The following is a 72089-nucleotide window of genomic DNA, read 5'->3' as shown; positions in this document are numbered from 1 at the left end:
CATAGGACAATTTCGCATCATTTTAGGGTAGATCAGAAACCACAATTATCGATCGGCGCCACGAAACGAACCCAACATGTAAATTCTCGTTACCTCTCGCGATCCGGAACCCAAATAAACAAGAAAGCAGGCAAAGGGCGCGGCGCGCCGGTAACAGAATGTTTTGGCGATACAACGCATAAAAAAGTGGGTAGAATATTCAGGGAAAAACCGGTCGGTAAAAAACCCAAAAAAGGATCACCGATCCTCTTTACCACGCACATACATGTAAGCAATCCGACTATTGTACAAGCACAAATACCACGAAGAAATTCTGGTATATAAACAGAAACAATTCCTAGAATAAATCAGTGTTAAGTTGAAACTCAGACGATTCACTTCGTAGGTTATTTTGACCGCTACACTCGCTGGTATTCTGCTACCCAATCCGAAAGATCGAAACGATCAACTCTCCCCATCTGTTGCATAGGCCTCCGTCATAAGCTTGAGGCAACTAGCTTGATGGTAATAGAGAGTCAGAGACTTCGACAATTTTGTCACGGCAGATACCAGTAATCCTTTCCCCTACTTTATTTAAAAAACCGTTACCACGCGGAATAGCAAGCTAGGAGGTCTACCTTCGCGGGGCCTGATTGCTAGAACGCGCCGCAACAATGGATAACACCCCTACAACGCTTCGGAATGCCGCCGAAGAAGCGATTCGGGCCGATTCGGGCCAACTTCCGCCGTAATCGTCAGGTCAGTAGTAGTTGTATTTTTATGTTACACTTTTAGACATTCTAAGTAATGTGGTTGAATCTCTACACTTCCTCAGGTGGGTGCGGCTCCGCCCACAGTTAGTACACCAACCACGGCCCCGGCCGAATGTTTTACGCGTACTTCGGCCTCGGTGACCGGTATTACTCCAATTCATGCCCGAGCCCCGGTTTCAATACCGGTCCAAACCCTAGAACCAACTCTAGCCCCAACCCTGGCTCCTACCGAATCCCAAAATCTGGCTCCGACCTTAACCACAACTTCGGCTCAGGTCCCACTACACCAGCCTATCATGGTGCACTACAATCCGGAGGATTTACGACACCGCCGGGACACGGAAGCTGCGCGCCAGCGACGGCTCATTGCTAGACATGGTACCGACACTCTGCGCATTGGGTTGGGTTACCATGAGGGTTATAACCATCCCGCACTGCATCAGCTGGAAGCCCAACGGAACTGCGCTTTCTGTAGTTCGCCCAAGTGGCCAGGAGAAGCACCTACAGTTTGCTGCAATAGTGGACAAATACAGCTAGCCCCATTTGACCAACCTTCTCCAGAACTACGGCAGTTGTACGATGATACATTATTTATGAAACACATCAGAAAGTACAACAATGCATTTGCATTCATTTCAATGGGTGCATCGGTCAAACTAAACGATCCCGTAAGACGAGACGTGACCGTTGCCGGCGGTGGCGTTTACAATTATCAAATTCAGGGAGCGCTCTGCCACCGTATTGGTTCCCTAACGCATCTACCCAACCATGCGCCAATATTCGCTCAGTTGTATTTTTACGACAGTAGTGACGTCGACCAATAACGCCATACTGGAGGCAAGAATGTCCTTTCGTGAAGGATTGAATCGATCCATTATGTCGACGCTGCAGCGTATGCTTACGGACCACAACACGTTGGCGGCGATGTTTAAGCATGCCTATGAGCGAATGTCGGAAGGTGCTGGCGAGAATATTCGAATCTGCCTGCACTCGCGAATCGCAGGTGTCGACCAACGTCGGTACAATCGACCTACGGTAGCCGAGATTGGAGGGCTTTTTGTTGAGGATCAAACTGCACCAGCTCGAGAGCTGATGGTGCAGTCACGAAGTACCAGATATTTGATCCCAATTTTTGAGCAACACCCCGAAAGAGATGCAATGCAATATCCACTATTGCACCCATACGCTGAAGTGGGTTGGACAATTGGGTTGCTAAAAATGCGTCGAGGCACAACGGTGCGGACAGAACAATGGAACGGTCAGCTGGCAGATCCTGAAGTATCTAGCAGGCAAATCTCCCCACGAGAGCATGCTGCATACCGGATGTGTTGGCGACCGACAGATAATACGCTGTTCCATCGAGCAGGTCGGCTTTTCCAACAGTATTGTGTCAATATGTACTGCAAAGTCGAATCTCAACGACTGATGTACCAGCGTAATAACCAACGACAGCTTCGGGCAGAACTTTATCAGGGTGTCTGGGATATTGTTGCTGGTGACCAACCCCTGCCCAACGTCGACACACAGTGCCGCCAACAACAAAATCCCGAGCAGGCCATCGTTCGGGTTAATCAGAAGTCCAGCATCACTATTGAACCAGCTCCACCACAAGCCGAAAACAGCCGCAATCAACATAGCACGGGACGACGAGTGATTTTGGCGCCATCCTACGTTGACAGCGACCGGTACATGCGGGCACAGTACCAGGATGCAATGGCCATCGTACGTGCCTTTGGTAAACCGGACTTATTTATCACCATCACCTGCAATCCCAAGTGGTCCGAAATAACCCAACTCCTACTATCCGGTCAACACGCGTCCGAACGTCCAGATCTCACAGCCAGAGTTTTTCATGCAAAGAAAAACGCGATACTAGATGATCTAAACAAGGGTGCACTTGGTGTTGAAGTCGCAAAAGTTTACGTCATCAAATTTCAGAAGCGTGGACTACCCCATGCGCAAGTTCGTTTCGGCAGAAATTCCGGATCCAGCGAACGAACAGCTTTACCACACCGTAACGCAATGCATGATGCACGGACCGTGTGGGAGTTTTAATCAGCAGTCTCCGTGTATGAAGGACGGAGTATGCTCGAAACGATACCCGAAATCCTTCAGTGATCTCGCACGCTACCGAGAATGGCTATCCGGGATACCGCCGTCGGGACAACGGACGGACCGTTATTGTGAAAGGGGTTAGGAAGGAAGTCCAATTTATAGGACATACCGTCACAGACAATGGAGTTAAACCCAATAGTGACAAAATAGAAGCAATTAGTTCTTGGCCAGTACCCCGCACCGAAAAAGATATAAAGGGCACGGTAAACGAAGCGTAATCGCTGGTCTCTCGTGTATCGTCGATATTCAGGCCAAGCGTCATCTTTGCTTTGTTTATGTTTTGCGATTTGGTAAAAATGGCAACATTTGTTGAAGCTACTGCTATTATTTTGTTGTTTATTGTAATAAATACAAAAACTACGCTAAATAATCATAGAAATTTGATAACTAATCACGGATGAATGAACTATTGATTCGTTTGTTTACGTTCTGACAAGATTACGCATGCGATTATAGGGTAGACGAGCCAAAATTCTTTTTGACAGATTGACCAGCAGAATACCACGATTACGCTAGCGATTACGCTTCGTTTCCCGTCCCCTTAAGACTATTTTTGGGTATCCTAGGATACTACAGGAGATTTATCAAAGACTTGTTGGAATGTTGAAACCATTGAGCAACCTGCTACGGAAAGATACGGAAACTATAATAACTCCAGAGATAATAACATGCTTTGAAAAATGTAAGAAAATCCTAACGCTAGACCCAATCCTTATTCAACCCGATCGGCAAAGACAGGCCTGTAGCCTACGCCTCAAGAACGCTAAATAAAACAGAAGAAAGATATTCGAAAATAGAGAAAGAATTACTAGCTATAGTGTGGGCACTAAAAGAATTTAGGCACTATCTCTACGGCAGGAAATTCAAATTATACACAGACCACCAACCGCTAACGTGCAGCCTTACTAATGCAAATAATAAAATAATCAGATGGAGATTGAAACTAGAGGAATTTGATTATGAAATTATTTACAAATCGGGCAAACAAAACGTCGTTGCCGACGCCCTCTCAAGAGTAAAACCCGAGGAAATTAATTTCAATGATCAACCTTCAGACGAATCATCAGAATCAGGAGACACAACTGTCCACACCGCTGACACAAGTGACGACTGTTTCATACGATACACAGAAAGACCCATTAACATTTTCAGAAACCAAATAATCTTCAAAATTACAAACATAGAGACAACGGCGTACGAAAAAATATTCCCAACATATCACAGACACACAGTGGTTAAAAGTCGATACAACGAAAACAACATAGTCGAAATTTTCAAACAAAAACTAAATCCAGGAGGGCAAAATTGCATCAAAGTCCCGAGAGAGATCGCCCAACTGGTACAAGAAACATTTAAAAAACATTTTTCATTTAACAAAATCTTCAAAGTTTTCTTTTCAGACACACTCTTAGAAGACATAAGGATGGATAACGAGCAAGACGAAATTGTAAAAGAAACCCACAATTTCGGTCATCGTGGAGTAAAGGAGAATAAAAGCCAAATCCTCAAAAAAATCTTTTTTCCCCAACTAGAGCGAAAAATAAAAATCTTCATCAACTCCTGCAGTATTTGCAAAAAAGCTAAATACAACAGGAGACCCGCAAAATTAATCCGCTCAAGCACTTTTGGCCAAAAACCCTTCGAACGCGTCCACATTGACATCTTCTTTCTGAAAAGCCAGAAATGGCTCACTGTTGTTGACTCGTTTTCCAAATTCGCCAACGCGATCCCTTTGGCAACAAGAACAATTGTTGATATAAAAAACGCAATTTCCGAACACATAAGGCAATATGGAAGACCGACAATAGTATGCGATCAAGAACCGAGCTTTAGATCCATCGATCTTACTGGATTCCTGGACGACCTAGGCATCGAAATGCACTTCGCCAGCAATTCAAACGCAAACGGTATCGTTGAACGTTTCCACTCTACCCTTATCGAAATTTACCGAACAACCAAGTTAAAATTCAATGACCTAACGCTTATTAACCACATTAACATTGCAATCGATATTTACAATAACACAATCCACGATGCAACTAAGGCAAAGCCAAGGGACATGTTCGAGTGTTACTTGTCCGAAATTGGTGGCGGCGGTGCAGATTAGTGGTTTTTCAGCGAAAACCGCATGAAAATCGGTGGTTTCTAGCCGGAATTAGAGATCCGGAAAGTGCGTGCCGTTCCCACGAGGCGTGACGTCACGACCATGGGAAAAAATGGTCGACCAAAAAATTTTCGAATTTCCCTGCAATATGGGTATCGGTGGATGCAGAAAATTATTTGTGGAAGTTTAGTGAAAGAACGGGCGCGATCGGGTGAAAATTGCGGAAACTACACGCGGAAAACTTTTCGTGTGCGGAAAATTGGTTTCCAAAAATTTTCCGATTTTCCGGAAAAAGTGAATGTCAATCGACGCAGAATATTCAGACATAATTTTAGAAAGAAACCGCCATCGATTTGGTGGAAAACTGACGGAGAAAACAGTGAAAATCTTTTTGGCAAGCTGTCAGCCGGGAAATTAGTGGAAAAGTTTTTCACGATTTCCCGGGCAAGTGAGGTGTCGTTCGACGGAGAAAAATTTTTAAAAATTTTAGGCGAAAACCGCGTGAGAATCGGTTAAGTTTTGTGCAAACGGTGAGTGAAACACTTTTTGGCAAAAGTGGTGCCGATTTTCCATGCGGCCCGAAGTGGCAAAAACTCGGCCCTTGAGCAAACGGCGAGTTCGAGCAAATTCGAGTGGAAGTGCTTCCACCCACCCCCTCACCCCTCCACCCCCTGGAGCCTATTTATACTGCTAGAACTGCTCGAAAACGTGATTTTTGCTGCGGTTTCGCGGTTTTCGAGGCGGTTTAGCGGATATTAGGTGGGGGTTAACGGTGTTCTGGGTAGGCAACTCAAGTAGCTGTAGGTGGCAAGGTGTACCCCGGAAGCTGCTTTCGACCCATCGAAGGCCCGATCTTCCCTGTCGAAATCACGGTACTTTGGAGGTAAGTGGTCTTACGCAGAAACTATCTGGGGCCGGTCTTTTTAACACGTTCCGTACCGCGTCACCCAAATATGGGTGACAGCAGTTTTAGTACAAAAAAGTTTTTGACCCATAAATAAATGAAAATGCAACATAAAAATAATTGTAATATTGGCTAAACCTCAAACGGTGGCCCTCGGGCCCCCCTCATACCGCACCCTTAGATTGATTGCGTAGCCGAAATTAACGGCTGGCTCACGCTCATCACTGCGACCACCGTTTGAGGTTTAGCCGTAATATTTTCTATAAATTTTTGGGAAGCTAAGTTTTTGCTTGGCCTTCGAAAATAATCGGTTTAACAAATATTATAAACAAATTGTAATTTGAAAAATTGTACTAAAAATTGTGCTAAAACGCTTGGTACGCAACGTGTTAACTTTGGTACGCAACGTGTTAAGTTTGGGATTCGGTGGTAACTATCACTCTAGCGTAGTTACTTTCACCTTCACTTGTACTTAATTTCACATAGCGCGGTCCCTATTCGGGCGCCAGTTAACGCACTGCTGCTGGTGTTAGAGTTTTAAAAAAACTTAAACTTTATTCCCTACAACATAGTAAGATAGATGTGATGATTATTGTTGAAACTTTTTTAAAACCCGAGCATCGATTCACTATAAATAATTACAACTGCTGCAGATTTGACAGACTGACAAGTACCAAACGAGGGGTTCTAATCATAGTTAAAAATACCATCAAATATAGCTTAATGAGAGCATTCGAACTAGAAACAGTTGAAGCGATAGGAATCCAAATAAGGGCGACAATGGGCTTACTTAGTGTAATAGCAGCCTACCAGCCCAGAGCAAACACATGTGTAACTAAATTCAGAAACGACATAAAAAAATTAACAAACATAAGTGAACATTTCCTAATTTGCGGTGATTTAAATGCCAGGCACACCATGTGGAATTGTGCATCCACGAACTCGTTGGGAAAATGTTTGTCCGAAGAGTTACACAAAGGACTTTTCTCCATACACTACCCTGACACCCCAACCTACTTTCCGGCTGACCCTACCCTTAACCCTTCCACAATAGATATAGTACTAACCAACTTTTCTGAAGTCTCCAGTCTTAAAACATTAACTAAACTTTCATCGGACCACTTTACCAGTGTAGCATACGCTACGAACAACACACAATTCCCACGTATCCTTATCATATCACACACTATATTTCAAATCCACATCTCATCACACTTATCACACTTTGTAACAACACAACACAACACGCTAGAACCACACAACGTTCTTAAACCACACTTTGTAACACAATGTACAAAGGAAAGTTATGACGAAAGCCAGAACCCAGAACCCAAAACACAAACCATGTAACTGTTACAATGTTACAGTCACCAACCACTTGTAACCCATAGAAGGAAGAACCTTGACTTAGGTTACAATGTTGCATAACATGCAACGAAAGTCAATGTCAACCCACTCTTAAAGCTTATCTTTATTTTTATAAGTGTCAGTCTCAAAGTCCCGTGATGAGATGAGGCAATAAACCCTATATTTTTACAATGCACGTGAAGCATGCTTTTACAATTTGACTCTAAAGTGGAAACGGGACTCGAACACGGCTTTACCAAGAGCGAAGCACAAGTTAGAAATAGTGAGGAATTATCGCTACTTGAATGGCAAACGTTGATTTTGAAGAAAAATTTTATTTCGAACTAGAAAAAACTATCCCAACCTGGATTCGAACACCAAACCTCTGAGACAAGATTCGTGCACCACTACCAGTACACCCGTTATGCGAGTCGATTGCAATGGGAAAATACTGGTACAAATGGATATGTTAATGAATTGAACCACCAAGCTTTTAATTTATTGATGGTAATGATAATTTGAAATGTATGCATCAAAAAATGATCGGATTTGAAAAATTACATAGAATATCTAAATCATGAAAAAAAAAATTTACAACCGTCAACAAAAAAAGTTTACCGAGACTAGATTCGAACTTCGATCCTCCGGAATAATACCCATGCACTTTGCCACCTAGACTATTGATGAAAGAAAATTGCCGCGTGATATCACACGTACTAATATGTCTGTAGGCCGTCGGAATATAGCTTAGAAAATCCAAAAAAAAGAACCAAAAATAAAAACTTTAATCGCATTATCCCTCCCCGAGGCTACGCCGGGGCTTCAAGCTAGTGAGTCATAAATTAGAAAGAATACAACGCCGACCTTCGAGGCGCTAACGGAGCATAACCATGTGTCATACGACACCTAGAGAAAGCGTGAGAACCGCGCGTCGAACCGAGCGCATGACGAAGTGACTCAAAGCGGAACCAGGAAAAAGGTCTTTCCCCAGGCCAACCAGGAAAACTCAGGAAAGGATAACATTCTTAGCTAACCACAAAACCAGATTCTTTGATAGATGTGCAACCAGCACCTATCAAATGATAAGGGAACTTCAATCCATAGACCATCATATCTAGATTATTAGTCAGTAAGTGTTAATTTATTATGTAGAAATTATTGAATTATTTAGAATAGATGTTAGCGTAGGTTTAGATTTAATTTAACTATTACTCCACTCGAGGGTTTTTCATTCCATCAATTTCTTTTTCCCTCATACACATCAATCCTCCCATAACAGTTACTTAAATACTACTGTGTCCAAAAAGTAAGGTGACTTTGGTACGCAAACTGTGCGCGTCCAAGGTATTGGCGGATTGTTATTTTTTTACTGTTGCTATATGTGTTTTTGATTTTTACAGCAAATTTCATGTAAAAATATTCATCAGGATAAGAGATATGATTTTTTTTGTGGCCTACTACACGTATGACCCTCGTTTGCCACATTTGGGGAGCAAAGAATTTGCTTCAAATTTTGTATGCGTTACTAATTTTAAGCTGCGGATTCGTTGAAATAGCTTTTGGCGATGCAGTAATGTCGAAAAAAAAATGTTTGCTAGGGGATTAGTGAATTCCAAAATGGCCGCCAGGGCCACAATGGCCAAAAGGGCGTCATGGGACACATTATCCTCAACGATTCCTCATTTGACGAAGCTCACGTTCAAAATATTAGGGAATCAATGTTAAATTATTGTCGATTAATGATAAGAGACTTCACCGATAATATTAAATTATCGAAAGTATCAGTAAATACAATTTTAGAGGTGGTTTTGGGCCTGGAACTCGACTGGTACCAAAATCGTTGAATTTTTTTGAAAAAAGGCGTCGCGTTGAAGTGAGTGAAACAGCGCTATCCGACTAAATTGACAAGACGAAGTGCATTATTACTGTAGACGAGACTTGTAACTATGCTTCAGACTGTAAAACAATCAATCAATCGAATAAATACCGTGCCAGGAATAATCCAGAACTAAAAAACTTGCCAAACGAGGGTCATACGTGTAGTAGCGCACAAAATAAATCGTATCTCCTATCCTGATGAATATTTTTACATGAAATTTGCTGTAAAAATCAAAAACACATATAGCAACAATAAAAAAATAACAATCCACCAATACCATTGACGCACCCAGTTTAAGCACCAAAGTCACCTTACTTTTTGGACACAGTAGTATGATATACAGCAAACAGCTAGTAAACCTCAACCTCAATGCGGAACGAATATTTCGAACCCATTATCTATAAAAAAAAATCGAAAACCCTCAAATGAGGTATGAAATGTAAAGAATGGAAATAAATGTATACTACTACTACTACTACTACTACACTGAGACAGCTTTGCTTCTCAAAATCCTGACCAAATCTAAACCATCCCTCCTTACCAGAAGACATCGTTGTGGTCCTCAAGCAGCAAGTCGATGTGCACTGGAGCTGTCCCGGCTGCACCAAGGCCCTATCCAACCCTAGGGCCAAAGCGTTGAAAGAGGTGGGCTTGCAGGCGGGATTCACTACCGCAATAAGCGCAATTGCTGCGTCGCTTAAGGAGGCTATCATCGAACCACTGGCCGCGGAAGTGCGCGCGTTGATGCCTTCGTCGAGCCTTGGCTGTCCAGCGCAATTCAGGCGAGACTGCGTACAACCTGATCCATCCCATCCTCTGGTCGCTACTCCGCGGGCCCGTAGGACCATCACCGAAGGCGTAAATAATGAAGCCATTGTGACCACCCAGCAGGCCCGGTCCTCGGCCTCATTCGCAGCAATCGTCGGAAGATGCCGTAATATTGATCGCGATATTATTGCAGGATCAAACACTGCTTCCTCGCCGATTCTGATTGCCACCCAGGACAGAAGGCCTTCGCGTTTCTGGCTGCATGTAGTGGGCATTGCACCGATGGTCACACGGCCCAATTAATTGCATCAGTGCAAGGACGGCTCGACACCGATGATGTGTGCGGCAAGGTCGGAGTGGTCCAGGGTGCTGCGCAACATTCAGCTGCGCATCCGGCGGTTACGGAACAGCACAACTAGACGTGCGAACCACGAGCTACTGGAGGGAAGGAACGAGGCGCTACTCCGGGAGCACGAAGCAGTTACGGAGGAGGAGCTTCTCGCTGCCCGGAGAGACCTCACCGCCGCCGATGCAGCGCTGCAGGAGGTAAGACGACTGCAGCGTCGGCGTAGAAGGTGAGGCTTTGTTAATAGATTGTCCACAGAACGTAGTGAGGAAAAAACGCCACATTAGGCAGGAGAGAAACTCCGTTAGTAGGGCCGTGGCCGGCACGATGCTCGCCCCACCAAACTATGCCGCTAAGGAGTGCGTTTGGCGAGGCAATTGGAGCTCCATAGGGATTAGCACCTTTATTGTAATTTTGTGATATTAAAAAACTAGTATTGTAAGGAAATAAATGGTGCGAACCCTACGCAAAAAAAAAAAACACCGATGATGTGATCGCTTTCTCGCTCCTGGGTAAGGGAATTGATCCGGCGTCCCGCCGATCCCTCTCTTTCAAGGTGCGAATCCCCACGTCCTGTCGGGAGAAAGCGTTCTCTCCTGTTGGGTTGCGAGTCAGAGAGTTTGTACAATACGTTCGCCAGGAGAATCGTATAAACCAACCAGCACTACTTGACTCACCACTCTCACTCTCACTCGCATCTCACCATGCAAAACGGTCACTACTACCACACCGCTCCTCACTACACTAACCGGACACTTCTACACTCCGCTACGCACGTCTTCAGCGTCAACGCCAGGAATCACTACGTCTCCCCCCGTACCTGGTCGCAGGCTACACGTGCAACCGTGGCCCCTCCGCGTAAAAGGAGGCGAGGTCCAGCTGGTGGTGAAACTAGCCCAAATCAGCCGAAAGTAGATGATTTCTTTCGTCCAATATCAAACTCAGCGAGCTAATTCACGTTGTGGTCCTTGCGCTGCGCCTAAGTTATCGAAACTATATTTTACATACCAAAACCTTCGGGGCCTTAGAACCAAACTAGTCGATTTTCGTCTCGCACTGTAGGAAGCTGACTTTGATGTGGGAGTCTTCACTGAAACGTGGCTAGATGACAATATCCCTAATAATTTGTTTCTGGATGAAAGCTTCGAATGCTTTCGCTGTGATCGTTCGTTTAACACTAGCATTCACACTCGAGGCGGAGGGTTGATGATTGTCTTCTTCTTCTTCTTCTTCTTCAATGGCCCGCTCGCAGTTGAGCACGTCGTGCTGACATGGCCTGGCCTGGTGATGATTGTATGCTCGTCTAAATATGCGTCAAGTTTAGTCTCTACTAGTGTTACTAGCCTAGAAGCTGTGTGGGTAAGGCTGGCGTTCCCGAACTCTTTTGTGTACATTGGTGCTGTCTACATTCCGCCGGGGTCAAGCTCCGATATGCGAATAATAAACATTTTACGTGACAGTGTGAGCGAAGTATTAAGCAAATTACGCACCAATGATTGTATACTCTTGCTGGGCGATTTTAATCAGCCTTCTATTTCGTGGAATACGCATGGTTCACACGGCCAAATATTTGAACCGCACACAAACTCAGCGGCGGGCTCCTGCTTTGTTGACTGCTTGAACTTTAACAACCTTGTTCAATTATGCGGGGTTTTAAACTGCTCGAACCATGTCCTAGATTTTGTCTTGATGGACGCTGACAATGCACCATTGTGCTCAAAAATTTCTATGTGCGAATCTACTATAACAAGCGCGGACCCTCATCACCCGCCACTTAATTTTAGTTTTCTTGTACCGCAAACTCGTAATTTAGCTAGACAGGGCCCTCCTCCCACCAATTATTGTAACTTTAGTAGGACTGACTATGGCAGATTGTGTGATATGCTCGCTCGGTTGGACTGGACCTTCTTGGCCGATAGTTCCTCAGTTGACCATATCGCTGAGCGTTTTGTCGACCAGATCGTGTCAGCCGTCCATTCCTGTACCCCCACCACCTATTCCCCTCCTCTTAAACCGCTGTGGGCTGATAGAAGACTTAAAGTACTTGAAAGGGATAAGAACCGCTATCTTCGCTCCCTTCGTCGTCGACCATCTGAATATAGCAAACGTTTATACAAATACATGCTGCTTCAGCTTGTCGTATATACAACAGGGCTAGGTATCGGGTCTACAAAGCGAGGCTACAAATCCGCTTCCATGCCAACCCTCACTCCTTTTGGCGCTTCGTTAATTCCCGTAGAAGGTCACATGTTCTGCCGTCTGTTGACTTTGGGTGAGAACTCAGCCTCCACCGCGTATGATAAGGCTTCCCTTTTTGCTGCCCATTTTGCATCCGCCTTTGTTGCGCCTGTTGGCGGTTTTTCGACTGGTCTAGCTCTCACACCTGAGAATGCTATCTCTGTTTCTTGTCCGGTAATCACGGAACACGAAGTCCTGAAATCATTGTCCAAACTGCGCCAATCTTACTCTCCTGGCCCAGACGGCATTCCAGCTGCTGTGTTAATGAAATGCCGCCATATTCTGGCTCCTTTACTTTCCAAAATTTTTACTCTCTCTATTTCACAAGGTAGCTTTCCTGCAATCTGGAAGGTTAGCTGGATTATGCCACGATTTAAAAAAGGGTCGCACACAGTAGTGTCTAATTATAGTCTAAATCCATCACTACTGCATGATTGCAAAGCTTATATTAGCCACGAGCAACATGGTTTCATGCCAGGCCGCTCTACTGTCACGAACCTAATTTGGTTCGTATCAGCTGCATTGGAGAAACTTGATCGTGGTGGTCAAGTGGATGCCATATACACTGACTTTAAGGCTGCGTTTGATCGTGTCTGCCATCCGATCTACTGGCCAAGCTGGCAAAACTGGGATTTACGCCCAGCCTATGCACCTGGTTTACGTCATACTTGTCCCAACGTACTGGTGTTGTCAAGATCGACGATGCTTGTTCAGCAGCTTTTGGATGTCCTTCAGGTGTTCCTCAGGGTAGTGTTCTAAGCCCTCTTATCTTCTCTCTCTTTATTAATGATGTCTGTCAAATTCTTCCCTCTAATGGTCATCTTCTCTTTGCAAATGACTTAAAACTCTTTCTATTATCTCTTTCTCTCGCTCTAAACTACCGCACATGGGACAATACACTCTAAACGGACACGCTATCCAAAAGGTGTCTGAAATTCGGGATCTGGGCGTCATATTGGACTCTAGACTCTTCTTGCATAAACATCACGCGCAGGTGATTAGCTCGGCATTAAGAACATTGGGGTTTGTCCGCCGCCTCGCTCAAGAACTGACGGATCCTCAATGTTTGAAAAAAATGTATTGTGGCCTAGTTCGCCCAATACTAGAGTATGCGAGCGTAGTATGGAGTCCGAAGGAGGTTACCTGGATCGCTAGGATTGAAAGGGTGCAACAACTTTTTACCCGTATTGCAGCTCGCCGCATTATACCGAACCATGACATTCCTCTCCCGCCCTACGAGGTAAGGTGTCAAATTCCGGGCCTTCCTTCGTTGGAGACCAGGCGGGCACATACTCAGGCTTTACTGATTGCTGGCCTTCTATTGGGTACAACTGATGCGCCCTCCTTACTCCAACAAATTCCACTCTATGTCCCTTCCCGATCCTTAAGAACTCGTCCCCCATTGGCTCTTCCCAACCGCCGTACTCGTTATGGTAGTGACGATCCCCTGCTTGAATGTCTGCGACAGTTCAATGCTTGCTCTGACCACTTCGATTTCCAGCACTCCATTTCTGCCTTCCGCTCTTTCCTTGCAGCACATGCACTTCCTTCCTAGAAGTTTTCCTTCCATTTATTTCCTTACCTTATTCACGCTCTGGCTGACGCGAGATATCGAACCAAGTACCATTCTGGCCGTCTTCAATTTGTCTAAGTCAATGTAGTAAAGTATTATTATACCTGTGTTAATCTTAAGCAGTATTTGCATAGCCCTAGAGGCAAGCAATAAGATAAACAAATAAACATAAACATAAACACAAACCAGTTTTCTATAATCCTGACAGGAAGCTAACTTGTTCAACTATCCACATACTCACAACAACATATCCATACCCACTAGCATACAAGGCAGAAGTAGAGAAGCAATTAGAAAAGCTGCTTCACGATGGCATAATAAGACCATCTAGGTTAGCATGGAATTCACCTGTGTGGGTTGTCCCCAAAAAAATGGACTCTTCAGGTGAAAAAAAATTCCGACTAGTAATAGACTACCGTAAGATTAATGAAAAAAAAAAATTTCAGATAAATACCCCATGCCCGAAATAGCTAACACCATAGACCAACTAGGCGGCAATAGTTATTTTGCTACTCTCGATTTCGCGTTAGGATTCCACCAAATCAAAATGAAAGAAGAAGACATCGAGAAGACAGCATTCTCAGTCAATTATGGTAAATATGAATTCGTTCGTATGCCATTTGGGTTGAAAAAACGCGCCCGCAATTTTTCAAAGGTATTGCGAGACCACATCGGTAAACGATGTTTCGTTTGTATCGATGACGTAATAGTCGTAGGTAACACCCCTCGAAGAACACCTGGAAAACTTAGAAATCGTCCTAAAAACCGTTCACCAAGCCAACCTCAAAGTCCAGTTGGACAAAACAGAATTCCTGCATAAATCAGTCGAATTTCTTGGTTACATCATTAGAGACAGAGGCATAAAACCAAACGAGAAAAAAATAGAAGCAATAAAAAAATTCCCTGAACCCAAAAATCTTAAGCAGGTCAGAGGATTCTTAGGAATGATGGGATACTATCGGAGGTTTATAAAGGATTTTTATAAAATAGCCAAACCCTTAACTAAACTCCTAAGGGATGGAGCTGAGCGGCAGCAGAAGCATGTGTCTATAGGGTTTTGTTTTGTATTGTTGCTCCGTTTGCTTGTCGACGTAGATTGGCCGCAGCTTGCCATCGCCCGCGAACGTTTCTTGCACACTTCCAGCGTGTCGCTGAACTGGAACAGAACCAACGGGTCGTCCCAACAGCTGAGCCTATCGGACAGCTCCGTAACGTTGTGTAGTAGTTTTTTCATCTCGAATAGGAGAAACACTGAACACTTTTAATGTTTGAACTTTGAAGCGCGTTCCAGCTTCATCGATTGCTTCATTGCGAATCATTTTATTTATTTATCATTTCACCAACTACCCAACACGGCTCCAGACGCACTGCTTATTCCACCACAGGCTACAGGACGGCTACCCGTCACCGTCGCCATCCTCCACCGGCTAGGCGACACGGCTCCAGACACTCGGGTATTAGAATATCCTGCCTACAAGAATACCTGAGATGCATCCGGCACCCAGGACACATAGCAGTGTAACTGAAGATGAATCCTTCCCTTTCCCTCGTTACTCCGTTCCTGATAGAATGTAACTTATAAATAGGACATAAATTGTAAGCGACATCACTCTCAGTACACCAGTCGAATAATAAACGTCGAAAAGACACAGAACTCTAAGAACCTCGTTGTGATTGATTTCACCCCCGAAATCCAGGAACGTTAACTGGCGCCCGAATAGGTTGGACATTCGGACAGTGAAGTGGCAGTACACTAAAAAAACAGTGAAAGTTAAGTTAAATCTATCCTGCGCTTTTTCACCGCCACCTGCACTTCAGCGATTACATCGAGAAGAACGCCGAGGACAATTAGTAGAAACATCGAACGGGACCACTCCAACGTGTCGGCAATATCACACCGAGTTCACGAGGCCAGATTATAAATGGTGGTCTATCTCCTCTGGTTACTGTGAGTCGATTAATTTAAGCAACCCGAAATTATTTTAAACATACAAAGAAACGCAACGTACCTTGATTATTACATGTTATCCCACTCATATGAAAACAAGTCGCTATTGGAGACAGGAGCTTTTTAACACTCTGACGGCCGGGTACATCTATAGATGTAATAGCTCCGTTTCAGTTTGCATCCGATCACATCATTTTGGTGTGCTGTCAACGCTGTCTCTTGACACGCACCACAGACTACTGGACGTAAACAAATATCAAATGGAAAGTAAACAAACTTCACAACTGTTCGTAGGTAAATTCTAATAAAGATTGAAAAAGAATGATCAAACAGGGCGGCCAGATACGGAGGAAGTAGTGCAAACGTGCCGGTCGTAAAGCGTTGCGGCACCGTAAATTGTCCGACCGTCAAAGTGTTAATTCACATAGAATGAATCAAAATAACGATAACCCCATGACTTGAAGCGAGTTTTTGGAGACCGGAAGGGTGCCTGAATTCGTTCAGAGCATACCAAGCTTCAATGGAACTGGTAATGTTATCATATGGGTATGCCAGGTTGAAGAAGTTGTTAAAATATTATATTCGATTGAAGTCTTTTCCAATCGAAAAAAAATTTCTTAAGATCAATAGCAAGGAAAATTGTAGGAGAAGCGGCAAAACTTTTGGGTACCAACGCTGTTCTAAGCGACTGGGAGACAATCAAATCTAATTTTCTTCTGCACTATAAAGATAGGAGAAGTTTAGAAATTTTATGCCGGGATCTACAGCTCATACATCGTTACAAGAATGAATCAATCCATAGCTTCTTCGTAAGGATTCATGAGGTTTACGAAGCTATCCGGATATTATTACAAACGGATACAGCCTATGCCCTTTCTGGACCGCACTTTTTAGCACTATATGCAGATCAAGCAATAATGGCAGTATGTAAAGGTTTAGATGCAACATTTTTTAATAACTTCCTTTTGAATAACGATAAGCCAAAGAGCTTGGCAGATGCGTTCCAAAGGTGCTGCATGTATGAAGCTCACTGCATTATACCTAACCAGGCCTCGCACAGCCACAGTAACCAAAACAACATGGTACCACCCCAGCAGTACCCACGAAATAATTTTCACAAAGGACAATCTAGACAAGGTCGTTTTCCCCAAAACAGAAACAATGGGTATAGGGTAACTGTACCAATAGTGGTGCACTTAGTACTGTAAATACCAAATAGGTGTAATTTATGAGTGTTAACAACACAATATTCTACATATTTGAATCAATTATGATCGAAACATGACTTTTCTTCAGAAAAACATCTATTTTTACCGTAAACCATACAAAATACACGAAAAAAAGCGTATTTTTCTTACTAGTCGGTTGCTCCTATTATGGTGGTATGGTTCCTATAGTTGTGGTATCGTGTTCCTATAGTGGTGGTAGTACGAAAAACTTGGATATATTTTGACTATAACTTATTTTTGAAGCATATTTCAAACAGAACGGTAAAATACTCCTTGACCAATGCGTTGTCATTGAAAAGACTGTATTGTTTTATCGAAATATGTTCAATTTAAATTCATAAAAAATGCTCTGAATATTACAGCTAAAACTATAGTATATGCTTTATAGCGTATCCTTCGCCCGCTTTCTTTTTCTTTCCTCTGCTTCTTCTGCTGAGCCTTATCTCCAGTTCCGCTTTGTTTATTTTGTAGAAACAGAATAAAATCACTAAATTTACCGGATTATATTAGCCAAAACCGGAATAAAACTGAAATATACTTGTGAAAAAACCTATGGCTACTATAGGAACTACTTGGGTTTTTGTGCCTATAGTGGCACTATAGTAAAAACTATAAAAATATAATAAAATTATGCTAAAATGCACTAAGTTCGTATAAATCAATTATATTGGATTATGTAAGTAGCGAAATCATATGGTTTTAATGATTTTGTAGTGATTTATAGCCTTAAGGAAATCATGATATACGTTATAGATTCTTAAGGAATGTAGCATGTTGGGACAACCTGTTTAGAAAATATGAATTTTGGAGCTTCTATATTACGGAATGAGATGGTTCATCTTTTTAACACTTCGCAGAAGATCAAAGAACATTTCATAGAAGAACAAATAACGCTATTGTATAAGTTATGAGATGGTCCTTGCTCGTTCGAGCTTCGAGAATCAACTGAACTATATTTTTTGGGATGCTTATCGACTAAGTACAATCTAATCTTATCATTACGCACACTTATATCTTACACTATCTTACAACTACTCGTATATAACGTCCGGGGCCGTAACGCTTCCCCTGTTGCTTTCGAGCGTCCTCGTTCGACTTTACCTTAGGTGATTAATTGTTAGTTAAGGCGGTTTTCGGTCATATTTACATCGCTTGCATATTATGCAGTTATTTATAAAAATTCTAACTTTTTTTTTCATATTGGGGAAAAAATATGTTCCGAGGATTTGAGCGACGTTTTCTTTTATTCCTCTGTGGGCTCTCTCGTGTACCATTTTTATGATATTGTCTTGCTTGCAAGCCATTGCTATGTCGGTGAGCAAACGGGGAGAGTAAACCATTTTGAAAGCGTTTTTTTGGGAAAAATGTTTGCGATATGTTTCGTGTATCAATTGAACCAAAGATAGTGGACAATGGATACAGCTAATCCCTTTTGCATTGGCCTTTTCTTTAATAATATTTACCAGATCGGATTCTCTATAATTCGATCTGCAAATCGTGAATCTATGATATGTGGGAAAAATTTCTTCATATTGTTCCGAATTTGTTGCACCTATTTTGAGAATAATTTGGGTTTTAAACGAATTTACTGGCCTTTCGCTTGTGCGCATATAATGATCATCGCTCGTATCTGCCGAGTGAACTGTCATTATATCGCTCTCGTTAACGTTAAATTCGTTAGTAGCGGATTTACTCGTATCGATTTCATTGGGTTTAATTCGAGATAGAGCATCCGCTACTACGTTTTCCTTTCCCGGTTTGTAGATAATCTCTATGTTATCGTTAGAATTGTTTCTAACTGCTACTATAGCTCTACCTTCCTTACTGTTATAAATGCCGGGAAGGATTGGCAATTCCTTAAGATTTATTTCATCGTTTACAATGAAGTCGCCTTCCGTTTCTGTCAGTATTGGAATAAGTTGACTTTCTTGGGCGTTAAGAGTGCATGTCTCTTGTGAGAGGTGCTTTTTCTCGAGATGCAATATTTTCCTTCCTATTTTGAGAGTGTTTTTGCTTATATCCAGTGAAGCGTGTATGTCTCGTAAAGTTTCATACCCTATTAGGCCGTCAAAAAAATTATGAAAATCGAAAATATAGAATTTAATCTTCTTATTTATATTGAATACGTCGAAAGATGCTGACTTTGTAATGGTGTGTTTGCCTTTGGCGTTTGTCACGAATATATCTTTTTCAGTTTTGCAGTTCTGTAGATTCACGTGAGCAGTTGATATATAATTTTTGTTGGCGCCTGTATCAATCAAAAATTTAAGAACTCCCTTAGTTGTGAATATTTCTAAATAGGGAATAAAATTATTGTTTATCAAAGTTCTTCCTTTTTTTTCTGATCCATGCGAAAATTTAGCTCATCCAGTTCCGTATCGTTTGTGTTTGCAAATTGTTCTACATCGTTATTATTTATCTGCATTTTAGAATTCACGGTTCTCATTGAGGCATCACTAGCCGTAATCTGTAGGGGCTCGTACCTTCCAGGTAAAGGCTTTGGACTTTGTCGTATCTTACGCGATCCGTACGACGTTGACGGTAGCTCGTATGTATCCGGCTTTTGTTTTCGATCCTGTATCGGTATGCGTTCTAACTTTTTTCGGTATGCAGCGTTAGTATATTCTGCGGATATTGAATACGCTTCGTCTATATTTTTCGGTTTGCTACACCTAACGTACGAGGATAACGATCCCTCAAGGCCATCGATGAAGCGTGTGAGTGTGATAACTCCAATTAAATGATGGACCCCTTCAATAGAATTTTTATATTCTTCGGTCACTGCGGTGATTGCCCTTATTTTAGATGAAACACTTTTTAAGTTATTATAATATTCTAGCAAGGTCTTATTTCCCTGCTTTTCGTAGAAAAGGGTTTGCAAATGGGAAGCTAAATCCCTTTTATCGTCAAAGAAGTTTTGCAATACTTCCTTTATCTCGGGCCACGTGCTAACATTCTCGGCGGCAATGATTGCTTCTCTAGCTTCTCCGGTTATTTTGCTTTTCACTGCCCTAACTATTTGGTCGTAAATTGCACTATTCTTATACTCGTCAAAGAGTTGGAGCGCACTCTCTACGTCCTCGATCCACGCGCGGGTTTCGTGTTTTTTACCTTCGTAAGTGGGTAGATAGCGGATGCTGTCCGGCGTTCTAAAATTTATAATAGACTCGCTTGACCTCGCTTTCAGGCTATTCATTTCCCTGACGAGTTCGTTTTGCGTGTTAGTGAGTTGCCGAATGTGTTCCAGCAACTCTTCCTGAGTATAGTTTGGTTCCATTATTTCCACTAAACGCACTTTACTCACGGCTAGAATATTTGCTCTGCTTCTTTTGGTGCTGCAGCGCGTGCTCTGGAGCGTTCTGAGTATTAAGTTGCTTTCGCTGTTTGGTGTCGTTTTGTAACCCGATGGTCGGGGCGTTTCTTCTGGATCTGCTGCTTCCTCCGCAAGTCCTCTGATATGCTCTCAGGGATGGAATAATCCGGGATAGGATAACGTTATGCAGGGTTCCAGATGGAACGGTTATCGGCTGCGCCAGTTATGAGATGGTCCTTGCTCGTTCGAGCTTCGAGAATCAACTGAACTATATTTTTTGGGATGCTTATCGACTAAGTACAATCTAATCTTATCATTACGCACACTTATATCTTACACTATCTTACAACTACTCGTATATAACGTCCGGGGCCGTAACGTATATATATCGGCGTACAACTAGGATTTTATTCCACTACAACCACTATTGGTACTAGCTCCACTATGGGTGCACTTACCCTAATATGTATCCACAGACGGGAAATTTTTCAAATCAAAGATATGTTTTTCCTCCAAATAACTTGGCTCAAAATTATTATACGCAGCCTTATAATAACACAAATCATGGAAATTAAAATCCTTCCCGAAATCTACAATACCCAGAACCAATGGAGGTGGATCCATCCTTAAGAACAAATTTTACAAATCAACCGGATCAGAAAAGAGCTATGCCTGCTTCTTCACAGCAAATATCAGCTTATCTGATAGATTTAGGTTCTAATACAGGTCCACCAGCAAGGCCCGAAGCTGATTATAATCAGAAATATCAGCCACAACGGTCCAATATGCAGCCACCAAGGGACGAAGCGTATACCCATGGATATGCTGAAACGAATTTTTTAGACCATTCCGCAAATTGGTAAAACCATTCCTCCCATACATCATTTGGCGGACAGTGTCGGAAGAATTTCCATTTTTTATAGATAGTGGATCAAACATACATTTAATATCATTTTTGAAATGAAAATGAAACATGTTAGATAATGAATGTGGCTTTGTAGAACGGTAATGTTGCCATGCCATCGATGATGCGTTGTTGCCATTATAGAGCGCAACTTGTCAGATGAAACCTGCTACTTGTTATTGTTTTGATGGGACTTTGGAATAAAAAGCCGGAAAATGCTGTAAAAAGCCGGAAAATGCTGTAAGCCTGGAAAAACGAACGTTGTTGCAGATGCCTTAAGTCGAGCAGTATATTCAATGACCGCTACGCAACATTCTGCAGAAGAGAGCGATACCTTTTACATTCCTTCAACAGAGGCTCCTTTGAATGCCTTTAGGCACCAAGTCATTTTAAAAGAAGGACAAGATAATGTAGAAATATCTCACCCATTCCCAAATTTTAAACGGATATCAGTAAAAATACAAAACACAGATGAACTAAATATACTAAAACTATTAAAAGACCATTTTAATCCATCGAAGTTGAACGGATTTTTCACTTCAGAATCCTTAATGAGTAAGATACAGGAAGTATACAAGAAAAACTTCAGCCAACAAATATTTTGAAAATACGTTTCACTCAAAGAAAACTAGAGGATGTAGAATCTAGTACCAGACAGATGGATATTATAAACGATGAACATAATAAAGCCCATCGCGGATTGGAGGGAAACAAAGCTAAAATTTTAAGAAAATAAAGTAAAGTGAAACAATTTATAAAGAACTGTCGCTTATGTAATGAATGTAAAAATGACGGAAACCCTTTAAAACAACCAATTTAAAAAACCCCATTACCCAAGGAACCTTTAGAAATAATGCACATAGACATTATTTTCTTAGAGAATCACTACTTCCTCACGTGCATAGATAAATTTTCAAAGTATGCACAGGCAAGGAAAATAGAATCTAGAGCCACAGTGGATATCATTCCCGCTTTGAAAGCCATGATAATGAAAATAAAACCACCCAAGATGTTGGTAATGGACGGCGAAAAATCATTTAATTCTGGGGAAATGACAAATCTGTTAAACATTTACAATTTAGAATCTTATGTAACAGCAACAGGCAGAAGTGAGATGAATGGCATTGTTGAGCGATTCCATTCAACCCTTTTGGAAATTTATCGGATCACAAAATCCGAGAATCCAAGCATTACTACGATCGAAATCATGGAGCTAGCGTTATTCAAATATAACAGCTCAATTCATTCTTGCACGAAGTTTACACCATTTAAAATTATAACACCAACAAATAATAATCCCAAAATATTAGGAAAAGTTTTAGAGAATATTAAGATATAACAAGAAAAAGATGTAAAATATTACAAAAGGGATAAACAATAATCTATTGTACCAGACCAGGCGATGGCTTATATGAAAACGAAAAGAAGATTAAAACATGCCAAACCGTATAAGAAAATGGATATTGATAAGATAAATAGAACCACAGTTACAACAAAGCAAGGAAGAAGAGTACATAAGAATGACATTAAAATTAAAAAGGTTTAATTATTTATTCGCAGGATCCTGCCTAGTTCTCCTGTTTAGTTCCCTAATTGAAACACAATTCACAACGATTATCGAAGAAGAATTAACGAACGCGTACGAAATGTTGAAAAACATGTTCCCTATACGAAGAACTAAAAGATGGGAAACACTAGGTACGGTATGGAAATTTATAGCAGGTACACCTGCTGCGAATGATTTAAGATTAATAAATTCTTCCATAAATGAGCTCATAAACAATAACAATGCACATGTTGTGAAAACAACGGTCCGATAGGCAAGTTTAAATTGAATCGGTTGGAGCCGTCAACAGAAAGCAGTAGTAGTGGTGAGAAGCTGCGTCCGCTAGCTGGTCAAAGACCGTAGGGTCCATCCAAGAAAGACCAGAAAGAAAATTGACGACCAGCTGACGGGCGCGGCTGATAAAATGATAAAAGGGGCTCCAGCCGGGACAATGGCTTTTTCGATCAAAATAAGTTGAAAAAGGAACACGTAAATTTTAGCGTTTGGGACTCTAGAACAAAAATAAAGAATACCACTGCTTAAAAAACGTGTTTTGGAGAAGAAAGAAGGAGAAAGAAAAAGAGTTGACCGAAAACCTGTTGCAGGACGCAACAGCACAAGTTAAAATTAATAGGGACCACTCACAGCAGCTCACGGACACCTTAGATCGTATTCGAGTCAAGTTGAGAATCACGAGAGATACCTAAATAGAATTTTTTTCTCTAAATATTCTATTAAATTTGAAAATCCTGTCCGAAAATTAAGTTTAATTACAGACAGCATTGTCTTAGTGAAGTTGGGAGTAACAATCCCTCGTATTTTGAATAGAAAAGAAATGGATATGATTGTAAGAAACGTGCGAAAACAGAATCTAACTATTCATACTACAACCGAGGCGCGTTCATTTATAAACACGAAGATAGTGACGGATAATAACGAAATTTTGTTCATAATTAGCAGTTCGAAGCTAAGGATTGAATCATAAAAAAAATTCAAGTGTATTCGGTTACGAATAGAGATAAGAAAATACATGTTCCACACTCCCTCTACCTATCCTCCGATAAGCAAGCATTCATGGTAACAACATTGGAAAAAATGATCTATAAGATGGATGACCTTAAGGAAGACAACTCGTCATGTGTTCCCAAAATCATTTAAAGCAGGAATCCAGCATGTAATTTCTTCGTTGATACCGCCGAAAAAGAGGTAATCAACTTAGATGCTACACACATTATAATCAATTCGGCCGTTGATTTCATACTGGACTCCACATGTGGAATTGAAAGGAGGAACCTAACTGGATCATTTCTCGTACGGAGTTCCCGGGATCGCCATTGAGCTTGCCAATCTACGGCGTACACATCGAGCCACAGAAGATGTTAAACCTGAGCCTAGAACATCTTCACTCCCTACATCTCGAGCTACGCAGCGAGATGAGGCAGATACGGCTGGAGACAGACAGCATCACATGGACGGCATGGTCGCTTCCAAGCCTAATAGGTATGCCACTTCTGTGCATCATCGTCATGTCAGTATGCTACTTGATTTGAATTCGGAACAACAAGAAAACCGAATTGATCGTCAACACTCATCAAGTACATCCAACATCTCTAGCGTCCAGCGAATCCAAGAGTTCATCTTACCAGCCGCTGACAATGATGGAACTTTTTCGTACGGAGCCTCAAATTTTAGAGAGGGCAAGTTATAGGACGGCTACCTCCCACCATCGCCATCCTTCACCGACTACCCAACACGGCTCCAGACGCACGGCTTATTCCACCACAGGCTACAGGACGGCTACCCGTCACCGTCGCCATCCTCCACCGGCTAGGCGACATGGCTCCAGACGCTCGGGTTATTCCAGCACGGGATGGTCACCGTCGACATCCTGCACCGTCCAGGCGACACGGCTCCAGACACTCGGGTATTAGAATATCCTGCCTACAAGAATACCTGAGATGCATCCGGCACCCAGGACACATAGCAGTGTACCTGGGAAGGATTCTCCGGGTCCGGATGGAATTCCGAATGGGGCAGTGGCAGCTGCCATCCGTGAGTTCCCGGGGACGTTTCGCCGCATCTTCCAGGACCTCCTCGATAGCGGATGCTTTCCGGAACAGTGGAAGACCCAGCGACTGGTCCTGCTGCCCAAGGCGGGGAAACCACCGGGCCAAGCGTCATCCTTTAGGCCCCTATGTATGCTCGACACTGTCGGTAAAGTGTTCGAACGCATAGTCCCTGATCGCCTGAACGACCATCTGGAGGCCCCACTGCCAGACGGTCCACGCCTTTCTCCCCGGCAATACGGTTTCCGTAAGGGGAGATCAACGGTGGAAGCGATCCAGGAGGTGGTGAAGGCCGGGGCACGCGCGATGACCTTCAACCGCACCAACAAGCGAGACCGACGTTGCTGCATGGTGGTCGCGTTGGACGTGCGCAACGCCTTTAACTCGGCCAGCTGGACCAGGATAGGAGAGGCGCTTCAGGAGAAGGGTGTTCCGGGCTCGCTCCTGAACATCATTGGGAGCTACTTCCGCGGCAGGGTACTCCACTACACAACGAGCGCCGGGACGGTGACCCGACACATCACTGCAGGCGTTCCACAGGGCTCCGTTCTGGGGCCTTCCCTGTGGAATGTCATGTATGACGGTGTCTTGTCCTTGCAGCTACCCCCCGGGGTGGAGATAGTGGGATTCGCCGACGATTTAGTGCTTACGGTTCCCGGCCGGACGCCAAGGGAAGCATCATCGCTGGCTACCCAATCCGTCATTCTCGTGCAGCGGTGGATGGCAGAACACCAGCTGTCTCTGGCGCTGCAAAAGACGGAGATAGTGATGATCAGCAGTCTGCGGCGGGGCCACCCGAGGGTGCCGGTACGCATCGGGGGGACGATACTTCGTTCGCGGCGCCACATACGATACCTCGGCGTCCAAGTGGAGGACCACCTGTCGTGGAATTTCCACGTGCAGGCCGTCACCGAGAAGGCTACTAAAATCAACAGGGCGATAGGATACCTCCTGAAGAACCACGGTGGACCGTCTAGCGTTCGACGCCGCACCATGGCCAGTGTGGCAACTTCCATCATGCGATACGCTGCCCCGGTGTGGTGGAAGGCAACGGAGCTGCAGACTAATCGGCGCAAGTTAAATAAGGTCCACAACCGGTCAGCAAAGATGGTGGCTAGTACTTTCCGTACTGTTAAGTACGACGTCGCCACCGTCGTAGCTGGCTTGCCGCCAATCGTGGACCTTATACAAGAGGACCATCGCTGCCATGAGCGGAGACGAACGACAGGCGGTGCTCCCGCAGTGATCCGAAAGGAGGAGCGAGCGGAAACGTTCCGGAGGTGGCAACGGGACTGGGACGCATTGGCACGGGACCCAGTCCGCTCGAGCAGATTCGTTCGTTGGAGCCATCAGATGATCCCGGACGTGGAGCGGTGGGTAGCCCGGAAACATGGACGGGTGAACTTCCACTTGTCCCAGGTGCTGACGGGGCATGGATTTTTCCGTCAGTACTTGTGCTCCAGGAAGTTCACCCGATCCCCGGGTTGCCCGGCCTGCTCAGGCACCGACGAGACGCCTGAGCATGTCCTTATTCAGTGTCCACGGTTCGCGGAGGTGCGGGAGCGACTGCTTCTGGCCGTGACGGCAGAAAACATCAACGAGCACCTGCTTCACAGCCAGGAGTCGTGGGACCGCATAGATGAGGCGGCTAGGCTGATTATGTCCGAGCTCCAGCGGATTTGGAACGCCGAGCGCAGCGCAGCAGCAGAACGCGAGACGGCCGCCGCTAGGCGTAGTGCGACGGCGCGGGCAACGGCCCAGGATCGCTCCAGGACGGGCCGATTTGGACGCGACCCGACACTACGGGCCAGAATCCAGGCCATGGACGAGACAACAAGGCGCGACTTCCGGCGAAGAGCGGGGCAGCTCCTCGCCAAAATCAGGCGGCTCCGAAGACGCCAGCGTCGGATGCCACCCGGGATCTACGCGGCGACGATGGCGCGTAACGTGGCGCTACTTAGGCATCACGACGCAGCGCCGGATCGGCAGGGTGCAACAGCAGCAGCACTTCAGGACGCTGAGATGCGACTCAGCAACGCCCGACGAAACCAACGAAATGCCCGCCAGCGGGCTTATCGGAGGCAAAGACGGGAAGAAGGCCAAGCCCAGCGTGGGCGAGAACTTGAAAATGCGGCCCAATAAGGGCAACATATAGTAGGAGGAAAAGGCTCGATAGCCAGATGCTCGCCCCCACACAGCTCGACCGTGTAGGTGCATGCTGTGCGAGGGCACCAAAAGAGCTCGAGAAGGGAGTAGACAATTTATTTCCAACTGTGATAAGATGAATCCTTCCCTTTCCCTCGTTACTCCGTTCCTGATAGAATGTAACTTATAAATAGGACATAAATTGTAAGCGACATCACTCTCAGTACACCAGTCGAATAATAAACGTCGTAAAGACACAGAACTCTAAGAACCTGATTTCAACCCCGAAATCCAGAATCGTTAACTCCAGCTTTGCGGATGAAAAGGAGCGGAAACCAAAGGTGTCTTATTTGACATCTGTCAAGCTGTTGCATACTGAGCAAAATGAATGAATTTTCCTCTTCATTACTTTTCCAAATTTTCGCTCCTTATAAAAAACAAGGTTATCAAAATTCAAAAATCCTACTTACCGAAAGCCGCCAAAAGATTGCATGAAATGTGCTAACAGAGCTAAAAGAAACAAATTAAACTTTTGTAAATTTTAAGCAATGTTATACAGAAATAAGAATAAAGTTAAATTACTTACTTCATTCCCTTTGATTTCCGCTGCTGCTACATGATTGAAGTGTTGCAAAAAGCATCTTATTCGTGGATTAAACAGAACTGCCTCGTATCCATTCTGCTTGTACAATAATCAACAATTGCATCATTGTCTACTTTTTTAAACCCCTTGCTTAAGCTTAACACTTTGTTGATTGGAGACGAAGATCTTCATCTGTATTTGACTGCACAATGTTGACGGGCAGACGAACATATCCGTGCACACCGATGCACGGCTTGCTTAACACTAGAACTACCTTACCAGCCATTTTGACTGGTCAGGTACTTTTTCAATCAAATTTATTTCTTAAGGCTGAACAATTCCACCAAATGTTAATGCGTAACTTTCACGCATCCAATGGAATGTTCATGTTTATGTATTCAAACATAAAATTTTCTTTTTAATATTGAAAATAATTTGCGCTAAGGTTTCAAGCGTAAAAATCGCGGTAGCTCTAGTGTAAATAGAACATTTGTTTTATTTGTTCGATACGTCGTTACCATTTCGATTGTTCGTTCGTAACCGATTAATATCGGCCTTATTTTTCTTTGGAATGCTCGTGTAATTGCTCGTTACCATTGCTAGTTGCTATGCTCGTGAACGTACTCGCGGCGAACCTCGGTGAGAGCAGCTAGTTTTAGGTAAAAAGCGCAAGTTATCCAAGTGTTACAACGGAGAAAAATAAAAAAGAATGTATTACATCATACTCATACACATTTTATTTCTATACTTACCATACACTCACTAAAATGATCAAACGGTCATTTCTGTTTTGAAACAGAATGGACAATGCATCTGTTTTCAAAGAAACGTGAACAATGCAGATAGACATCCTGTCCATTCGTTTCTCAAGTACACATACTTTGAGGAACGAAAAAATTAGGTTGTACTAATATGATTCAACAAGACATAAACCAATCTTCTCTCTTGTTACCAATCTCAAAGCTTCAAATCGTGTACAAAGCAATCACAGTAACCACAATCAACTTTCGTAGCTAGCGGCAATAGTAAATGAACTATGTTTTTCCACTCAATTATCTTGTAATCCAGTTACAAAAGCACACACACGTGTTAGAATGCACGGAACTATTAGTATAAGCTTGTTTTCAATAATGCCAAATAGTGTGCGCCATTTCCCGTGACAAACTTAATTCACACACCGTTCTTCACTATCACTTTTCCTGGAAGTTACACTTGCACGGCTTTGCGGATGAAAATGAACGGAAACCAAAGGTGACATTTGACATCTGGCAAGCTGTCGCTCAGTTATTTTAAATAATAATAAATACACACAGTCTGTATATATATGAGAACGAAAAGCCAATGGGCAAAATAACTAAGTGATGCCTCATTGTTTTGCTCGGTTTAAGCACAATTGTAGGAGTGTTGGCGTGCCTTAAAGTGAAACGCCAGTTAGAAGAAACAATCGCGCGGAATAAAATGTATGCTACTACCTATATGAAAAAGTACACGAACTGATGCAGAGGTGCATACCAAAATTTGCGGAATGATTCATAAGTGCATAGCCGGTTACGGATTGGAAGAATCGTCAAAAATTACAAAATTATAGCGTGTTCAAAAGGGCGATCAAAAAGATCACAAAGATGCATTCGGGCAACATTTAAGAGCAAATTAAGTTCAAGTAAAACGACAAAAAAGTCGTTGCACTGCTGAATTTGGAAAAAATCAATGCAACTTTCATCAGCTCTAACAATTGGCGATACTATACAATTGCAATTCAAAGCAAATCAAGCAACGGGATATTAAACTAGATCATAATTTTGGATAAATCCAGATGGCGGTCTCGAATAAGTTGACAATGATGAAAAATTTCCTATGTCTCAGGAAATAAAAGCGAATTAAGTGCATCATTGTTATAATAGCAACTTGAACAGGCGTTAAATACATGTTAACATCATACGAGTAATGTTCGACAAAACCATAGTCAAATGTTTATCAGCGTATCAAAGATTGATAAAAAAATATAAAAAACAAATCCCACTCACCGTTTGTTTTCGCGATATTTGTTTTCATCGCTCCATGCGATATTTGTTTTGTTCATCCATGAACCTAAACATAACTGCATCACACTGACGGAAAATAAACACTTGTCCACGTTATACAGTTATATAATCTAGAAAATAGAAATTCCTAACCTTTATTAAGATATACTAATATACAATATGACTGTATAATACTTACATCACATTTCAGCACTGAAATACCTTAAAATAAGGTAGGACAAAATAAACTGCCCAGAGAAACAAAACGTAGAAAATCCATATGAAAACCTATAAGCAAAAGTAAGATCACTAGACCAATATCACATCAAACCAATTAAAAACCAGAAGCTGAAACAGAAAAAAAAAACAAGTTTTGTTTGTATTTGTATTTAGAAGGCGATTTAAAAAAGGGAATAGGCGGATATGAACCATCAATTAGTTCGATCCTTTTACTGTAACAACCCTTTTTAGTAAGTAAGTCTGTGCTTGATCTAGATTTCAGATAAACTAATTATTCTACATCTTATAGCTGAGTAATACTGCAGCTTAGCAACTTATTCACAAATCACGGTTAAAAAACTCTGAAACAAAGACAAACAATTGAAATGATGAAACCTTAAGACAAATGAAACCAAAATTTATCATAGTTTTATTTAGGAAGTTTTATCACAGCTGATACAAAGCAAAAACTGGTTAATTAGGCTTCAGAAAAAGAAATCAGACGGGCAAACATGGTGTACATGAAATACTTTTCTTTTGATATTATCAAAACTTTTTAACTTTTCTGCTGATATTATGCGCGTCGCATGGAAGTGAAACTAGGAAAACAAATCGCTCATAAAATATGACATTGTAACGAATCAGGCAAGTCACTTATCTAAGCACTTCAATGACAATTCAAACTTGCAAACTTAATCTCGGAAGCAGCAGAGTGCAACCATGCATTTTCTCTACAAGCTCTACGAATTGACCGTACAAAGTAATAATTTTCATTGACTTGATTACCCGCAGCTTTCCGATGCTTATACAATGATTAAAATTTACATACTGCTTTGAAAAGCACACTGACCATAATGAATGAATTTTCACTCTTCATTACTTTTCCAAATTTTCGCTTCTTATAAAAACAAGGGAATCAGAATTCAAAAATCCTACTTACCGAAAGCCGCCAAAAGATTGTCTGAAGTGTGCTAACAGAGCTAAAAGAAACAAATTAAACTTTAGTAAATTCTAAGCAATGTTATACAAAAATAAGAATAACTATTTTTGCTAGCTGTTAAATTACTTACTTCATTCCCTTTGATTTTCGCTGCTGCTACATGATTCAAGTGTTGCAAAAAGCATCAAGCCGTTCTATAATCGCGTAATACTTATGAAGTTCTTAATAGTTATTTCATTTAACATCCTTACTAACGAACCTTCACGGGGTTCATAAGATTTGAAAAAAGAAAGATGGAAGATTCTTGCAAAAATTAAATTTGTAATCAAATTTGGAGCAAATATTAAATTCTATGTAAATGAATCAAATTTAAAGTTTAACGATAAACATTTGAAACAAAGAAAATTATGTCATTAAAATGCTTTACGATTTCTGCGTTTAACGTTTAATGATTGAAATGATTTTCATACGAAATAGTTCAGATTCTTCATCACATCATCTATGTCACTAAAATGCTTTATGTTTTCTGCGTTTAACGATTAATGATAGAAATGATTTTCATACGAAATAGTTCAGATTCTTCATCCAAGTACACCTTTGCTTTAACCTTCATAAAGAAATCCAGTATCTAAAAAAAACAGATAAGAACGAAAAATTATTCCATAAAGTATACCTTCAGGTTAAAGAATCTGAATGAGAATGAGAAGAATCACTACTTACTTTCTATATGATATTCCGAACAGAAAAGCTTCCTTGTGAGCCCTGAGGTGTATCGGCGCTTGGGGCACGATTTGTCAAGCTGGGAGAAGAGTCCCAGGTCTATCAAAAAGAATTGATTTTCACAGTCCGCAGTTAGCTTGACCGCCCGGATCCAGGCGCCTTCGAAGTTTACCAAACATCCATAGTTATGTTCGGGCTCTCCTAAGTATTCGTTCCGATTAAACTGATCCGTTGCCTCGAGCTTGATCGTTTTCACTGCCGTGGGGTTGTCATGGAACGCACTTTGGCGCCCAAAAGATACTGTGACTCGACGTGACGCAACTCCACCGTTTTAACACCCGACGTGGGACCGTCCTCCACAAGCATTAACTCAAACTGGTGCGCCTCGACCAGCTCGTTGAGGAAATGTTTCACAGCCTTTGTAAACGGCGCTCCTTCACGAAGAACAACGGCATGCGTTAGGCAGTTGGCATACTTCACAGAAGCGTCGCGAATTTCCTTCATCTGGCGCCAAGGGAGGGTTACCAAGTTTCCAAAATCAGGGAACACCACGGTACCATTGTATCCTTCGACCTTCGTGACGACGGCACGGTAGAAATAACCGTCAAACGGAGCGAACACAATGTCACCCTCTTGCGGTGGTTGCAGCAGTTCCTCATCTATCTCATCCGCATGCTTCATGCAACGCGTTATGTAACTCAGGAACGGATCATCATTCCCACCGTACACCTCGTGAATGTGCAGCCATTTCTTCGAAACGGACGAAATGGCCACCTTGCTGCCAACCGGCGGGAAAGGATCGAACGCAATGGTCCGCTTCGTCGTCGCTGCCTTCTTTTGAATTCTCTTCAATAGCGTCGAGGATGGTTGTTGCGGAGAAGCATTGGATGCTTTTGTAGGATTGGGCCCCTGGTTCTGCTCTCGCTGTTGTAGTTGTTGATGCACCGCTTTCTTTGTATTCTCCGGCACGGCAGCACGATTCGACTTTTTTTCCGGAGGATTCGGAGCTTGCGGTTTGTTCTGTAGCTCTTTCAAATCCTGTTTTGTTTTTTGGAGTTGCTCTTGCTGCGGCTGCTGCTTTACTTGTGGCTCGTTTTCGATATTTTTTTGCGGTACGCGTTTCTCTGTCGTCGGGTTTTTCTTGGGACCATTCGACACGGCCACATTAGCAGCTCCATCGGAGTACAAACTTGGGTGCGGTCGATGTTTTATTAACAAGGGTCTGGCAATGAGAAACATTACAACATATTTTTAAAAAGTTTCCAATGTCCATAGAATCCCTAACAACTAAGAAAATGGTAATTGTCACGAATGGAAACAAGGTAGGGTTGATACTGCTGACATTCGTCAACAAGCCGGCGCAAACTACGGTGTAGTTACACCGATTACACCGATTAAGGATTACGCCTACCCAAGGTAGGAGTATAAAAGCGGGAGAATTGTAAAGGAAGGCTCCATTCAAGTTGCAAATCGATCGCCAAATAAAGCACTAAATTTGTGGCGCATCCACAAGCGACCAAAATTTACTTTCGCGTAAAACGATTTGCAACAGTAACAATTATTTCCTGAATGCAAACGATGTGTGAAAGTGGGGAATTCAGCTAGGAAACCACAGTTTAGTTGTGTCGGGTTTTTGGTGTTCTTGGAGATTAGGCTTTCCTACTTCACTACCCAAACCTCCATTTGCGTGACTTCGAACTGGGTTATTATTCACTTTAAACATTCAAGTTCACATTTTAAGAGAAATACACATAAATCGGAAATTAGATTGGAAGGTGGTTTCCATTACTTACGCCATACAGATTTTGCGATGTTTGGCAAAATCAGCATCGCGGCATTGTTGGCTGCAGTACGAAGCAAAACAAATGCCGCACATGAAACCCGCATCAATCTTACGGCATTTCACGCATCCGTCCAGCAAATCTTCCCTCATGATGCTATCTCGCGACACGGGATCAGACGATTTTGAGCTGGATTTTGATTTCTAGCATGAATAAAAAACAAAGTACAAAATAAGCAAGATTACCATAGTTTCAATTCTTCGGAAATACAAACCTGCTCACTCGACAAGGTGCGGACACTTCGGTTATGAAAGGGCCAGTTGTCCATTGGTTCTATAGAAACAACGCTTGGATCATCCGCCAATGCCCTCTTCGCATTCTTGGCAGAACTGTGAATTCCGTGTAAATCTTTTGTAGTATCAACCAAGTAAGGTTAGCCGCATCGATCAACGATCTTACCTCGCTTTCTTGTATTTCACGTTCACAACGTCAGGGGCGTAGGGTGCAACGAAAACCTGGTACGTTGGTCCGAATGTTTGCAGCAACGAACGAGCATCTTTCCCATTGTCTAACGTAAAACTGTTATTAGTCGTGGTAAATTTGAAGCACGTGGGATCAGACATAGTTGAAAACGATTTTCGGCAACACAATAAGCTTCGAGTTCCAGATTCCAAATGGCGCTGAAATGCCGAATGACAGATGAACTAGTGTTGGCAGAATCGGGATTCGGAAGATTCGAAGATTCGATCCCTACACGAATTTAACCGTCACCCGTTCAACCAAACCTACATACGTAGACGTTCAACCGGACTACCCGGGTAGTCCATACATTTTGTATGGGAGATTGCATTTTTCTGTACTTAAGACTTAATAACTTTTTATCCAGACGTCGGATCGATTTGAAATTTTCAGTGAAGATACTTGAGGGTGTTTTCTAAAATATTCTATAATTTTTGTAATTTTAAAAATTCATTAAGTATGTTTATTCGGGGTTCCAAAAAATTTCACCCTTGACATCTTCAACCACCTACCTATTTTATACCATATATTATAAATGAGGGTTTGCTTTTTTGCATTCTAAGGTGTTTAATTTTAAGCCAAGATGCAGAATTATTTCATAATTTCAGGAAAGTAGTTTTTTCACTACTCTTACTCTTATACATACGTACAGTGTCGGTTTGTTGTAAATAGCATGCAAAGTGATGCCATATATAGCGTAGTATGCGTGGTGAAAAGAGTCTACGCATTATCGAATTCGAAGAAATTTTCAAACACGATCAAACTTGTGCCGCTAATAAATCGTTGCTCAATAGTTTTCCTTCATTTGCGGGTTAGTTGGTTTGCATCACTCGAACGAGTAAGGACGAAGTTCACTTGTGTGTTTTGAAAACTGATTTCTGATACATCTATTATTCATCATTGAGCTATTCTAGAATTAAAGCAAACAAAGTAAGTTTTGTAACAATGTAGATGTAAATTTGAATAAATATAAAAAGAAAATATTATTTTTTAGAAAATAACGAAAAATGGACGACATCGAATGGCTGACTATCGAGGAAGTTCAAAACCTTAGTGAAAACGATAGAGAACTCTACGAAAAAAGAATCCTTTCTTTATTGGAAAGTAGTGATGATGAAGAGTATGATGAATGTTTTGGTTCTCAAATAGCTGAGGAAGAGCAGCATACTGTTTTCGTCTGGGACAACAAAGAAAATTCTGATGGCGAAGAGCTACAAATACCTGAGTATAATCCAATCGAAACTGACAGTGAAAATGATTTTGAGATGAACAGTGAATATCAAGAAGCCACAAATGGATACATTGCAAAAGATCACACTATTTGGTCAAGTGAACCATCAATACATAGAAAAACTTTAGCACACAACATTCTTCGGTCTCCATCTTCAGGTCCAACACGTAAAACTCATGGTCTGAGTATTTTACACACTTTCAAACTTTTAATTTCTCCTGAAATTTGCGATATAATTGTTAGAGAGTCAAACAGGAAATACAGGCAATATGTTGAGCAAATGAATTCCCAAAACCCATCAACAACAGTTCGGGCAATGAAACCGATTAGTGCAGCTGAATTTGATGCATATTTAGGAATTTTATTACTGGCTGGAGTTACTCATTCCAATAATGTGTGTCCAGATGATATGTGGAAAACTACCTCTCATCCTCTTTTCAGAGCAGCAATGAGTCTTAACCGTTTTAAAGAAATAAGTCGCTTCATTCGTTTTGATAATGGGATAACGCGCGCTGAACGTAAGAAAAGCGATAAATCTGCGGCAATATCGAATATTTTCAAAATGCTTATTAAAAACCTCCAAGCCAGTTATGTCGCAGGATCTAATGTTACAGTAGACGAACAGCTATTTCCCTATCGCGGTGGTACTGGGTTTACCCAATATATGCCGTCCAAGCCTGCCAAATACGGAATTAAAGTGTGGTGGGTGTGCGATGCCATTTCGTCTTTTCCTCTCAATGGAGAAATTTATACGGGCTTGGGTCCATCTGGTCAGCGAGAACATAATCAAGGGGAACGTGTTGTGAAACAGTTATGTAATATGTTTCGAGGTAGTGGCCGTAGCGTTATTTGTGACAATTTTTTTACTAGTTTTAATTTGGCAATTTCATTGATGTTAGATTATAAATTAGCTTTATTGGGTACAGTAAACAAAAAACGTACTTTTATTCCAGCTAGCTTTTCTAACCCATATGGCAGAGAAGTTGAATCAACATTATTTGGATTTAGCGAAAACGTTACAATGTGCTCATATATTCCCAAAAAAAATAGGTGTGTTGTACTTTTGTCCACAATACACTATGATAAAGAAGTTCAAGGCCCAAAACAAAAACCAACAATGATATATGACTATAATAAGTACAAAGGAGGGGTGGACAATTTGGATAAAAATCTGAACGAATATACTACAAAGAGAAAGACTAAAAGATGGCCTCTTGCATTTTTTTTCAATATCCTAGATATAGCAGCATTCGCGGCATTTATTATATATTCACAAAATAATCCACATATAAACAAAAAAAATAACAGAAGACCATTTCTTTTACAACTCAGCGAACAATTATCCATGCCGGAAATTCAAAAACGTGCGGAAAACGTTCAGCTAATGAAACATTTCGGACCACGTAGTGCAATAGAATGTATGCTAGGCCAACCTTCTTTGTCAGAACAAAACACTTCCATACAAAACCAGGAAACTCGAGATGCAACAGGGAGAATTAAGCACAAAGGTGCATGTCATTTGTGCACAATGAAAAGATCGACTCGAAAAGCATGCGAAATATGCCAAAAACCAGTTTGTGTAGAGCATTCCTACAACAAAACTGTATGTTATAACTGTGTTTAGTATAAGATTTAGATTTCAAACGTAGACGTAAGACATAGTTACTTAAGATTATGGATTTGTACGGCAAATAAAAGAACTCTTTGAATTTTTAAGATCACCCAAAATTTTGAAAATGTGTTCGGTTAATGTTACTATCCCTCAAGCATCCCTATTTAGTTTCTAGGAACAAAATTAAACACCTTAGAATGCAAAAAAGCAAACCCTCATTTATAATATATGGTATAAAATAGGTAGGTGGTTGAAGATGTCAAGGGTGAAATTTTTTGGAACCCCGAATAAACATACTTAATGAATTTTTAAAATTACAAAAATTATAGAATATTTTAGAAAACACCCTCAAGTATCTTCACTGAAAATTTCAAATCAATCCGACGTCTGGATAAAAAGTTATTAAGTCTTAAGTACAGAAAAATGCAATCTCCCATACAAAATGTATGGACTACCCGGGTAGTCCGGTTGAACGTTTGAGGGGTATCAACCGAAAAACGCAAATAAAAATTATTTAAATTCCTTGGAAAATTTTTTTTCTTAAGCAAAACGATAGAAAATGAGTTTTTCTAGGCATTCTGAAAATTTCATGCCGATACGTCAATCCAATCAAAAGTTAGAACAAAACAAAACTCAAAAAACTACCCGGGTAGGCGGTTGAACGGGTGACGGTTAAAAGACTCGAATCCCGTTTGGCGAAATCTCAAGGTTCGAATCCCATCTGACCATCCGTCCACACGGCGCTGCGACAATTCTGCGACCGGGGTTTCTGCGACCGATTTGTGCTCACCGGAAGTGTCAAAGTAATCAAAAGTAGCCCAAGTCGGCCATCTTGCATGTCAAAAGTGTCGCAGAAACTCCCGCCGGCACTGGGTCGCAGCGTTGGACAATCTGGCCAACGTTTTCGTCGCAACTTTCTGCGACATTACAAAAAGACCGTTATTCGTATGTAAAAATGGTCATTGTCGTGGTTTGTTCGACGAGAAGGAGTTTTGATATAGTAAATAAATATACTGGCGTACTAATTCATGTTTTTAATTCGTTTTTTTTTTAACTATTGTGTTAAAATGAAAGAATGTAAATAATAATTTTAATGTAAATGCATATAGCATATTTTTGTTATTCTAGAAAGTCAACAGCATTAAAGTAAAAACAAGTAACGCCGGTTTGTTCGACGAGAAGAAGTTTTAATATAGTAAATAAATATACTGACGAATTAATTCATGCTTTTAATCCGGTTTTTAATTCAACTATTGTATTAAAATTTATAAATGTAAATAATAACTTAAGTGTAAATGCGCCCTATGGCATATTTTGGGGAATCATTACATGGGTAAGCATTCTAGAAAGTCAAAAACATTAATGTAAACACAAGCATACATTTACAATTGTATGTTGTAACAATTGTTGCGTTGTTGCTAGTTTTGGGTACTCAACTCGATGCCCCGCGATAGGGTAGTTAGCCACACTTCATTCATCAACAGATTATCCATCTTTTACTTTTTGTGTGCATTGAAATAAGATCTTGTTTGCTTTGAAAGAAGATTTTTGAGTTAACTGAAAAATCAAAAACAAAAACCTCTTTGCGCCGCAAAGTTTTTTGAGTTTGCGGCTCGTGTAGCATGGCTCACAGAATTGGTACCGCAAAACGCGGCTACACGAACTGCAAAGATTTTGACGTAAACTTATATGGTTTTTGAGTTTGCGGTTGGAGTTTGCGGCTCGTGTAGCAGGCCGGTACTCCTTTGAAAAATAACGAATTTCGGGCGTTTCCAGACAGATAGCCGGAAAGTCTTGGCTCACCGGCATTACGAGTGTGAGACCTAACTACTATCTTTTCCTGCAAATATGTTGGTACCAGGCCTTTCAAAATTTTGTACACAAAGACCACAGTTCCAAAGGAACACTATCCACTGCTTAAACTGTTCCGACTGTTTCTTGGATTGGGATTCGGATTTGGGGATTTGGTTTACTTACCTGCCGGTGCAATCTAGCTTTAAAGCTTCTTCTTCTTTTCTCTTCTCTATATCTATAAAAATGAATGTTTGTATGTTCGTGATGCTAAAACTCAAAATCGGCTTGACCAATCTTGATGACGTCTTCCTATGATTTGTTCCTTTTTACCCAAGGAAGGTGTAGGAAAAAAAAAATTGATGAAAATTTGAAATTGAAAATTCCCAAGGAAAAGCCGGGAAATGGGAAAATTCGGTAAAAACTGCTTTTTTCCAGAAAAAGCCAGAAACCCAGAAAACTCGATAAATGCTTTTTTCCATAAAAAATGGAAAGTTATAAAAATGAGTGTTTGTTTTTAACGCTATAACTCAAAATCGGCTGAGCCAATCTTGACGATGTAATCAGATTATTTGTTCGTTTTTATTCATGGAAGTTTTAAAGAAAAGACAACTTTGATATTGTCTAAGGAAAAGCCGGAAAATGGAAAGATTTGTGTAAAGTGCATTTTCCATACCCCGCGTCCACACGGCATAGTAGTGTAGGGATTTTGACCCTCCGTCGTAGTGTAAATGTTGGTCGAGAGGCCTTAGCCACGGCCATAAAAAATAGTTGACACTACGACGGAGTGTCAAAATCGCTACGCTACGATGCAGTGTGGACGCGGCCATACAATCAAATCAAATAAACGATGTATAATTTAAACTAATAAACCGCTTGGCCAATCTTAAAGAAGTTCTGAGATTTTTTCCTTCTTACCCATACCGATTAAAATTGTGACAAATCATGAATCCGAATTCACAGATCATCGAATAATTTCATATCGGTTAATCAACAAGCTACCGCCTAGATCAGGTATATTTGGTTCTGATAGGCGTTGAATGTATTTTGTTGAGTGACAGAAAGAGCTTTCTTGCTAAACACTTATGAATTTTGAGTATTTAAGTTCAGGGAAATCTATCAAACAAGTTTGCAAGTACGTCGCCTGATGGGATATACCGTTTTTTGGCATTGAAGGAGAGGACTAAAGCGTCTATACTTAATAGAAAGATTATATCGATGAAGCCATAAAAAGTCCCGTTGTTTGTGAGGTACGTATGAAAATGAAATCTTCGAAGGTATTTCACATCGCTTTTGAAAAGGAAATTTTGAACAATAAAATGGAAAAACTGGAATTTTAAAACATTCTTTGGATTTGTCGGATATGCCGCGACTTAAAGATGGATCTGTTGTTATGTGTCGACATCTTCATGCACCGAATATATGGGGCTTCCCTTGAGTTTCAATACTTTGTTATTCCAATATTAACGTATTGGTAATGTGGGACGAGGCGAAGTTCGTTGGGTCAGCTTGTACATTATATCAGCCATATCTGAGCCATATCAAAAGGACTTGCTTCACTGTTTCAGTGTCCCACGATGGATTCAATTTGAATGATAACGCTGTCATAATTGTTTTTGAAACATAACAAATGCTACTCTTCTTGGAATAAACTCGGGTAAATCAGTTAGTCTGCATATTCCCAAAAAGGACTAGATTGTTCGTGATTTTTGAATACAATGTGAAGAATAATGTCGACTATACTGATATTCTTATGTAAATCATTCATTGAATTAAACATATCATATGAAAACTCGGCATTAGATGAGCATGTATGATATGACGGATTGGGATTCGGATTCGAAGACCCGGATCTCTACATGGATTTAAATCTTTCGATTCAAATCCATGTAGGGATTTAGTTTTCCCACCACTAGTCTTATGTGACATCTGTCAAACTGTTGCTCAATTCTTTTCATGGTGTGACTACATAGCGTGAGCCCTTCAAGGGCTCTTTCCACGATGCGAATATGGTAGTGAGTATGGTAGTGAGTATGGTGAGTGACGGGTGCTTCGACACTCATCATACTCACCAGGCACCCATTTAGTGTGTATGGCCGTCCAAAAATGTTGGAGCTACACAGGTTTGGGTTATAGATATGAAGGGTAAAATTTTTTGGAACCTCAAATTAATATACTTAATGAATTTTTAAAATTATAAAAGTTACACAATATTTTGGAAAGCCCTCTGGAGTATGTTCACCGAAAATTTCATATCGATCCAACATCTCAATAAAAAGTTATTTGGTGTGAAGTACAGGAAAACGAAATCTACCATACAAACTGTATGGACTACCCGGGTAGTCCGATTGAACGTTCGAACGGGGTATCAACCAAAAACCGCGAATAAAACTTATTCATATTCCTAGGAAAAAAATTGTTCTTTAGCAATACGATAGAACATAAGTTTTTCTAGCAAGTTATTTAAAAACAAAATTCCAAAAACCACCCGGGTAGACGGTTAAGTTGACGACGCGCGTTCAAAATGGCGGGTGGTCACCTAGACGATGCGCGTCCCACGCGGGTAAATGACAATTCGTTAAACGTCAATTAGTTCCCATTTTGAGTGATGTTCGATAACATTCAGGACGCGGACGCGTCGGACGCGCGCCGTCTATTCCCAGGTAACCACGAGCTGTCATCTTTGGAACATTCAATGTTTATACCATGTGCGAGAGCGAGTACGCACGACTCAAGGAAGCAATCCCATTGTGCCTCCCTTTCCACTGCATCACAAAAATTAGTAAACAAAATCGGAAGCAACGTTTCAAGCTTCCAGCACTTCGTAAATTTTAATTTTATTAAAAGTGGTGTCCATAGCTAGTGAAAATGGCATACGAAAACAATTTTCTAGGGCAGCTTCAGCGTTCTGGTAGTTTGTACTAAGGGAATGCCAAAAGATTTGATCAGGAAAGACAACGTTCTTGTGGAACGGACCGTTAGTGTTTGTGCTTGTGCTGCTCCAAATGTGAATGCGAAATTAAATGTACGATTACTTATTTTAGAAGTTCCTAGTACTAGTGTGGGTTAGCTAGAGATTGGTTCAGAAGAAGAAACCCGTTCTAGAGACGATCAGGGTCAAGACGAAGTCTCAAGAATCGATGGTGTACTGGATAAAGTGAGCAGAGTAGGAAAATTTGGTGGAAGTACTTCGAAGTAAGGCAACACGACGATGGAGGAATGTATAAGGTTTTTGGCAGTTGTTCAAAATCTGTCTCATTCGATTGTGAACAAATGTTGAATATTTTACGACAGAATCAGCTGCCGAAGGACGCTAGTACTCTTTTGAAAACTAATAGGACCGTCGCGAACATTTTAGCAGTGAACGGTGGTCGATATTGGTACAAAGGCATCCTGTGAAGTTTGTCCAAACGATTCAGGTAAGATGATTGAAATACTAGTCGAATGCGCTAATACATGTATCGTGTTGTTGAATTATTATTTATTTCTAGCAATGTGACTTTACCTGCTGCGATATCTCTAAATTTATCTATCGATGGGTTGCCACTACACAGACGCGGCCCGGACATTTGGTCAATTATTATGAACATCCATGAGCAAGTGACTCGGTGGCAATCTTCAGCGGCTCGACGAAGCCGCTAAGGGTCGAAGAGTTTCTAAGACATCATCGAAATGCAACATGAGATAATAGTTCGTGGAATTATAGCTGCTGCTCCGGCACGAGCATTTATTAAAGGTAAGACTTTCTTTCTCTCTAACCGTTATTTTACTCATCTTTGTTACGTCGTTTTTCAGCTGTGACAAACTTCAATGGGAAACATGGAAGTTGTTAGTGTACTACCGAATATAATCCGAATTCGCACACATTTGTTTTTAAAGGGATGCCAGGGAAATAAGAGGGCTTGCGTCCATCCAAGTAGATGATGAGGGTCACTATTTATTCGTATGTTTATCTCATACATTGGCGGAGTAAGTTTAAGAAATGATCAATCTATCGAAAGAATAATATAGACATGTAACATATCTGTGCATCCAACATACACAAAATATTGATTTTTCGTTCCATTCGTTCAACACCGAAATAATTTTACAGATAAAAGAGATGTCGATTATTTGTATACAAAAACACTAGAGAAACAAATGAACAAAATGGAAATCACAAAACCTATCTTAAAAAAACTAATATCACATCATGAAACTTTTTCAACAGGTGATGACTGACCATGGAATAACGAAAAGCACCATTCAGTACGAAAAGTAGCCAAATCAATGAAACACACAATGAAAACGATGTTCCACCAAGTGATACGCCGACATAAATCTCCACGGAAATACCCATAGCAAGCATCCAAATGTTGGTCCACAAGACGCACCTGGAAAACCTTGATAAAAAAGAAAGACTTAATCGTTTTTTGGCAGCACATACTGAATCAAAGCAAAAGCCGTGCATCAGCATACAGGTACATACAGATACATTGCGGCTACTTTTACAGCCGACTGGTGCTTTTCGTTGTGCCAAGAAATAAGTCATCACCTGTTGAAAATGTTTGTTGATAGATATTGACTTTTAAGCTACCAATCGTCGAAGCGGAGCGTGGCTCATGTGATTTGGTGAGCCGACAACAACATACCTCTTCTTGTCCGAAGCAGTTCGAGCCTCAGAAGCAGCAAACACCAACACAAGTGAGTATAACAACAATACTAGTTATAAAAAGATTGGGAACAAACGATCCATATTCCCCTCTAATAGGTTGTACAATAATAGATGCACCTTAATTACAAGCGAGACCGGTGGAAATACAGTGGCTGATCCCAAAGAGTGGGAGATGCAAGATCGTCAAGTGAAACTACAAACTATTTTAAAATCACCGTTTTTTTTATTTCTATCGCTATACTTTTTCACCGGGTTTGACCGTCGGTAAAAATGGCCGCCTCCATGAGTTGTCAAAACTCAAACGGCTGGGTTACACTTCCTAATGTAGCGGTTTATTGGAAGGTGGAAAAACGTTCTAAAGATCAGACAGAATGTTCCAAAGATGCTTGTCAATTGTTAGTTGGGTTAGCGGCCTAACACAGTGATAGTTAGACCGTGGCTCAGGCCGCATCGAAAAATTTGGCCAACAATCCATTCCAGCAGGAGCACATTTCGGACAACGGACTGAAAGATTTGCATCATGTAAATGTAACAATGGTGTTTTTGTATTACTGGATTGAAAATAAATAAAAGATCTGGCTGTTGGAAGGCTGTTGGAAAGTATTGGAATTTATTGTTTTGTAGTCGTGCGAGCGTTTGGAATATGTATTTAAAAAATACATACTCAGAATAAAAAACTTGTAACAAAATGTTCTACATACTGAATTGCATGCACTTGTTCCATTTATAAATGACAACTGACTAAACAGAATTGTCCAATCGAATGGTCTAGCGGTTAGGGGAGCTGAACACGAAATATGCAGTCGATGGTTTGATACACATGCAGGTATGTAATAAAAATTAACTAATACATATATGAAAATCTACATGCTTTCAGAAAAGGAAACTCTACAACAACACGTAGCAGTCAGAGCAATAACGAAGGACAGAGACGTGGGTGTTCGAAAAAAGGAGGGACAATTTTTTATTTAGAATTTTCGAAATCCCCACTTTTTGACATATGCGGTCTTTTAACCGTGTTATTTAGTTTCAGTCGACAGGAGGGCTTCAAAGCGACCGGACGTGTATAAAGTGCTATCGATTCGTGTACAAAGGTTTTTTCTAGACGAGAAGACAAAAGGACTTTTTGGACGTGTGGATGAGGGTTGAGAGGACAAAGAGGAAAATACGACAGAAAAGAGGTAGAGCGAACGATCTCAGTGGGTGGCCGAGGAAGGTGATAGGGGTGGAGGACCCCGGAGGGAGGACACTCCTAAAAATCGGCTATGCCTTATTGGCAGAGCCAAGAAAGGAAAAGAAAAAAAGGAAACAGGCATTACACATCAGCGATGATGAGGCTGTGTACGAGAACGAACAGTTTATGCTGATGGAATCTACGACACCTGGCAAAGACCTAGCTAACGAGAATCCTTTTATCCTAGCGAAATCCCATCCTAACCATCCTAACATTCAAGCTTGCTCGAGTGCCAAGAAAGGTTGATTTTGGGCTGTACCCAGTAAAAGTGGAACTGTACATACCAAGGCCAATGACTAACTGCATGAAATTGGGCCACACTAAGAAATGGTGCAGAGGCGAGAGAACTTGTGCCAAATGCAGCCGTAAGACACATACTGACAGGGTGTGCCTTAATTTGACACCTGGCCTTTGGGTTTATATCTCAGGGTTGAGTTGACGTATCGAAATGATTGATATGTCATTCGATTGCTAAAAGTTGTGCGAACAAGTGTAAAAAATGTCTAGCTCCGTAAATATGTGGAACCCGTCCGAATTGTACAAGCGCGTAACGTGTGTTATGATGGTTCGTGCCGGCCATACGAATGCCGAAATTCGGAAGGCGGCGATGTGTTCGCTGAACACCGTAAAAACAATACGCGTACAGCTCGAGGAGTGTGGTGAAGACGTGGATAGTGTTATTGTTCGCAAACAGCATAGCAGGCGGTCGGATTGTGTGCGGACCGACGCGTTCCTGGCCGGATTGCAGCAGCGGGCGACGGCCGATCCCGGCGTCGGCATCCGGGCCCTGGCGCGAGACGTTGGCGTGGCCCGAGCACCGTCAAGGTGGCGTTAAATGAGGACCTGCGGTACGCGTCGTACAAGCGACGTAGGGGACAGCTCATAACAGCAAAAACGCGCGAAAAGTGGCTTGCCAACGCTAAGCACTTGCTGAGCTGGCTGAAGCACCCGGCGCAGCCAGGCACGTTGTGGTTCTTCTCTGACGAGAAGAAAAAACAAGAATAATCAAATCTTCTCTCACACAAAAAACAAGAATAATCAAACAGTAAATATCGAACCACAAACACAGATTACAGAGAACACAAACCACGGCACACACAAAAATTACAACACGCTCAAAACAGATACAAATAGCCACACAGCCAATAGAGAACCACAAACACAGAAAACAATGAACATAAACAATAACACAGAAAAAACGAAGGAAAAAACACAATACGAAAGTGAGAACGATACACAAACAATTATACAAGTTGAAGAAACAGTAACCATAGAATTTCTAGCTTCCTCTCCAGAAGGGAGTATAATTGAGGAGACGCGTATGACGGATGTGGAGGATATCCACATCGCGGATGAGGAGCGGGGGGCAGAATTACAATGCTATAAGCATTCTGCAAGCTAACATACAGGGATGGAGGCAGAAAAAGGAGGAAGGAGAGAGGAGGAGAAAAGAGGAGTCACTACCAGGATACTCGTTAATAACAGAGAACCGAGATGATGGGTATGGAGGAACGGCCATAGCCATAAAAAAATGCTACAAGACGGAAAGGCTTCTAGGGGCAGCAACGTCCAACAAGTTGCAAATGGCTATGTATGGGAGTTAAACATGGTGGTTTGGTCCGTGTATGTGAGCCCCAAAACCCCGATAGTAGTATTCAAGAAAACTATACGACAAATAGTATCCAGCGTGGATAGGACAACTTACAAGACAGCAGTTTCAACCGGGGATTTTAATGCCCACCATACGACATGGGGCAACACATACTCGGACGCGAGGGGAAAATTCTTACTGGAAGAGATCAACGAAACGAACCTCATGCTAGTGCACAACAGGGAGGAAACGTTTATAAGCCTAGACCGTGCGAAAAGAAATTCAGCTATTGACCTAACTGTGATACCGACATCGGCATACCAAAGAATACAAACCCATTGGGTTCTTACCAATATGAAAAGTCGAGCACTTCATTGAGGTCTTTCGAGCACACCATCGTCAGCCAACCCAGAAGTGCAGGGTTGCATTTGGTATGGTACACTGGAGCTGACCGTACCTAGTTTTTGGTATGGTACGCCTAATGTAGAGTAGTGTAATGTACGGTACGCGATCAAAAACCGATTTTTCTGTCAGAATCGAGCGATGCTCCGCTAGGCGATTTCGAGTACTTTCCTTCATCCGCAACCACCCCTGACCTATACTTTGGATGTTGTGTACAAGACTCGGTGCATGCTTTCTCCCTTACACGCCCAGGCTATTTTTTGCTATCTTCCTCTTCTGTGTTATGAACGTACTGCTTCGATCCAACATGGTGTGTGAAACATGGTAGCCCGTGTCTGTACACTTGTGTGTTTCCTTGTGTAGGTACTAGAATTGCTCAACGATTCGGTGAAAATTTGACAAGTTCAAAGCGCCATTTGTAGTCAAGAGCTAGCCGGGCTAACACGGTTGCGCACCTAAAGTAATTGCTGCAAAAGCAGCATTTCAGGAAGTCGACGGAGTGAGCGGGGAATCTTCATCTGATGCAGCAAAGACGGAGTCGGAAGTTTTGGTGCAACCGGTGTCGCCAATCCTGGTCTTGCTAAAGAGGGTAAGCACAAGCATGTCGTTGTTCAGTCCGTACCAGTTTTTGTACAGTATAATGAAATCTAAATACATTTTTAGATGATTCGCCGGACAGACGAAAGCTTACTTACACTGTGCCCCGGATATTCCTACACCCGATGTGTTCCTATAATTCCTACATCGTATCGTTGCCGACAAACGTAATTAACGGTAGAAAGAAATAAGGTCAAGCAAAACGCAACCGGGCAATCCTTTTTACACCTTTTCCTGTAAATTAACATGTACTTTTTTATCCTTCGATCCCTCTTCTAGCGAATCCATCACCTCGAAGCTTTTCAAAGTGCAAAATGTGTTTGCTACTGGCTTGGTCGAAGACCGGCTAACAGTGGTTGGTGTTGGTGATTGTAATGAGTTGTGCCATCATTCTGGTAAGTCTATCTTTGCAAAGTGTGTATTTAATATATCCGATTGAATTTGTAAGTGTCCAGTGAATATTCAATAAATTTTCCATAATTTTTCGAATAGGAGTCTGACTTGTTTATTTTGTTTATTTATCCCCATTTGCTTTTTTATTCGACTGCTCGAACGTCCTCCATCGTTCTACCGCGTGCAAGCTCCCATATAAAAACGTCCTCCCTTTACCCAGGCCCGCTAGGCAGCTCGAAATATCGTCCTCAAAACGTCCTCCGCGCGAACAAACGTCCTCCATTTTTGTATGGGGATGAAACAAAAGGAGGACGTTTTTCGAGCAATCGTCCTCCTTGTCCTCCTCACCATACAAAACTGCTCGATGTTTGTGTCATGGAGGACGTTTTTGAGGACGATTTGCTCGAAATTGCCTAGCGGGGGCCCGAGGCCTGATGACACAAGTGGAGGACAACTTGCATGCGACCTCGCCTAGCGGGGCCCAGCTACTTGCTAGGTCCTGATTCGCACGGGGTAGGTACCCGGCAACTTGCCACTTGCACTTCCCACTTGCCGACGTGCGAATCAGCCATAACCCTAGGCTTTGTCCTGCTCACCTTATATATTCAAACTGATTCCAGCAGTTTACGGTTACAGATGGTAATTACAGGCAAATAACAACAATAAGAATCGTTTTACCACATTGTTTCACGACTTCGAAAACATGAGAATAATTTTATCAACGGATTGAATGCTGCATAACTTCTTTCAAAACGAAATAGTTGTTGGATTAAGAACTATGACCAACAGAGCGGGTAGAAATTTTAAGCAAATACATCGTATCAATTAATATAAAAGAAGAAAAACGATGAAAAGAGAACGAGTGTTTTTGTTTGGTAACGCCTGGTTGGAACGACAGGTGCAGCGCATTATTTTCATCCATGGAGTAAAGTTGTCATGTTTCATCAATATAATGGCATGGAAATATAATAACAGTTTTAAATTCCATCATGATTCTAAAATATACTATTTTTGTCTATCAATGAACTTTTTGGAGATGCTTCACAAATTAACTGATACAGTAAAAGTTTATTATTTTTTATATTAACAACCAAATCAATCACCAGCTTCTATCAGTTAGTATACCCAGTTCCCCTTTATTCTTAAAATTAGTCCACCGGTATATTTTGTTAAAAAAATACATCTTTATATTAAAGCAAATAAATGGAAGAACGTGTTACTTGACCTTGTTATTGAAGTAACTTTTTTTAACCGACGAGCAGACAAAGCTTGATGCATCAACCATCAGCAATCGTAACACTCTACTTACAACGAAATCACGCAATCTGCCGCCGTCAGGATCCACCCGTCACCCAGATGCGTTCCGCCACAGAAATGTTCAAACCTGCGCACTACCGCATCAAGGATCGTTGGTAGTGCACGATGGAGCGAAGCCGGGATAAAAATCAAAAATTCATTTTTGGATTTCAGAAAAATGAAATATATTTTCATAAACTACAAGATGAAACTAAGAAATTACCCAAAAAATAGAGCCTCTGTTCTTCCAGGTTCTGAGAAATAGCCCGTCAAAGTCAAGATTTGTGAAAAAAATTGCGTGAAAAATTGAAAAAAATCCATCAACTTTGAAGGTCTGAAACTCCTATAATAATGGCCGGAATCGAATTTCAAGTACAGTTGTGGAAAGGTATATTATCATGCTTTGTAATTGTTGACAGTATAAGTAAATTGAAATTGAATGTCACAAAATATTAAGCATTGTTTCGCAAAACTCCTGGAAATTTTTTCAATTTTCTGTTTTTAACCTTACGCCATCGCTAAGGATTGTGAAAGATTGTATACCCACTGATGCATACCCACTGATAGTCTAGAATGTTTTGTAACAATAAATGATAGTTTTTTTTGCGCATACGCGCGCATCTTTACGTTATTCTGTACTTTATATGTGAAGCTTATAGTTTATCACCTACTAGGCGTCTCCATTATGCCATATGCAGCATCATGTGTGGTAAGAAATATATGAAATTCTCATTCAATGAAATATAGATCGATGATCGTATCGTAAAAATGTGAAGCAGGGTAGTGGTTGAACATCACGTAAAAGGGTAAAGACAAGCCAAGTCAATGGCAAAGAATGAAATTTGGTTGGTTTGCTTTGAATGTATTAGGTCGTTTTTTCTTGTTCTACAGCTCACAAACCCATCTTTTTATACCCCAAATTCCTATTAATAATGTACCCTACACTAACATTTTGTTCTGTTTGTACCTTTACCTGTAAAAGTTGAAGTTAATCTTCAAGAGTTGGTGAATCACACTGCGTGTAGATTAATTGAAATGCAAAAGGCAGAAATCTTGCGGCACCTTTCATCTTCTTTGTGTGATTCACTAAGCGTTGTATTATTGCGCTCGTGGGGCATTGACGGATCTAGTGGAGACAGCATTTACAATCAACTGTTTCATGGCTCCGGAGAAAATACTGCATCAGACAGTGTATTTACTAGTATCGGCATTAACGCCTATCCGGCATTCGTTCATTAGTTCATCATCTGGATAAACTTGATGCCCCAAAGTGTTAGGTTTCGCAGGCCCATTGTAATCGAGTTTGAGAAAAAGAGAGCAAGTTATATGGCGGTAAACTATTCATTTTATGCGAGTTTAATTGATGGAAAAATTTTGGCACCGACACTCTGTCTATACAAACATGTTGTATATGTGGTGCAAAACCAACAGAAATGGGCACTTAGAAAATGGATTTATTTCAAATCCTGAGAATTTATCTTATGGAATATCTCCACTGCACTGTTGGATGCGATTTTTCGAATGCCTGCTTCGTGTTTCGTACAGAATTGAATTTAAAAAACGAAGGTTACTAAAAATTATAAAACATATACAATGATCGAAAAAAATATATTGGAACAGATGTACAAGGAATTTGGTGTTAAAGTAGATGAACCAAAGCAAGTTGGTGGAATTAGTACGACGGGAAATGTTTGTCGTTGGGCTTTTTCAAACATAGAAAAACTGAGCGATATTTTGCAAATAGAAACACAACTTATAGAAAGGTTTCGTAATATTTAAATAGCGATCAACTGTTCACAGCCTTTAAATCCAAAAACTGTTAGTCTACATCGCAAAGATACATACATCATTACAATTGGCACAAAATGCCTTCTACTGTCCATAAAGTTCTAGCGCATGTAGTTGAAATCATTGTAAATGCCCCAGCTCCATTGGGATCCTTAGCAGAGGAAGCAACAGAAGGTAGAAATAAAATATACAGAAGGGATAGAAGAGAACACGCCCGTAAAATGTAACGAGAATTCAATATTAAAGACATTTTTATGAGAGCATTACAATCATCCGATCCATACATTTCAACAATATCTCTGGCTAAATCGTTGAAAAATAAAAACAAATCCCATACCCAGACGCAGTAAAAACATTCTTCGTAGATTACAGTTCCTCAAATAGTAACAGACCCTTGCCAATTAAAAACCAAGAAGATGATGGTACAAGTTCAGAATATTCAGATAGTATGTGTTAGTTAGGATACGTTATGTTCGCGTTAGATGCTTTAAATATCAATTATTTTCCAGATAACAATATTTTGAATGAAACTTTGTAGTAAATTTAGCTTGTTTTAATCAAACTGAAAAAAAAACTTTAAGTTAATATAAAAAAAAATTGAAAAAATAATGCACCCATAGAACAGTCCAAAAATATGTGGTTTTTGCAGCGCCACCTGGCGGGATTGTCCAGAAACATCATAATTTCGTGTAATGTAATAGTAATACACGATTTTACAATGAAAAAATTGCAAAACATTTGATTCCGAATTTTATCCCAGCAATTTGCTCTTTTCGCTCCATAGTGCAGTGGTAGTACCAGTAGCACCGCCACCAATAGCAGCAAATCTCCAAACGCGATCGAACATCGTCGCCGGTTCGATCTTTTCGACACGCACGCACCGATGATCACTGCCAACTTAACATTACCGAACCACCATTACCATTAGTGCTTACTTTTCCGATAGTGTTTGACACTTTAATGCCATGAAAAATAGTAACGAGCTCATCCAAAGTATCGCTTCGTTTCGTTGCCGTTCGTTTTGGGACGACTCACAAAATTAAACCGGCTGTGTCAATAACCTACCTGTGGCAAGCAATAATTGAAGCATTGTCGTCATAAAAATAGGCTCTGCACGCGACAGCGGATTACAAAGATATGCTGAAATTTGCTTCATTTCGCTTTCAAGTCTAATTTTTTTATTTGTCAATAGTCAATAGTTCCAGCGCTATTGTTTGTTCCGTTTTATATAATTATTTCATTTAGTTCTTAATAGTCATTTCATTTAATATCCTTACTAGCGAACCTTATGGAGCAAATGTTAAATTCTATGTGAATAAATCAAATTTAAAGTTAAACGATAAAAATTTAAAACAAAGAAAATGATGCCATTAAAATGCTTTACGATTTCTGCGTTTAACGATTAATGATAGAAATGATTTTCATACGAAATAGTTCAAATTCTTCATCCAAGTACACCTTTGCTTTAACCTTCATAAAGAAATCCAGTATCTAAAAAAAACAGATAAGAACGAAAAATTTTTCCATAAAGTATACCTTCAGGTTAAAGAATCTGAATGAGAGATCACCACTTACTTTTCTATATGATATTCCGAACAAAAAAGCTTCCTTGTGAGCCCTGGGGTGTATCGGCGCTTGGGGCACGATTTGTCAAGCTGGGAAAAGAGTCCCAGGTCTATCAAAAAGAATTGATTTTCACAGTCCGCAGTTAGCTTGACCGCCCGGATCCAGGCGCCTTCGAAGTTTACCAAACATCCATAGTTATGTTCGAGCTCTCCTAAGTATTCGTTCCGATTAAACTGGCCGTACTCTTGGCACTCCCGCATCATGTTGGCGAAAGCAGCCTCGGAATTGGCCAAGATTGCACCAACCTGATGGCTGGTGGCAAACTCGGACACTTCCATTATGACGAGCTCTTGTTCCTCTTGCTATTGAATGTCAGACCGGAAGGAAGCTTCATCGAACTAAAATAGAAAGCGACTTGTATTATCACGATGCATCTCTTGCGACTTGTATTATCAAGGACAGTATTAATTATCAGCAGACCCGACAATAAGTAGACACATTCTAGAGGTAATTGAAAAAAAGGAATAACTTACCTCACTTTCGTAAACGGGTTTGTACGTTGCAGGATCCGTTGCCTCGAGCTTGATCGTTTTCACTGCCGTGGGGTTGTCATGGAACGCACTTTGGCGCCCAAAAGATACTGTGACTCGACGTGACGCAACTCAAACTGGTGCGCCTCGACCAGCTCGTTGAGGAAATGTTTCACAGCCTTTGTAAACGGCGCTCCTTCACGAAGGGCAACGGCATGCGTTAGGCAGTTGGCATACTTCACAGAAGCGTCGCGAATTTCCTTCATCTGGCGCCAAGGGAGGGTTACCAAGTTTCCAAAATCAGGGAACACCACGGTACCATTGTATCCCTCGACCTTCGTGACGACGGCACGGCAGAAATAACCGTCAAACGGAGCGAACACAATGTCACCCTCTTGCGGTGGTTGCAGCAGTTCCTCATCTATCTCATCCGCATGCTTCATGCAACGCGTTATGTAACTCAGGAACGGATCATCATTCCCACCGTACACCTCGTGAATGTGCAGCAATTTCTTCGAAACGGACGAAATGGCCACCTTGCTGCCAACCGGCGGGAAAGGATCGAACGCAATGGTCCGCTTCGTCGTCGCTGCCTTATTTTGCATTCTCTTCAATAGCGTCGAGGATGGTTGTTGCGGAGAAGCATTGGATGCTTGTGTAGGATTGGGCCCCTGGTTCTGCTCTCGCTGTTGTTGTTGCTGTTGCACCGCTTTCTTTGTATTCTCCGGCACGGCAGCACGATTCGACGTTTTTTCCGGAGGATTCGGAACTTGCGGTTTGTTCTGTAGCTCTTCCAAATCCTGTTTTGCTTTTTGGAGTTGCTCTTGCTGCGGCTGCTGCTTTACTTGTGGCTCGTTTTCGATATTTTTTTGCGGTACGCGTTTCTCTGTCGTCGGGTTTTTCTTGGGACCATTCGACACGGCCACATTAGCAGCTCCATCGGAGTACAAACTTGGGTGCGGTCGATGTTTTATTAACAAGGGTCTGGCAATGAGAAACATTACAACATATTTTTAAAAAGTTTCCAATGTCCATAGAATCCCACACAACTAAGAAAATGGTAATTGTCACGAATGGAAACAAGGTAGGGTTGACACTGCTGACATTCGTCAACAAGCCGGCGCAAACTACGGTGTAGTTACACCGATTAAGGATTACGCCTACCCAAGGTAGGAGTATAAAAGCGGGAGAATTGTAAAGAAAGGCTCCATTCAAGTTGCAATTCGATCGCCAAATAAAGCACTAAATTTGTGGCGCATCCACAAGCGACCAAAATTTACATTCGCGTAAAACGATTTGCAACAGTAACAATTATTTCCTGAATGCAAACGATGTGTGAAAGTGGGGAATTCAGCTAGCAAACCACAGTTTAGTTGTATCGGGTTTTTGGTGTTCTTGGAGATTAGGCTTTCCTACTTCACTACCCAAACCTCCATTTGCGTGACTTCGAACTGGGTTATTATTCACTTTAAACAATCACGTTCACATTTTAAGAGAAATACACATAAATCGGAAATTAGATTGGAAGGTGGTTTCCATTACTTACGCCATACAGATTTTGCGATGTTTGGCAAAATCAGCATCGCGGCATTGTTGGCTGCAGTACGAAGCAAAACAAATGCCGCACATGAAACCCGCATCAATCTTACGGCATTTCACGCATCCGTCCAGCAAATCTTCCCTCATGGTGCTATCTCGCGACACGGGATCAGACGATTTTGAGCTGGATTTTGATTTCTAGCATGAATAAAAAACAAAGTACAAAATAAGCAAGATTACCATAGTTTCAATTCTTCGGAAATACAAACCTGCTCACTCGACAAGGTGCGGACACTTCGTTTATGAAAGGGCCAGTTGTCCATTGGTTCTATAGAAACAACGCTTGGATCATCCGCCAATGCCCTCTTCGCATTCTTGGCAGAACTGTGAATTCCGTGTAAATCTTTTGTAGTATCAACCAAGTAAGGTTAACCGCATCGATCAACGATCTTACCTCGCTTTCTTGTATTTCACGTTCACAACGTCAGGGGCGTAGGGTGCAACGAACACCTGGTACGTTGGTCCGAATGTTTGCAGCAACGAACGAGCATCTTTCCCATTGTCTAACGTAAGACTGCTATTAGTCGTGGTAAATTTGAAGCACGTGGGATCAGACATAGTTGAAAACGATTTTCGGCAACACAATAAGCTTCGAGTTCCAGATTCCAAATGGCGCTGAAATGCCGAATGACAGATGAACTTGCCGCCAAAGTAGAGGTGGAAGGCCGGAACTGGAGCGATTGGAAGGCATTGAATTCGATATTAATTCGCTCTCGGAGCGACATTCATTCGCTCGTTTTGATCCAGCCTTTTGAATATGTATCCGTTAAATGCATTTCGCATAATACAAAAATTGCAATCAACTCAAAAATCACCGAGCATATATAAAATTATTGATGCGTTTGCCATGTATCCAAAAGAAGGCCACTGACCATAAAGGCTGATTGACACGTAGGCAAGTGGCAAGTTGCCGCGTACCTACCCCGTGCGAATCAGGACCTAGCAAGTAGCAAGAACACTGCAATAGAACCGAGTCTATTTTTCAGACAAGTAGGTGGATGCAAGGTTACTAAACACTAGACAGGTTGCGACAGAGCAGTTTTGCTCGGAACCATTTTGGATATCTTGTTTACAATTTGTCTGTCAAAATAACGGTGGTATTGTGGTTTGCAGGAACGATGGAGATTATTTAGTGGCGGGCATGAAAATGCTTCTCTTTTAATCTTCTTTTGGTTTGCTTGGACCATGGCCGTACAGGTTGTAATAAGCGTAAGATGTGAGAAACAACATTGCTCTAAATCGTAGAATCGAAGGAAGGACCCAATGTGTACATTAAGTTGATCTTGAAGAATGATATGAACTTCATTCATTTGTACGTCCCCAGTAAAAACCGTTTACGAAGTTGATCGAGGATTTAGCCCGGCTACAGGCACACCGGTACTCAATTGCAAACTACGATAGGGAAAATCAGGAACTCATCGCGTTTGCAATGTTGAACGATGGTAACTTCGGCCTCAAGACGGACATGCTCCATAGTAAACTCTCTCTACACCTGCCTTTGTGAGTTGATGCCTATGAAGTACCTTGTATGAGACGGTGTTCTAGATAAGTTACATGTGGCCTCTTCCCGCGACATGGATAGCCAGATAATTCGTAAAGGAAATTATCGAGGGCAAAAAAAAAGAGTCGATCAACCTTCAGATTAATGATAGCACAAAGCTGCGCGAGAAAGGTCGTACGCTAATGCCCCATTTAAAGACGTGCAGAAAAATAAATGTAAAATGAAGCAACGGAGCTATTGGCGGAGTTTAGAAAAATGGGAAAATATCTGTATTCGTCGGTGATACGGCACTGAGCACTATACATTAACATTCTAGTCATTCACAACATTCACAGTCATTCTAAGACTAAGACATGGTTTTTGTTGTTACTACCGTAACAAACGGAACATTTTTTGTAGAAGATGAAATTATTAGTATGAACCAACAAATTTAAATCAACTCAAAGATAATGTTCAATAGATTTCGAGTTCTCTTAATACTTGCTCTCGTGGAACTGTGAATCTGTCCCTCCGCTAACTTTAATAATCTGGTTAAAGCCTTCTTTGATTGAAAATAGCATTTTTGAAAGAAATCTTCGTTATTCCAATCCGACCGTAAACAAACCATTCCAACTTGTTTGTCAAATTTTTCTTTCATTTTTTTATCTCCAACCGGTAAAAATGTTCTATTTGTCGCAACCTGTCTAGTGTTTAGTAATCTTGAGGTGGATGTATTGATTGACAACTCGTGTAATTACAAGTTGTCAAACAAAAAGGTAAAAGAGTAAACCTGTGGTCACAGCTTTGCGCAAGCGCTTGCGGTTGCGTTTTTGATCTGTCAAACGAGCGCAGCTTTTTGCCAAAAATAATACTTAAATGTTTGAATATACTACTTATATGAGCATACAATCTCATTGAAATCTACTAGGAACAATATTTACTGTTGACTTATAAAAACGCAAGAGTCTGCGGCAAGAATCAAACTCGTTTGATTTTTAGTACAGAAACCTCAAGGTCTGGCGTCATCGGTGACAGCCCCTATACCTGTGGTCACAGCTTTCCGCAACCGCATGCGGTTGCGTTTTTGATCCGTCAAACGAGCACAAGTTTTTGCCAAAAATAATACTTTAGTGTTTGAATTTACCACTTATATGAGCATACAATCTCATTAAAGTCTACTAGGAACAATATTTACTGTTGACATATCAAAACGCAAGAGTCTGCGGCAAGAATCAAACTCGTTTGATTTTTTAGTACAGAAACCGCAAGGTCTTGCGTCTGCGGTGACAGCCCATGACAGCTCCTATCTCTCCCATGGGAAAAAACGCAACCGCATGCGGTTGCGCAAAGCTGTGACCAGGGGTTATCTCTCCCATGGAAAAAAACGCAACCGCAAGACATTGCGCAAAGCTGTGACCACAGGTTAAATGAGGCCCCGGCTGCCATGTTCTCGATCGTGGCTACACCTCTTGAGGACGTTTAAACTGAATGTATGTGTAGGGATCGAGTATAGGGTAAAAGAAAGATAAGGAATAGTTAAAGTAAAAAGAAAGAAGAGCGTAACGGAATGATAGTATGGCCAACGGCATGCATATCGGGCAGAATCGCAAACGAGTTTAAATTAAAATCAGGCGAAAAGCAGGATGACAGAAAATTCGAATGAGGCAAATTAGCGAGAGAAGTGAGAAAGAAAGAGAGGGATTAGGAACGCACGAGCCCCACATGAGCTCGTCACCGCGTGACTACATTAGGCGTACCATACCAAAAAACTGGTACGAAGATACTGGAACAATAAGATTCGTTTTACCACATTGTTTCATGACTTAGAAAACATGAGAATATTTTTATCAACGTATTGAATGCTGCATAACTCCTTTCAAAACGAAATAGTTGTTGGATTAAGAACTATGACCAACAGAGCGGGTAGAAATTTTTAAGCAAATACATCGTATCAATTATTATGAAAGAAAAAAAACGATGAAAAGAGAACGAGTATTTTTGTTTGTTAACGCCTGGTTGGAACGACAGTTGCAGCGCATTATTTTCATCTATGGAGTAAAGTTGTCATGTTTCAACAATATTATGGTACGGAAAAATAATAATAACAGTTTTAAACTCCATCATGATTCTAAAATATGCTATTCGTGCTCAGCACAGACTACGATCGGAAAGTATCCGTTCGACGGTCGGTGAAAAATGAACTCTGTGTGTTTATACCTCGTATGTTCAAAGGTTCCTTTGAAGCCTCCTGCTTCGTTTATACCTAGGCGCTCAAGTGTTTCCATGAAGTGGATGATTTTTTCTTTTCAAATAAAGTCGTTGGTAATCATTTCAATAATTACACAAAATGATGATAAATTCATAAAAAACTACAAATAGGATCCTCGGGAAAGCAATTAACACTCTTTTTTTAAATAAGAACCTTCGAATGTACGAATTCGTTGGGAATCCGTGGCTTAAAACCTCGCGGATTTCTTCCCATACAAACGGGAACGAACGGATTTGCCCAAAGAGTTCATTTCGTTCACATTCAAAATGGCAGTTAAATGAACATATTTAAGGGGAGATGAGGGAAATTTTTCCCGCGCTTTTTCACTTGAGTGACCTTTGACAACTCGATTCGAACGGATATTTTCCGATCGTAGTCCGTGCTGAGCCCGATTATTTTCTATCAATTAACTTTTTGGAGGTGCTCTTCACAAATTAACTGATAATTGCTCGACAAGTTCTTACCAATATGAAAAGTCGAGCACTTCATCGAGCTCTTTCGAGCACACCATCGTCAGCCAACCCAAAAGTGCTGGGTTGCATTTGGTATGGTACGCTGGAGCTCGACCGTACCAAGTTTTTGGTATGGTACGCCTAACCGCGTGACCACATTAGGTATGGTACGCGATCAAAAACCGATTTTTCTGTCAGAATCGAGCGATGCTCCGCAAAGAAGTGAATTTATTATCAACCATAGTTGTACTGATTAAATCGTTCACATTTCATGTCATAAAACCCCAAACAACTACCAAAAATTCAAGCAAAAGCAAAATACAACACAAAACATGATGAAACATTGTGCTGTGTACTCACTTTTTTGGTGCGTGTTTAGGGTGCTATGGCTCTATTTTGACCATATCTCTGAAACCCAAACTCGTATCGCGGCCAAATTACATCAAAATGAAGAGGATAGTTCCAGAAACAATCCCTCATTTTTACTTTCTTAAAACATTGGTTCCTTACAGAGTAAATGGTGTGCTGTGTACTGACTTTATGGATACAGTGTACAACTGTTTGGCCTTCGATGAAAATCATTCGCCGACCCATTTGGACATCTTCATATTCGGAGAAGTACTGCTCTGAAAGTGCATTGCTTATAGAAGCATACAGGTCATAAACTGAACCAATCAGGTCTGGGGAGTAAGGCGGATGTGATAGAATCTCCCAGTTGAGGTCTTTTATGGTCCACTCTTCGACTTTAGCCTTGTGCGACGGTACATTGTCACTTTACCATGCCTTCGGGCCCTTTTTCCATCAATTCAGATTTCAAATTAATTTTTTGTTGTTGGTAACGAGTAATAATCACCGTTTCACCTGGTTTCAAAAGTTCGTGGAACACCACTGCCTCTTGGTCCCACCACACACAGATCATCGTCACCGGCCAAAACAAACTGGCCTTGTAGCGGATGGGGCGGCTTCACCAAGTGAAAACCAAGATGTTTTACGCTTAGGATCCTCAAAATAAATCCACTTCTCTTCACCAGTGACTATCTGATCAGAAAAATGACTTGCTTTGGTACCGTTGAAGTTCCATTTCACGAAAGACTATACGATGATCCATCTGTCTTTCGGTCAACTCATGGTGAACCCATTTTTCACGCTTCTGGATCTTGCCCATAAGTGGTGAGTTTCACATTCAATGTTTCTGCTCAACTTTTGTTGAGTATGCGTCATCAAACTTTTTCGTTGGTCCTGGATGGTTCTTGTCGTTGAGGTCAAAAGTACCACTCTTGATTGCCGAAAACACCCGTAATAAACCGGACATTTTCAACTTATACACCTGCTTATCACAGTTTGAGCACACTTTGTCTTTAATCAAAAGGAGATGATGCGGCTGAAGATTAATTTATTAATTCATGATAAATATTATTTCCCGACAATTCAAATGAGTGAAGAAGATGCACTCATGCTGATTGAGTGCATACATGAAGCATCCTTCTCTCTGGGATCGCACCGATCCCAACTATAAACATATTACCCGAAGAAATGATGACTGGGAAAACATTTCAAACGAATTCCGTGTCGAAGTTTGTAAGCTGAAAGACAAATGGACGTCTTTGCAATCGACGTACAGAAAAACTCGGTCATCGTACAAGCAAAGTTTGGTGACTGGTTCCGGTATGTATATCTGCATATAAGTGAAAAACAATTAATGTTATCGTACGCAACTACTTTTAGGATCTGACGAAGTTAACAACCCAACATGGTATGTGTCACAGTAGTGAACTACAGATATAAACGTGGAATTGTACCGGTTCAGATGAACCACATGATGAACTGTAAATGAACAATAAAGCATTCTGTACTTGGACTCCAACCAGAGCGGACGTGTATAACACACGAATATCACATGGTGTCAGAAGTGGTGAAATAGAAGAGCAGACAGAATCAAGTGTAGGAAAATGCAGAACAATAACGAAAAGGTCATGCCGTCTCAAGCAGCGTCGGCTAAACCACTAAAAACCAGCACCAACGAAGCTGCGGCAGTGAAACCACCAAAACCCCTCATCATAGAGGAAAACATGGCGGTTAAGTGGAAGCAATGGTGGCGACAATTCAAGTGGTACTCCGTCGCCACAAACTTAGAAGAGAAGCCTGCACAGGTACAAGCGGCGACGTTCTTGAGTTGTATTGGTGATGAGTGTATCAGAGTGCTGGATACGTTCGGATTAACGGAGGCGCAGGAGGAGAACATTGTAGAGTTGAAGACAAAATTCGAAGAATATTTCGTGCCGAAATCCTGTGTGACCTACGAAAGGTACATTTTCGGGAAAATTGAACAAAATAAAGGAGAGAAATGTGACACGTTTTTCACACGAGTTCGCGAACAAGCGAATCGCTGCGCGTTTGCTGCGCTACACGACTCAATGCTGAAAGACAGAATCATTGCCGGCATGCGTCATACTGATCTACTGCCACAGCTGCTGAACGACGACAATAACTTACAAAAGACAATGGAAGTCGTAAGAAGTCACGAACGAGCGATGGAGCAAGCCAGGGAAATGACAGCAAAGCATGATTTGGAGGTAGATGCGATAAATGGGAAACAGAAAAAAAATGAACAAAGCGACGAATTATTCCAATGTAATAGGTGCGGTCGGGAACATAGACGAAGAATGTGCCCGGCATTCAATAAAAACTGCGAGAAGTGCGGAAAAAAGGGGCACTTCGCCAAACAGTGCTTCAGCAATGTGGCACCTGAGGTTCCATCGCGATCGACTCGTCGTTATGTAAAATCGGTGGAAAAGCAAGATGAACCCCTAGTAGAAGATCTATTCGTAGCGGCATGTGAAGATGAGGATGCAAATGAAGACTGGTATGAAAAGGTAACTATAAACGGAAAAAAAGTATATTTGAAACTGGACAGCGGGGCTGCCTGTAACGTGTTGCCTTGGAAGATCTTTCGCACACTCGGGCAAAAGTTAAAAGAGTCGAAGACTAAACGACTAATATCATATAGCAACCACAGGGTCGAGGTGAAGGGCGAAGCCAGTCTCGAAGTAGTGGTTCGTGGTCGCCAAGAAAAAGCCATCTTCAAAATAGTCGAAGGTGACATGACGCCAATACTGGGCCGAAAAACGAGTGTGAGATTCCAATTAATATCACGGATCGACGAAGTGTGCATAGAGAAATCATTATTCAGTGGACTTGGCTGCATAAAAGGATTCGAGTACGACATAGACCTAGTAGAAAACCCGAACTTCAGAAACGACCCCCCCAGGAGAATTCCCCACGCACTGCGAACGGCGGTAAAAAAAGAACTGGACTTAATGATGGAAATGGGAGTCATCGAACAAATCACCGAGCCAACTCCAGTACTGAACGCAATGGTAATCGTGCGACAAAAAGGTAAGCTAAGGATTTGCATAGACCCATCCCAAGTAAATAAGAACATCCTACGTCGCATACATCCGCTTTCAACCGTAGAAGAAATTTCAGCTCGAATCAGCGGTTCGAAAAACTTTACGATCCTGGACATGAAGAAGGGATTTTGGCAAATACCAGTATCAGAGCGAACGAAAAAATACTTAGCTTTCGGTACACCCTGGGGAAGGTTCACATGCAAGAGATTACCGTTCGGATTAGCATCTGCTCCGGAGGTATTTCAGAACGTGATGACCTCACTATTGGAAGGAATCGACGGAGTAGAGAGCTCCATGGACGATATTCTAATACACGCAGAAACCGAAGAAAAACTTAAAGAAATTACCAAGAGAGTATTGACAAAGATCCAGGGTGCTGGGCTAAAACTTAATAAGGACAAATGCGTGTTTAACCAAACAACAGTTAAGTTTTTGGGACATTTGGTCACAGAGGTTGGACTAAAAGCAGATCCGGAGAAACTGGAAGCAATTAAAAAACTTAAGCGGCCGACAAACAAGCTGGAATTGCAGCGTATGTTGGGAACTATAACATACTTGGGCAAATTCGTACCAAACTTGTCAACACTTACCGAACCTCTAAGGAAACTCTTGCTAAAAGACACAGAGTGGTTATGGCATCAAGATCAAGAGGAAGCGTATTCACAAATCAAACAAACCCTGATAAGTCCACCTGTCTTAGCATTCTATGACGTCAATGAGGACGTCACACTGTCGGTTGATGCCAGCTCGAAGGCTTTTGGGGCTGTTCTTCTACAGAATGGCAAGCCAGTCGCATATGCGTCAAAATCCTTGACGAATGCACAAGAAAATTACCCGCAGATAGAAAAAGAAGCAGCAGCGATCAGGTTTGCTTGCAACCGATTTCATGATTACATTTACGGAAAAATACTCAAAATAGAGACAGATCACAAACCATTAGAATCAATTTTCAAAAAACCATTGGACAGAGCTCCTCCCAGGCTGAAACGCATTCTTCTGGACGTAACTCAGTACAACCCTGAAATAACGTACAAAAAAGGATCCGACATACCTCTGCCGGACATCCTTAGCAGAGATGTAGACAACACAGAATCAAACGAACATTCGGAAGAGCTAGAAGTACATATAGTATTGCAGATGTCAAAAACGGCACGCGAAGAGATTGTTACAGAAAGCATGACAGATGCAGAAATGATCAAACTTACACAAATCATCATGGAGGGCTGGCCAAGTGAGAAAAAGGCAGTTCCAGAAGGCTTGAGGAAATATTGGTCCTTCCGGGATGAAATGGCTGTCTATGAAGGGCTAGTATTTCGATCCCACCAAATATTAGTTCCGGAAAAGTTAAGAAACAAAATGTTGAAGGAGATTCACAAAGGTCATACCGGGATCCAGGGATGCATACGTAGAGCAAAACAATCCTTATTTTGGGTTGGTATGACATCGGATATCACACAAATGATTGAAAATTGTACAGTCTGTGAAAAACACCAACGGGCAAACGTTAAACATCAGTTGATCAACCACGAAATTCCTACGCTTCCGTTTGAGATAGTATCGTCGGATTTATTTCACTTCAATGGCAACGAATACCTGTTAGTGGCGGACAGTTATTCCGGATTTTTCGACTTTGTAAAACTGAAAGAATCCACATCCGCAGCAATTATCGAACAGCTTAAAAGATGGTTTGCAACCCATGGCATACCTAGAGTACTGCACACCGACAATGGACCACAATATTCAGCTAGTGAATTCATTAAGTTTAGCAAGGATTGGTCATTCGACCATATCACGTCCAGCCCACATTTTCCTAGAAGCAACGGTCTCGCTGAAAGATTCGTTCAGACAGCAAAAAATCTGCTCAAGCGATGCACAGAGGATGGTTCCGATTTACAATTGGCTCTTCTATTGTTAAGAAACACACCAAGAGATGAAGAGTTACAGTCAGCGAATCAAAGATTATCTAATCGCACCCTACGCTCCACCATTCCAGCGACCAATGCAGTGCTGAAACCCCGAATAATACAACAAGTAGCGGAAAACTTAAAGGAGAAAAGGATGCAGCAAAAAGAGTATGCGGATAGAAGTACAATCAATCCCAAAACATACGCAGTGGGACAACCGGTTATGCTGAAGGACATTAAATCGAATCTGTGGAGGGAAGGCAAAATCAAGGAGCAATTGCATCAGCCACGGTCGTACATGGTACAATTAGCTAACGGAAAAGTATGGCGCAGAAACGTACGAGACATCAGAGAAAGGAAAACGCTACAAGGCACTACCGAATCCAGGATGATATTCCCTGCCATAGTTGATCATCAAGAACAGCATGAGAGTCATCAGCAGCAGGTTGATCCTCTTCCCATAGCCCCACCGCATGACGTTGCGATCACACCAGACAGTACAATCAGAACAAGAAGTGGAAGAGAGGTGCGGGTAAAGCGGAACAACGATTTTGTGTATTACTAAAAATATTGAAAGGGAAGATGTCACAGTAGTGAACTACAGATATAAACGTGGAATTGTACCGGTTCAGATGAACCACATGATGAACTGTAAATGAACAATAAAGCATTCTGTACTTGGACTCCAACCAGAGCGGACGTGTATAACACACGAATATCACAGTATGCGTACCATGCCATGGGATTTTTAAACGCTGCCTCGGAATGTGGCAAGACGATTGACACAGTAAGTACATACCTTTTATCAATAGACGATACTAACAAATATGAATAACAAAACTAATGAGTGGATGTAAGGATTTTCTTCCTTGAGTATCTGAAGTATCTAGACATCCGAAGTGACATCTACATTCAGTAGTATATTTGTTTTAATTGTTTAACAAATAATTTGCTACATGCATTCTTATTCCTATGGCCTCTTGACTGGCGCGTGCACTGCTTGCCGCAAAATTTGACAAATTTGTATTGGTTTGTGACGAGAACAAGATGCGGGAATCACTGCTTCTTATACGTTCCTCTCTCCTTATAAAATTGTGCAAATAAATCGTAGCCATGACAATTTTTTTTGCATTATCCTCCTTCACCTCTATCGGCTTTCTAAGTACGCGGAACCTTCCACTAAGTATTCCAAATGCCATTTCTACAGTGCGTCTGGCATTAGAGTGCCGCTGATTAAAATAGCGCTCGATCGATCCTCTTTCAGTAGACCCTCCAAATGGCCTTAGGCAATAGCTGGTTAATGGGAAAGCCTTATCTCCCAAAAACATGTAAGGAACTGACATGTTGGATGATACATCCAATGGGGCTGGGTTTGGAATGTTACAAGTATGTTGTTCTATTTTTTTGAAAAGTTCAGTGTTACGAAAAACTCCTCCGTCAGATATTCTTCCTTTACTTCCCACATCGGCATATAAAAAATTACTTTTGGAATACACTACTCCTAACAATACTACGCTGAAAATTTTTTTGTAATTAAAATAGTCAGTTCCACTATGAGGAGGTGCTTTAATAGCAACATGCTTTCCGTCTATGGCCCCGAGCACATGTGGAAAATTAAACTTCTCTTGAAAGCCTTGAGCCACTTTCAACCATTCATTTGGACAATTGGGGAGCTACAAATAGAAAGAAAAATATTATTATTTAATTTTTTTTTTGTAAATATAAATATATTAATAATTCTCTATATCCTATATTTATTCATATCAGATTCAACATCATGACAATGTGGAATGCATCGAAATCGAGGTATTGGAGGAAAGCTCGATGCCACATACGGGGTGTCCAACACCGCCTCCAGGACCATCACGTACGTCGACTCCACCACCTCCAGGACCATCTCGAACGTCGACTCCACCACCTCCAGGACCATCTCGTACGTCGACTCCACCACTTCCCAGAACTCCACCGAACCAGATCATCGCAAAAAGAAAAAGACGATGGCAAGAGACTAACTTAAGCTATAATGAAGAAGTGATGGACACTTTACGCACAGTAGGATCTGCCACAATTGAGCTTATCAGCCATCTCAAAGCTCCAGATGAGCTCGAAAGTGTGCGTAACATTATGCACGACTGGAGCCCAGAGCGGCGTAGGCGAACTCTTATTAAAATAAGACGTTTAGTGAACGAAGAAGAGGAGTCCCGCTTCGTCCAACAATATGGATATGATCCATAGTTTCTAACTTTTTGATTTTCTATGTTTATTTTAGGTAGTTAATTATTAAGTAATGTGATGAATTTCTGAATTGTTTAGGTTAAGATTTGTTCTATTTAGTATCGTAAACGATATGTGTATTTTTAAAATACATAACAAGAATTGAAATACTGAACTAAAAAAACGATATATTTTCTTACCTTTACGAAGTCGCTTAAAACTTCAATAAGGCTGTCGCATACTTCTGGAATGAATATTCCAATTGATTGAGCCGAAATCTGACAATGGAAATAACAAAAATGAAATAAAATCTTAGAAAAAATACACAAAGAACCATATACTTACCCGAAACGTATACTCCAAGGTTTTGTAATTATCACCTGTTGCCAAATATCTTAAAGTTACTATTAGCTTGTCTTTGGCAGACAAACTCTTACGCATGTTTGTATTTAATTTCGATATTTTTGGGCCGATTTGGGCCAGCAAATAATCAAAGTCAGTTCTTGATAGACGCGTAAAGTTAATTATGGTCGTATCTAGTTCCTCCTTCAATATAGTCTCGAGCAGCATACTTGCTTGCTCATTCCTCTCTAGCAGCATCGGCCTCTTCCATTCCCTGGTCGGGGGTTGTTGGAGTGAAGTCATGTGCAATCTGATGAGATTGCTCCATGCACTAGTTAAACGAAGAGCAGCTTCTTTCGCTTCCCGATTCATTTCTTATCTTTTCAAGCATAACTTCCAACACTTTTAATTAAACACAACAAATAACTGGCGACGCGCGTTCAAAATGGCGGGTGGTCACCTAGACGATGCGCGTCCCACGCGGGTAAATGACAATTCGTTAAACGTCAATTAGACCCCATTTCCCGCTAGGCGATTTCGAGTACTTTCCTCCATCCGCAACCACCCCTAACCTATGCTTTGGATGTTGTGTACAAGACTCGGCGCATGCTTTCTCCCTTACACGCCCAGGCTATTTTTTGCTATCTTCCTCTTCTGTGTTATGAACGTACCGCTTCGATCCAACATGGTGTGTGAAACATGGTAGCTCGTGTCTGTACACTCGTGTGTTTCCTTGTGTTGGTACTAGAATTGCTCGACGATTCGGCGGAAATTTGACAAGTCCAAAGCGCCATTTGTAGTCAAGAGCAAGTCGGACTAACACGGTTGTGCACCAACGGCGCGGACCGAAAGTTTAAGGAGAAAAGAATCATTAAAAGACTAAAGTGATTGACGCAAAGTGCTGGGAGTTGTCCCATCATGATGGAGAGTTTTAATATCGGGGTACGAAGGTCTTCCAGCTCGCTGTTTGGAAGATCGGCTCGCACTTCGAGATGGCTGATCATTTTGCGGATGGCATGGAACTCCTTCGCGATCTCCGGTGGCCCTGGAGTGCCGGGTTCCTTTAGTGATAAAAGCAACTGTAATTTTTGTACCGTAAGTATTATTAGACTGTAATAATTAAAAGGGTTGAGTGCTGTCTTACCTTGAGTATGCGGCGGACATTTTTGTGTAAAATGTATGAAACCTCAATCAAAAATTTGAATATTAAATAAATTTTTCATAGTTTTTCGAATTGGAGTCTGACATTTTTATTTTGCGCCACTATCTCGAAAGAAACCACATATCACAACTACATACATAAACCTGGGCTGCTTGTTCTCACTCACACACTCTCAAATAGCACAAATTGATGCACGCACACATCCCCATTTGCTTTTTTATTCGACTGCTCGAACGTCCTCCATCGTTCTACCGCGTGCAAGCTCCCATATAAAAACGTCCTCCCTTTACCCAGGCCCGAGGCCTGATGACACAAGTGGAGGACAACTTGCATGCGACCTCGCCTAGCGGGTCCCCGGTGTACAAAAACTTGTATGCAATCACTGAACGCCATACATTAGAATTACTGAACGCCATATGCTTGAATTACTGAACGCCAATCAATAGGAGTCTTTTTGATATATGGCGTTCAGTAATTCGAAAAATGAGAGGAAAGAACTCACTCTCCTTCTTTTATGGGTTACCCCTCCTCGTTTCTCCCTTCCCACATTTTTCCCCATACCCTCCGGGTCTCCCAATACCCACGAGGGAAATGTCATCCGAAAATGTAAACAACAACTATTTTGGAATTTACCTTTAGGTTATGTTACCGTTTTATTAATTTAATTTCTCTTTTTACACTTCACTGGCACTACTCCTAGGTCTACTTCTGGCAAAACCTGCAAAAGAAGAAAGACTATATCACTTATTATGTACAATTATGCACAATATAAAGATGGAATACTTATCTTCTTTCCATTGCCAGCATCAAGTGGACGAGCGTTGACAATACTGAAGCACGATCGATTTTCATCTGCTTTACATGTTTAAATGAAAGCAAACACTTTATTAACTAATCTTATCTATTAACGAGCTTGGTTAGATTGAAAACACAACTATTTTTCACACTTATATTTTTACTGCACACGACGCACTCCAAGTGCTGCTGGCAGCTATCAACACTGAACTAGAGTTGGAACGTTGGAGCTGGATCGTATGTATTCATTTGCTCCATATAAGAAATTTTTCATTCCAACCGTAAATTAAGTTTTATTGGCTCCTCATATTGCATTATGAAGAATCATTGTGCTTAAAGATTGACCCACTCGTTGGTAAGTGGCAAATGACTGGCATGCAGACAATTTGACGAAAGCTGTTCGCTCCGGAGCAATCATTTACCGGTAACAAATTGTTTGAAAGCTTTTAATTACATAAGCTGTGAAATCATATAGCCACCTGAATACCAGCCCCTTGCTCACACGGGACAGGTAGACTAGCATTAACCACTTGCCAATTTCAGGCTTTACTGCGCACTTGCCTGAGCAATCAAGTTATCTTTTCAACGCACGAGTCAACTATAAAAAGCAGTATTTGATCGAGCAGCGAATATAATTCTAATATTCGTTTTGTCCGTGACTTAATCAGTAGCATAAAATAATGAATAAATGAATAAAGATTATGGTGTTATAATACCATATTTTTTTATCTACGAAAGGACTCGCTCCTTTGCTGGAGCGGATGCGAAGATGTCGTTCTTTTCTGGAGCTATCCCATCACTACACTGATTTGTCTTTAGACAGCAGGAATGCTGACGGCTACTATGGAAAAATACGATGGTCAAAAATAAATCTAATTGGTGAGCAAAAAACGTGTTTGCGAAGAAATAAACCATAAAAAATATGTTTGATTGGATACTATTTATTTGTAAGTGCGTCCGGTTGTATATATTAATCAATCGCACTAAAAATCGGCAGTAACATTGTAGAAAAATATCCGGAATAAAACTTTGACCAGATGTAAATCAAACCTTCCTACTGTGGCAAATGTAGTTAGGTTTCGAGGAGAGTGAGAGATATTTGAACCATGGACCCCATAGGGGGTGAAGCAGGAAGGCGGTGGGTGAAGAGTAGCTAGCGGTTGTGTGCAAGCAGCAGTTTTTAGGGTAGGGTGGGTAAAACAGTCAGTGAAACGGGTGGAAATTGTGTGCAAGCACTCATTTTGTACCGCGGGGGGACGCGTCGGACGCGCGCCGTCTATTAGCAGCCTTATAGTTTTGAGAAATAAGGGGGGCCCGTGGGCCCCCCTCATACCGCACCCTTAGGTTGATTGCGTAGCCGAAATTAACGGTACACACTACGGTTCAAATACTCGTAGGTTGAATTTAACGAATTAATGTATCACCAATTGCATACATTCAGTTTAAACGTCCACAAGAGGTGTAGCCACGATCGAAAACATGGCGGCCGGGGCCTCATTTACTCTTTTACCGCCAGAAGAGAATGCACGCTGTGACCCCATTTCTTTCTTGTCAAATAAAACCATGTGTTTTAAAACCAAACAATCAAATACAATACAATATTTTACTGCTGATATTGTTTAAATACTTATCCGTTAGTTTAACCACGATCGTTATTACATCCCTGGTGCGGTTAGGCCTTCATTCTGCTTCGGAGCCGCATCTTCGCCGTGGTCCATTTTATACATCAGCTGCTGTCTGTACTGGCTGACAATCACTTCTTTCACACTTCACTACTTGAATACACTTTTAACAATACAAAACTACACTTTTTAAGATGTTGAATCACCAATTTTGTTGAAGAACAACAATTTATAATATTCTCCGTGTTGTTTACAATTCTACACTGACTGCTTTCACAAATTCGCTCAAAGTTGACTTGCAGCCGAGAGTGCACTTGGTGTACCAGGGCAAAACTGATCGCGTCCAAAAACTAACACCCAGAAAAGAGAGAAAGAAATTTTTTTTTCGAATGTTGGAAAGAGATGACATGATGAAATCGAGAGAGCGTAAGAGACTCTGCCTACCGGGGGATAATAATAGCATTAAGTTAGCTTTGTATGAATGGTTTTGACATTTTATTTGTTGTAAAATTTATCACATAACCTTGAATATCTTTATACTACTGGTGCGTTTGTAAGTAGAAGTGGTTATAAAATATTGACAAAGTGTTTACAAATTTCAAAAACTAATTATGGAGCCGTCATCGTCAAAAAAAAGTAGCTTTTTCTATGTGAAACGAAAGCGAGAGGTGGAGGAACTGGAGCGAATGTGTGATGAAGAACTTGGTGAAATGGACCTAACAGCATCACATATTAAGTGGCCGGATCTGGATGTAGGTTAGTATACTATGTTCTGTAGTGAAACTATAAGTTAAATAATTATTTCGGGTTACGAAAGTAAACTTTATTTTATTTTTTAGAAGTCAGGCCAACAGAGGAGGTCGAGTATATTCCAGAGGGTTCAACCAATTTACTAGAGGAGGAGATAGTAAATCACCCTGCAGGAACAGATCTCGGCGAAGATGACGAGGATGATGATTTAGATTTTGTAAACCATATGTCGATGATAGATGCGCTAAGGCACGTGGCAATTAAATATACATTATACATGGCAGAAAAAGAGTTTTATTCTGGAGTTTATTTTTTTGTTCACAAATAACATAAAAACAGAAGTAATAAAAACGATGCACAAGTCGATGATCAAAAGCACTTCTATCGACTTAACCGTTGGTTACTTGTTTTTACCGGCGTACAAACCGGCGTTACTTGTTTTTACTTTAATGCTGTTGACTTTCTAGAATAATAAAAATATGCTATATGCATTTACATTAAAATTATTATTTACATTCTTTCATTTTAACACAATAGTTAAATAAAAAAACGCATTAAAAACATGAATTAGCACGCCAATATATTTATTTACTATATCAAAACTCCTTCTCGTCGAACAAACCACGACAATGACCATTTTTACATGCGAATAACGGTCTTTTTGTAATGTCGCAGAAAGTTGCGACGAAAACGTGCCGGCGGGAGTTTCTGCGACCCACGTAACAGTTTCACAGCCAAGATGGCGGCTCAGCGCCGCATTTCAGCTATTGCGGCGGTGAATAAAATTTCACCACTTTGGTGAAAGTGGTGAAAGAAGATGAGTATAAAAATGAATTTTGTCAACGGTCTCTTACGTCAAAAAAGGAACGTGTGAAAAAAAGTTATTTGTCGTGTTTGCTGCTGTGTTTTGTCGTGTTCTCTCCTGTGTGTCTCCCGGTCCTTGATTTATTGATATTCTGTGAAAGTGAGAGAAGAGAAGATAAATTATTCAGGTAGGTACTTACGTGAACTGTGTCTCGGGCCGGCGGTGTGTGAATCACGCTGCTATGCATCGGGCTAGCTTGACTACGCTGAATTGAGAGCGTTATAACCGAACAAAAAGAACTAAACTGCATCGTTTGGTTTTTGGAATGGAGCAAGCGTTTCAGCAGCAATAATGTAACCTCGATGAATGTCAACAGCAGATCGACTACAACCAAATCGATGATACTCCCGTGCTACATGATGCTGATGAAATTCTAAATTGATCATGTTCAACGTAAGTCTGGACCTTTCATACCAATGTAAAGTCGAACCATAAGTTCCTAGTTCATTAAACGCAAACTCTTTTCTTCGATTTACAGCGCAACAACTTGCAACAACATGTGGTAGGGAGCTGCATCGCTTGCGTCTGCCGATACAATTAGTTTTAAGCATGCAAAAATGTAAAATTTTTGGTACTACAA

The 72089-nt window shown here is 41.3% G+C and overlaps 3 protein-coding genes, 1 long non-coding RNA gene and 1 pseudogene across 4 annotated transcripts; 1 reads left to right on the top strand and 4 right to left on the bottom strand.

Moving 5' to 3' along the window:
* Positions 1-19523: 19523 nt before the first annotated feature.
* LOC131269377 (uncharacterized) lies at positions 19524-20480 on the bottom strand. Its single transcript, XM_058271725.1, has one exon. It carries the CDS (start codon positions 20478-20480, stop codon positions 19524-19526), a length of 957 nt encoding a protein of 318 aa, XP_058127708.1.
* Positions 20481-21971: 1491 nt separating this feature from the next.
* On the top strand, positions 21972-24516 carry LOC131269376 (uncharacterized; annotated as a pseudogene).
* A 5472-nt stretch (positions 24517-29988) lies between these two features.
* LOC131269184 (uncharacterized) lies at positions 29989-31285 on the bottom strand. Its single transcript, XR_009178987.1, has 3 exons — positions 31071-31285; positions 30941-30980; positions 29989-30129 (listed from the first exon to the last, which is right to left on the bottom strand). It is a non-coding gene; the product is annotated as an uncharacterized LOC131269184 (long non-coding RNA).
* A 146-nt stretch (positions 31286-31431) lies between these two features.
* LOC131269375 (uncharacterized) lies at positions 31432-34064 on the bottom strand. Its single transcript, XM_058271724.1, has 3 exons — positions 33901-34064; positions 31661-32882; positions 31432-31568 (listed from the first exon to the last, which is right to left on the bottom strand). The coding sequence occupies exons 1-2, from the start codon at positions 34062-34064 to the stop codon at positions 31913-31915; spliced, it is 1134 nt and encodes a 377-aa protein (XP_058127707.1). The 3' UTR covers positions 31432-31568; positions 31661-31912.
* A 17562-nt stretch (positions 34065-51626) lies between these two features.
* Positions 51627-52508, bottom strand: LOC131269259 (uncharacterized). Its single transcript, XM_058271608.1, has 2 exons — positions 52125-52508; positions 51627-52040 (listed from the first exon to the last, which is right to left on the bottom strand). Exons 1-2 carry the CDS (start codon positions 52451-52453, stop codon positions 52022-52024), a joined length of 348 nt encoding a protein of 115 aa, XP_058127591.1. The 5' UTR covers positions 52454-52508; the 3' UTR covers positions 51627-52021.
* Between the last annotated feature and the right edge of the window lie 19581 nt (positions 52509-72089).

The sequence above is a fragment of the Anopheles coustani genome, chromosome X, assembly GCF_943734705.1.
Source record: "Anopheles coustani chromosome X, idAnoCousDA_361_x.2, whole genome shotgun sequence".
Lineage (NCBI taxonomy): Eukaryota > Metazoa > Arthropoda > Insecta > Diptera > Culicidae > Anopheles > Anopheles coustani.
The sequence above is the reverse complement of the archived record's forward strand: the minus strand, read 5'-3'. Positions and strand labels throughout refer to the sequence as shown.

Coding starts and splice junctions, on each gene's coding strand:
- LOC131269259 (XM_058271608.1), bottom strand. CDS start 52,453: ATGGAAGTGTCCGAGTTTGCCACCAGCCATCAGGTTGGTGCAATCTTG.
- LOC131269377 (XM_058271725.1), bottom strand. CDS start 20,480: ATGGAACCAAACTATACTCAGGAAGAGTTGCTGGAACACATTCGGCAA.
- LOC131269375 (XM_058271724.1), bottom strand. CDS start 34,064: ATGTCTGATCCCACGTGCTTCAAATTTACCACGACTAATAACAGTTTT. Junction 32,883..33,900: donor GTGAAATACAAGAAAGCGAG/GTAAGATCGTTG, acceptor TCTCATTGCCAG/ACCCTTGTTAATAAAACATC.